The sequence below is a fragment of the Triticum urartu genome, chromosome 1 (genome assembly GCF_003073215.2).
Source record: "Triticum urartu cultivar G1812 chromosome 1, Tu2.1, whole genome shotgun sequence".
Classification (NCBI taxonomy): Eukaryota; Viridiplantae; Streptophyta; class Magnoliopsida; order Poales; family Poaceae; genus Triticum; species Triticum urartu.
In genome coordinates this window covers 469242437-469314525 of record NC_053022.1, presented here as the reverse complement: position 1 = coordinate 469314525, position 72089 = coordinate 469242437, and the positions used below count along the sequence as shown (strand labels likewise).

The window sequence follows — 72089 nt, the reverse complement described above, 5'->3', positions numbered from 1 at the left end:
TCTAGATGGCGAGCATCCCTAGTTCCTCGGCTGCAATAGGAGCATGGTTGGGGACAACCTGGATGAATCGTTAGAGCATCTAGATTTGAAGGTCGAAGAACTAGATGATTGGTATTGGCCTGTTGTGGAAGGAAGAGCTTAAGCAACATGAGTCTGAAACCAAGTGGCTTGCGATCAGGGGACTCAGTATCGATCGCCCTTTCAAATCGGCGGTGATATTTAAGATGCTCAATTTGCATGGAGCTTAACCAAACACCGCAGTTCATGGGAAAAGGGAGCAACTTTTTATTTTTAAGTTGTTTTGTTTAGGAGATTGGAAGAAAGTAGTTCACGGTTGGCCAATGGTTATTCCGAGGTTATGGCCAGATTGTCAAAGATTATGATGGGAGAGCAGACCTGACGTCGATCACCTTAGACAGGTTGTATGTTTGGGGTGCAAATACATAGGTTTCAGGCCTATATCACAGATCTGAGGTGGTTGATCAGTTGCTCACCGCATTGGAAGGGTGAAGGAAGTCCAATTAGCACAGACTCTATACTATGAAGGAGATCATGTGAGAGTCTATGCAAGGGTGTTGACGGCTAATTTTTTGTCTCATTTCATTCCGCTCATGGTTGGAGGAGAGGGTCGCCGCATATGCTTCGGGTGAAATATGGAAAGATTCCATTTTGGTGTGAAGTTTGTGCTCTAATGGGTCGCAGGTAGGAGAACTGCCTGGCGGATTTTGGGAAGCATGGGACAGACAATGTGGTCGCTGGATGTCCCGCAAACTCACGATCCAGTAGAGCTCGAGGGAGAGTTTCGTTAGCACGACGGCGTGGTGACGATGTTGATGAAGATACCGTCGCAGGGCTTCGCCTAAGCACCGCTATAGTATGACCGAGGTGGATTATGGTGGAGGGGGGCACCGCACACGGCTGGGAGAGATCAATGATCAACTTGTGTGTTCTAGGGTGCCCCCCTGCCCCCGTATATAAAGAAGCAAGGGGGAGGCCGGCCGGCCCTGTAGGGCGCGCCAGGAGGAGGAGTCCTCCTCCTAGTAGGAGTAGGACTCCCCTCTTTCCTACTCCTACTAGGAGGGGGAAAGGAAGGGGGAGAAGGAGAAGGAAAGGGGGCGCCCCCCTTCCTAGTCCAATTTGGACTAGAGGGGGAGGGGCGCGCGGCCTGCCCTGGTCGGCCCCTCTCTCTCCACTAGGGCCCAACAAGGCCTATTAACCCCCGGGGGGTTCCGATAACCCCTCCAGCACTCCGGTAAAATTCTGATTTCACCCGGAACTCTTCCGATGTCCAAATGTAGGCTTCCAATATATCAATCTTTATGTCTCAACTATTTCGAGACTCCTCGTCATGTCCGTGATCATATCCGGGACTCCGAACTACCTTCGGTACATCAAAACATATAAACTCATAATACCGATCGTCATAGAACTTTAAGCATGCGGACCCTACGGGTTCGAGAACTATGTAGACATGACCGAGACACGTCTCCGGTCAATAACCAATAGCGGAACCTGGATGCTCATATTGGTTCCTACATATTCTACGGAGATCTTTATTGGTCAAACCGCATAACAACATACGTTGTTCCCTTTGTCATCGGTATGTTAGTTGCTCGAGATTCGATCGTCGGTATCTCAATACCTAGCTCAATCTCGTTACCGGCAAGTCTCTATACTCGTTCTGTAATGCATCATCTCGCAACTAGCTCATTAGTTGCATTGCTTGCAAGGCTTATAGTGATGTGCATTACCGAGAGGGCCCAAAAATACCTCTCCGACAATCAGAGTGACAAATCCTATTCTTGATCTATGCCAACTCAACAAGTACCATCGGAGACACCTGTAGAGCACCTTTATAATCACCCAGTTACGTTGTGATGTTTGGTAGCACACAAAGTGTTCCTCCGATAATCGGGAGTGAAAGGACATGTGGTGCCCCCATGTGTGGTTTTGGTAATTGATGACATTCTCTATGGACTAATGGTTGCATTGAGTTGTATTTGAAGGATTTGTCCATAGGCATTTCTTGAAGTCCATGTGTTGGTTTCAAGGAGTTTATGTGTTGACCAAGGTGCTATTAAGGAATTATCCAAAGATTGGTCATGTGAGTGTTGAGCTTATTGCAAGCATGTCTTGAAGAAGAATATTGTGTGATCATTCATGTTTACCTTCATGACATCATCCAAACGAAGAGAGTTGGAAATATTCAAGGTTGATCAAGACTATGTCAAGAGTGAATCAAGTTGATCAACTCACAAAGCGTAAAAGATGTACCGAGAGGGATCAAGTGATCCCATGGTATGGTAAGCATTGTCCATTGCACTTTGTGTACTAACCCATGGTCTATGTGAGAGTTCTATGTGGGGTTAGGTACGTGTCCATGGGCTTGCGTCAAGAGGAAGATATCATACAACCCATGGAAAGGATGACATCAAGTGGTGATCGTCATCAAGATTGCCGTGTGCAAGTTCAGGTGGAGCACCACGAAGAGATCAAGTTCTTGAAGCTTGCCATCCATTGTGGTGTCAATGGACTTGTGAAGATGTGCCGAAGAGTGGCTCACCCATAGTGGAGTATGGGGGAGCAATCATCTAGTCTTCATCGAGCCAACTCAATCAAGAAAGGTGGTCCAACTTGAGGGATTTAAGATCGTCATCATCTAGCTCAAGTGGACCATGTGCAAGGAAAAGGTTTGCCCTTGATAGGCTTTCTATTTTACCGGTCTCGTGGTGGTAGTTGGGAGACCGGCTTATAGGATCGTTTGCCGTACTATCAAGGGGGGCTCTCAAGCTGGTGGCTTGATCGTATCGTTAGTAGAGAGCTCAAACCATTGCATCCTTGCATCATGTTTCTTGGTTCTTGTTTGGTTCTCTTTGTGAGTCTTAGAGCTTATGGTCATCTTGATGAAAAGCTTGAGTTTATCGAAAACGGAGTTCGCATGCGTCTTCTATGATGTTTTCGGTGTTGGAGGCTTTACCGGTCTTATCCGAGGAAGGGTTCTCACCTTTTTCTTATGGGCCTTTTCTAATTTGCTTCTTATTGATATTTATTTCAAGATTGTGCTATCCCTTGTCGCTAGCTTTCCAACAAACTTGGTTTCATAGAATTCGGAGTCCATTTGCAGAAGTTGTGTCAGTTTTGGTGTTCTGAAAAGGCTGCAGCGGTACTACCGCGGACAGGAGCGGATGTAATTTTTTACTACCGCTTGGAGCAGTACTACCATGGCTACTTCCGTGGCTACTTCCGCTCGGGACCAAAAACTCGTCACAAGTCCAACGGTGGTAGGCACGGATGTAATTTTTTAGTACCGCTCGCAAGCAGTAGTACCGCTACCCTTAGCAGTAGTACCGCTACCCCTAGCGGTAGTACCGTGAGGTCAAGCGATACTACCGCTCCGACGGTTCTTCTGGCTTTTTTGCCTCCTCGCTGTTGTGTTTCAAAGGGCTACTACCGCCCTAGCGGTAGTACCGCTCGGTGCGGGCTGTGAGCGTAACGGTTCGATTTTCCCCCACCTATAAAAGGGGGTCTTCTTCCCCAATGAACCTTATCCTTGGAGCTCGTGTTCTTCCCCCATTGTTGACCTTCTTCAAGCTTGCTAACTATCAATCCCTCCAATGATTCTTGCTAGTTCTTGAGGGAAAAGAGAGAGGAGATCTAGATCCACATTTCCACCAATCACTTTCTCCTCTATGTGAGGGGAACCCCTTGGATCTAGATCTTGGAGTTCTTCGTGTTCTCTTCTTCGTTCTTCCTCTCATTTTCCTCCCTAGCATATGTTGCTTCAGTGGGATTTGGGAGATAAGGACTTGGGCACTCCGTGTGCCCTTGCCATTGCATTTGGTGCATCGGTTTGAGTTATCCATGGTGATACGTGGAAGTTACAAGTTGAGAAGCTTATTACTCTTGGGTGCTTGGTACCCTTGAGCTTGTTCCTCTTGGGTGCTTGGGCGCCCTAGACGGTTGAGATCACCTCGAAGCCATATTCCATTGTGGTGAAGTTTCGTGGTGTCATTGGGGAGTTAACCCCAACCTTTGTGGTGTTCGGAGCTCAATCATTGTGGTGTAAAGCTCCGGGCAAGCGTCGGGGTCTCCAATTAGGTTTTGGAGATCGCCCCAAGCAATTTGACGAGTTCCGATGACCACCCCCAAGGGTTGCCAAAGTGTATGGGTTCGGTAACCGCCCCCAAGGGTTGCCATTTGTACGGGTTCGGTGACCGTCCTCAAGGGTCCCTTAGTGGAATCACGGCATCTTGTATTGTGCGAGGGCGTGAGGAGATTACGGTGGCCCTAGTGGCTTCTTGGGGAGCATTGTGCCTCCACACCGCTCCAAACGGAGATTAGCATCTGCAAGGGTGTGAACTTCGGGATACATCATCGTCTCCGTGTGCCTCGGTTATCTCTTACCCGAGCCCCTTTACTTATGCACTTTACTTTGTGATAGCCGTATTGTTTCTTGTCATATATCTTGCTATCACATAGTTGCTTATCTTGCTTAGCATAAGTTGTTGGTGCACATAGGCGAGCCTAGTTGTTTTAGGTTTTGTGCTTGACAAATTAACCACTAGTTTTATTCCGCATTTGTTCAAGCCTAAACCATAATTATTTTAAAACGCCTATTCACCCCCCCTCTAGGCGACATCCACGATCTTTCAGGGAGTTGCATAATCATATAGTCATAGGAACATGTATAAGTCATGAAGAAAGCAATAGCAGTAAACTAAAACGATCAAGTGCTAAGTGATAACCCACAAGTATAGGGGATCGCAACAGCTTTCGAGGGTAGAGTATTCAACCCAAATTTATTGATTCGACATAAGGGGAGCCAAAGAATATTCTCAAGTATTAGCAGCTGAGTTGTCAATTCAACCACACCTGGAAACTTAGTATCTGCAGCAGAGTGTTTAGTAGCAAAGTAATATGATAGTGGTGGTAGCGGCAACAAAAGTAAATACAGCAAAAGTAATGTTTTTGGTATTTTGTAGTGATTGTAACAGTAGCAGCGGAAAAGTAAATAAGCGTAAACCAGTATATGGAAAACTCGTAGGCACCGGATCAGTGATGGATAATTATGCCGGATGCGGTTCATCATGTAACAGTCATAACATAGGGTGACACAAAACTAGCTCCAATTCATCAATGTAATGTCGGCATGTATTCCGTATATAGTCATACTGCTTATGGAAAAGAACTTGCATGACATCTTTTGTCCTACCCTCCCGTGGCAGCGGGGTCCTATTGGAAACTAAGGGATATTAAGGCCTCCTTTTAATAGAGAACCGGAACAAAGCATTAGCACATAGTGAATACATGAACTCCTCAAACTATGGTCATCACCGGGAGTGGTCCCGATTATTGTCACTTCGGGGTTGCCGAATCATAACACATAGTAGGTGACTATAGACTTGCAAGGTAGGATCAAGAACTCACATATATTCATGAAAACATAATAGGTTCATATCTGAAATCATGGCACTCGGGCCCTAGTGACAAGCATTAAGCATAGCAAAGTCATAGCAACATCAATCTCAGAACATAAATGATACTAGGGATCAAACCCTAACAAAACTAACTCGATTACATGATAAATCTCATCCAACCCATCACCTTCTAGCAAGCCTACGATGGAATTACTCACGCACGGCGGTGAGCATCATGAAATTGGTGATGGAGAATGGTTGATGATAACGACGGCGACGAATCCCCTTCTCCGGAGCCCCGAACGGACTCCAGATCAGCCCTCCCGAGAGGTTTTAGGGCTTGGCGGCGACTCTGTATCGTAAAACACGATAATTTCTTGTCTCTGATTTTTCTCTCTCCGAAAGCAAATATATAGAGTTGGAGTTGGCGTCGGAGGGTTTCTAGGGGGCCCACGAGGTAGGGGGCGCGCCCTAGGGGGGGCGCGCCCCCCACCCTCGTGAGAAGGGTGTGGGCCCCTTGGTCTTCATCTTTGGCGAGGATTTTTTATTATTTTTTGCCATGTTCAAGAATTCATCCGATTAACCATTTAACTTGCCGATTAATCCCTACTCGTAGGGTCACGGAGTAGCCGATAAACTGAAAAATCGCCCGATTAATTGATGAAATGGCCGATTAACTTGCCGATTCACCGATTAATCCCCTACTCGCCAGCCAACCGAGCAGCTACCAGTTAACGATTTCCTCAACAATGGTTTTTTCTAAGATGTTCCGTGGAGTTTTAGGTCATTCTGAGAATATTTGTTTTCTGCACATAAAATAACACCATGGCAATTCTGCTGAAAACAGCGTCAGTCCGGGTTAGTTCCATTCAAATCATACAAGTTAGAGTCCAAAATAAGGGCAAAAGTGTTTGGAAAAGTAGATACGACGGAGACATATCAACTCCCCCAAGCTTAAACCCTTGCTTGTCCTCAAGCAATTCAGTTGACGAACTGAAAGAAAGAAAGAAAAACTTTTAGAAACTCTGTTTGCTCTTGTTGTTGTAACTATGTCAAGCCAGCATTCAAGTTTTCAGCATAGATCATAACTAACCACATTTGCAATAATTCTCAGGTCTCACAATTACTCATATCAATAGCATAATCAACTAGCAAGTCATAATAATAAATCTCGGTAGACAACACTTTCTCAAAACAATCATAATATGATATAACAAGATGGTATCTTGCTAGCCCTTTTTGAGACCGCAAAATATAAATGCAGAGCACCTTTAAAGATCAAGGACTGACTAGACATTGTAATTCATGGTAAAAGAGATCCAATCATAGTCATACCCAATATAAATTAACAGTGATGAATGCAAATGACGGATGCGCTCTCCAGCTAGTGCTTTTTGATAAGAGGGTGATGACTCAACATAAAAGTAAATGGATAGGCCCTTCGCAGAGGGAAGCAGGGATTTGTAGAGGTGCCAGAGCTCGGTTTTGCAATAGAGATAAATTGTATTTTGAGCGGTATACTTTCATTGTCAACGTAACAACTAATAGATGGCGATATCTTCCATGCTAAACACATTATAGGCGGTTCCCAAACAGAATGGTAAAGTTTATACTCCCCCTCCACCAACAAGCATCAATCCATGGCTTGCTCGAAACAACGAGTGCCTCCAACATACATCAGGTCCCAGGGGGAGTTTTGTTTGCAATTAATTTTGATTTAGTTTGCATAAAGCATGGGACTGGGCATCCCGGTGACCAGCCATTTTCTTGTGAGTGAGGAGTGGAGGCCACTCCTCTTGAGAATAACCCGCCTAACATGGAAGATAAGGACAGCCTTGGTTGATACATGAGCTATTCGAGCATACAAAACAGAATGATTATTTGAAGGTTTAGAGTTTGGCACATACAAATTTACTTGGAACGGCAGGTAGATACCGCATATAGGAAGGTATGGTGGACTCATCTGGAATAACTTTGGGGTTTAAGGGTTTGGATGCACAAGCAGTATTCCCGCTTAGTACAAGTGAAGGCTAGCAAAAGACTGGGAAGCGACCAACTAGAGAGCGACAACAGCCATGTACATGCACTAAAATTAATAAACATTGGATGCATGCATGAGTAGGATATAATCCACCATGAACATAAATATCGTGAAGGCTATGTTGATTTTGTTTAAACTACATGCGTGAACATGTGCCAAGTCAAGTCACTTAAATCATTCAAAGGAGGATACCACCCCATCATACCACATCATAATCATCTCAATAGCATGTTGGCACACAAGGTAAATCATTATAACTCATAGCTAATCAAGCATGGCACAAGCAACTATGATCTCTAATTGTCATTGCAAACATGTTTATTCATAATAAGCTGAATCAAGAACGAGGGACTCATCATATTTACAAAAACAAAAGAGGTCGAGTTCATACCAGCTTTTCTCATCTCAGTCAGTCCATCATATATCATCATAATTGCCTTTCACTTGCACGACCAAACGGTGTGAATAATAATAAGAGTGTACGTGCATTGGAATAAGCTGGAATCTGCGAGCATTCAATAAACAGGAGAAGACAAGTCAATATGGGCTCTTGGTTAAATCAACAATAATGCATATAAGAGCCACTTCAACAATTTAATTATGGTCTTCTCCTACTGACCCCCAAAGAAAAGAAAAGAAATAAAACTATTTACACGGGAAAGTTCCCAACAAGCAAAAGAAGAACGGGAAATATTTTTGGGTTTTCTTTTTAATTATTACTACTACAGCAGAAAAATAAACTACTACTAATTTTTTGGGGGGGTTTCTTAAGGTTTAACAGACACACAAGAAGAAAACAGGAAAAAGAAAATAAACTAGCATGGATATTAAAGTGAAAAAGTATGAGCACCGACATCTAGTAATGAGTGTGTGTGAACATAAATGTAATGTCGGTGAGAAATACGTACTCCCCCAAGCTTAGGCTTTTGGCCTAAGTTGGTCTATGGCCACGGCTAGCCTGGCGGATATCCATAATAATAGTTGTTGGGGTCGTACTGTGATGAGGAGGAATAGTTGGGATCATACTGTGATGAAGAAGAAGACTCTGACTGCCACTGGCTGACAGTCATCTCTGGATCCCAAGAATAAACAGATTGTCGTGGAGGTTCATCTTGTGGTTCCTGTTCCGGGGCTAGTGCAGGATTCTTGTAAGCTTGGACGACATCCCACGTAATGAGGTAGGGTCCTACAAAATTAAACAAAGAAGGAGCTGGCAGGATAATAGTCTCAGGATGATGTTTGTTAAAGAACAATTGATATTTAAGCTCTCCTGCCCTATTCTTAAAAATAAAATCATGTGCCACCATACTTTTATGATCTTGATAAACACGGGGCAGCACCTTTTCTTCCTTCTCAGCATGCCTAATAGGTATGTTAAAATGTGCAGCTAGGCGTGTGGCATAGACGCCTCCAAAGATGGGACCCTTAGTACGGTTCATACTTAACCGTCTAGCAATAATACCGCCCATACTAAAAGTGTTATCACTGTATAAACCATGGTGCAGAATAATTATATCAGGGATACTAAGGTTTCCACTGTTTCCGCGTCCAATTAAACAACGACTAGCAAATAATGCAAAGTAATGTAAAACAGGAAAATGTATGCTAGTGATTCGTGCATCGGAAACCTTCCTTGTTTCCCCTATAGTGATAGTATCAATAAACCCAGCCACATCATCATGATGTGGTTCTTCTGTCTTGCCCTCAAAAGGGATTAAACAAATCCGACAAAAATCATAAAGTGACATCTCCTTATGCTCATCATATAAATGAAACTCCACCGTAGGTGGTGAGTTTCTAGAATGAAAATGAAAGTTTTGCACAAAAGTATTTGTGAGTAAGAGATACTGATCGCATTGGTCGTGGAGGAAAGCAGTGAGGCCTGCATTGTGAGCCAATTCATGAAAATCTTCATAGATACCGGCTGCTCTCAAGAAATCTTCAGAAGGCCATTCACACGCCCGAATCTCCGCGGTGCGCGGCAAATTATACTTAGGCTTTGGTGCCTTTTCCTTCGAACTTTGGCTCGATGAGCCCCTCAAAAATCTCCTCATTATTTTTCTGAAACAATCTGAAATTTTTAGTAACTTCAAACAAAAGTGAACCAACTTCAATAAAACTGATAGCAACTACTCCTACAAGTGCCTAGAGCCTATATCAATCATTAGAACTACTTGGAACCATATAAATTTGATATGCAAGCTCAAGAACATGGTCACCTATGCAGCACAAATTTGCAAAGAATAAAGCACTAGAACAAAAACTAATTGGACCAATGGAGGAGTCACATACCAAGGAACAATCTCCCCAAGCAGTTTTGCGAGAGATGCTTTGAGCAAGGAGATCAAAAATCGCAGCAAAAGTGGCTGGAACTCGTGCTTGAGTTGGTTTTTCGGGTTTGTGTGAGATAGAGGAAGAAGATGGGTGCTGGGATAAGTGGAGGAGGGCCACCATGGGCCCACGAGGCAGGGGGCACACCCTAGGGGGGCGCCCACCACCCTCGTGGCCAGGTGGCAGCTCCTCCCGCGGTAATTTTTGCACAGTAAATCCTCAAATATTCCCGAAAAAATCATACTAAATTGGCATGGCATTCTGAGGACTTTTATTTTTGGGATATTTTTATATTGCACGGATAAGTCAGGAAATAGACAGAAAAATACTATTTTTACTTTATTTAATATAAATAACAGAAAGTAAAAGTGGGGTACAGAAGTTTGTGCTTCTAGTTTCATCCATCTCATGCTCATCAAAAAGAATCCACTAACAAGGTTGATCAAGTCTTGTTAACAAACTCATTCCGATAATCATGAAACCGGAGAAATTTCGAATAACACTAAGTTACCTCAACGGGGATATGCACATCCCCAATAATAAGTATATCATATTTCTTCTTGACAATAGGAAGAGGAAATTCAAAACCTCCAAATATAATCGATGGAATTTTTCCAATAGAATTGATACTATGAACTTGAGGTTGTTTCCTCGGAAAGTGTATCGTATGCTCATTACCATTAACATGAAAAGTGACATTGCCTTTGTTGCAATCAATAACAGCCCTTGCAGTATTAAGAAAAGGTCTTCCAAGAATAATAGACATACTATCATCCTCGGGAATATCAAGAATAACAAAGTCCGTTAAAATAGTAACGTTTGCAACCACAACAGGCACATCCTCACAAATACCGACAGATATAGCAGTTGATTTATCAGCCATTTGCAAAGATATTTCAGTAGGTGTCAACTTATTCAAGTAAAGTCTACGATATAAAGACAGAGGCATAACACTAACACCGGCTCCAAGATCACATAAAGCAATTTTAATATAATTTCTTTTAATGGAGCAAGGTATAGTAGGTACTCCGGGGTCTCCAAGTTTCTTTGGTATTCCACCCTTAAAAGTATAATTAGCAAGCATGGTGGAAATTTCAGCTTCCGGTATCTTTCTTTTATTAGTAATGATATCCTTCATATATTTAGCATAAGGATTTGTTTTGAGCAAATCAGTTAATCTCATACGCAAAAAGATAGGCCTAATCATTTCAGCAAAGCGCTCAAAATCCTCGTCATCCTTTTTCTTGGATGGTTTCGGAGGAAAGGGCATGGGTTTCTGAACCCAAGGTTCCCTTTCTTTACCATGTTTCCTAGCAACAAAGTCTCTTTTATCATAACGTTGATTCTTTGATTGTGGGTTATCAAGATCAACAGCAGGTTCAATTTCTACATCATTGCCATTACTAGGTTGAGCATCATCATGAACATCATCATTAATATTTTCATTAGGTTCATGTTCATTACCAGATTGTTTTTCAGCATCAGACATAGAGATATCATTTGGATTATCAGGTGGTTCAGCAATAGGTTCACTAGAACTTTGCACAGTTCTATCATTTTTCTTCTTCTTCTTTTTAGAAGAACTAGGAACATCAATATTATTTCTTTGAGAATCTTGTTCGATTCTCTTAGGGTGGCCTTCAGGATACAAAGGTTCCTGAGTCATTCTACCAGTTCTAGTAGCCACTCTAACAGCATAATCATTTTTCTTACTATTCATTTCATCAAGCACTTCTTTTTAATCCTTAAGTACTTGTTCTACTTGAGTGGTAACCATAGAAGCATGTTTGCTAACAAGTTTAAGTTCACCTTTAATATTAGCCATATAATCACCCAAGCGTCTAATCATATAAGCATTTTCTTTTAATTGTCTACCAAAATAAGCATTGAAGTCGTCTTGCTTAAACATAAAGTTATCAAACTCATCCAAGCACTGACTAGCAATTTTAGTAGGAGGAACTTCAGTTTTATCATATCTATAGAGAGAATTTACCTTTACTACCTGTGTCGGGATATCGGGATCAGGAGGTTCTTCAGTAAATAAAGAATTGAGATCATATGTTTCTTCAACAGGCGGTATATTAAGACCATGTATTTCTTCAACAGGAGGTAAATTCTTAACGTCTTCAGCTTTTATACCTTTTTCTTTCATAGATTTCTTTGCCTCTTGCATATCTTCGGGACTGAGAAATAGAACACCTCTCTTCTTCGGAGTTGGTTTAGGAATAGGCTCAGTAATTGGAGCAGGAGATGGCTCGGGAGCTGGCTCAGGAGGTGCCAATTATTTTCATTTCTCAACATATTATTCAATAGAATTTCGGCTTCATCCGGTGTTCTTTCCCTGAAAAGAGAACCAACACAACTATCCAGGTAATCTCTGGAAGCATCGGTTAGTCCATTATAAAAGATATCAAGTATTTCAGGTTTCTAAAGAGGATGATCAGGCAAAGCATTAAGTAACTTGAGAAGACTCCCCCAAGCTTGTGGGAGACTCTCTTCTTTAATTTGCACGAAGTTGTATATTTCCCTCAAAGCAGCTTGTTTCTTATGAGCAGGGAAATATTTAGCAAAGAAGTAATAAATCATATCCTGGGGACTACGCACACAACCAAGATCAAGAGAATTAAACCATATCTTAGCATCACCCTTTAATGAGAACGGAAATATTTTGAGTATATAGAAGTAAAGCGATCTCTCATCATTAGTGAACAGGGCAACTATATCATTTAACTTAGTAAGATGTGCCACAACAGTTTCAGATTCATAGCCATAAAACGGATCAGATTCAAGCAAAGTAATTAACAGAGAATTCATAATCCTTATCAACAGAGAATTCATAATCCTTATCAACAGAGAATTCATAATCCTTATCAACAGAGAATTCATAGCCATAAAACGGATCAGGATCAACAGAGAATTCATAATCCTTATCAGGAACACAAATAGGTGAAGTAGCAAAAGCAGGGTTGGGTTTCATTTTATCTCTAAGTGATTCTTTGTTCCATTTAATTAATAACCTCTTAAGCTCATATCTATCTTTGCAAGCTAAAATAGCGGCAGAAGATTCCATATCAAAAAGATAACCCTCAGGAATAACAGGCATATTTTCATCATCACTATCATCATCGTATTCAGATTCAATAATTTCTTTTTCTCTAGCCCTAGCAATTTGTTCATCAAGAAATTCACCAAGGGGCACAGTAGTATCAGGCATAGAAGCAGTTTCATCATAAGTATCATGCATAGCAGAAGTGGCATCATCAATAACATGCGACATATCAGAACGAATAGCAGAAGCAGATGTAGGTGTCGCAAACTTACTCATAACAGAAGGTGAATCAAGTGCAGAGTTAGATGGCAGTTCCTTACCTCCCCTCGTAGTTGAGGGATAGATCTTGGTTTTTGGATCTCTCAAGTTCTTCATAGTGTCCAGTAGATATAAATCCCAGAGCTATGCTCCCCGGCAACGGCGCCAGAAATTAGTCTTGATAACCCACAAGTATAGGGGATCGCAACAGCTTTTGAGGGTAGAGTATTCAACCCAAATTTATTGATTCGACACAAGGGGAGCCAAAGAATATTCTCAAGTATTAGCAGCTGAGTTGTCAATTCAACCACACCTGGAAACTTAGTATCTGCAGCAGAGTGTTTAGTAGCAAAGTAATATGATAGTGGTGGTAGCGGCAACAAAAGTAAAGACAGCAAAAGTAATGTTTTTGGTATTTTGTAGTGATTGTAACAGTAGCAGCGGAAAAGTGTATATGGAAAACTTGTAGGCACCGGATCAGTGATGGATAATTATGTCGGATGCGGTTCATCATGTAACAGTCATAACATAGGGTGACACAGAACTAGCTCCAATTCATCAATGTAATGTAGGCATGTATTCCGTATATAGTCATACATGCTTATGGAAAAGAACTTGCATGACATCTTTTGTCCTACCCTCCCGTGGTAGCGGGGTCCTATTGGAAACTAAGGGATATTAAGGCCTCCTTTTAATAGAGAACCGGAACAAAGCATTAGCACATAGTGAATACATGAACTCATCAAACTATGGTCATCACCGGGAGTGGTCCTGATTATTGTCACTTCGGGGTTGCCGGATCATAACACATAGTAGGTGACTATAGACTTGCAAGGTAGGATCAAGAACTCACATATATTCATGAAAACATAATAGGTTCAGATCTGAAATCATGGCACTCGGGCCCTAGTGACAAGCATTAAGCATAGCAAAGTCATAGCAACATCAATCTTAGAACATAAATGATACTGGGGATCAAACCCTAACAAAACTAACTCGATTACATGATAAATCTCATCCAACCCATCACCGTCCAGCAAGCCTACGATGGAATTACTCACGCACGGCGGTGAGCATCATGAAATTGGTGATGGAGGATGGTTGATGATGACGATGACGATGAATCCCCCTCTCCGGAGCCCCGAACGGACTCCAGATCAGCCCTCCCGAGAGGTTTTAGGGCTTGGCGGCGGCTCCGTATCGTAAAACGCGATGATTTATTCTCTCTGATTTTTCTCTCTGAAAGCAAATATATAGAGTTGGAGTTGGCGTCGGAGGGTTTCCAGGGGGCCCACGAGGTAGGGGGCGCGCCCTAGGGGGGCGCCCCCACCCTCGTGAGAAGGGTGTGGGCCCCCTGGTCTTCATCTTTGGCGAGGATTTTTTATTGTTTTTTCTAAGATGTTCCGTGGAGTTTCAGGTCATTCTGAGAATATTTGTTTTCTGCACATAAAACAACATCATGGCAATTCTGCTGAAAACAACGTTAGTCCGGGTTAGTTTCATTCAAATCATACAAGTTAGAGTCCAAAACAAGGGCAAAAGTGTTTGGAAAAGTAGATACGATGGAGACGTATCACTAAGCTAACAAAATGGGTCAAGTCAATCACATCATTCTACTAATGATGTGATCCCGTTAATCAAATGACAACTCATGTCTATGGCTAGGAAACTCAACCATCTTTGATCAACGAGCTAGTCAAGTAGAGGCATACTAGTGACATTATGTTTGTCTATGTATTCACACATGTATTATGTTTCCGGTTAATACAATTCTAGCATGAATAATAAACATTTATCATGATATGAGGAAATAAATAATAACTCTATTATTGCCTCTAGGGCATATTTCCTTCAGTCTCCCACTTGCACCAGAGTCAATAATCTAGATTACACAGTAATGATTCTAACACCCATGGAGTCTTGGTGTTGATCATGTTTTGCTCGTGGAAGAGGCTTAGTCAACGGGTCTACAACATTCAGATCTGTATGTATCTTGCATATCTCTATGTCTCCCACCTGGACTTGATCCCGGATGGAATTGAAGCGTCTCTTGATGTGCTTGGTTCTCTTGTGAAATCTGGATTCCTTTGCCAAGGCAATTGCACCAGTATTGTCACAAAAGATTTTCATCGTACCCGATGCACTAGGTATGACACCTAGATCGGATATGAACTCCTTCATCCAGACTCCTTCATTTGCTGCTTCCGAAGCAGCTATGTACTCCGCTTCACACGTAGATCCCTCCACGACACTTTGTTTAGAACCGCACCAACTGACAGCTCCACCGTTCAATATAAACACGTATCCGGTTTGCGATTTAGAATCATCCGGATCAGTGTCAAAGCTTGCATCGGCGTAACCATTTATGACGAGCTCTTTGTCACCTCCATAAATGAGAAACATATCCTTAGTCCTTTTCAGGTATTTCAGGATGTTCTTGACCGATGTCCAGTGATCCACTCCTGGATTACTTTGGTACCTCCCTGCTAAACTAATAGCAAGGCACACATTAGGTCTGGTACACAGCATTGCATACATGATAGAGCCTATGGCTGAAGCATAGGGAACATTTTTCATTTTCTCTCTATCTTCTGCAGTGGTCGGGCATTGAGTCTTACTCAACTTCACACCTTGTAACACAGGCAAGAACCCTTTCTTTGCTTGATCCATTTTGAACTTTTTCAAAACTTTATCAAGGTATGTGCTTTGTGAAAGTCCAATTAAGCGTCTTGATCTATCTCTATAGATCTTGATGCCCAATATATAAGCAGCTTCTCCGAGGTCTTTCATTCAAAAAATCTTATTCAAGTATCCTTTTATGCTATCGAGAAATTCTATGTCATTTCTAATCAGCAATATGTCATCCACATATAATATTCTACAGAGCTCCCACTCACTTTCTTGTAAATATAGGCTTCTCCAAAAGTCTGTATAAAACCATATGCTTTGATCACACTATCAAAACGTTTATTCCAACTCCGAGAGGCTTGCAACAGTCCATAAATGGATCATTGGAGCTTGCACACTTTGTTAGCTCCCTTCGGATCGACAAAACCTTCTGGTTGCATCATATACAACTCTTCTTCCAGAAATCCATTTAGGAATGCATTTTTGACATCCATTTGCCAAATTTCATAATCATAAAATGCATCAATTGCTAACATGATTCAGACAGACTTAAGCATCGCTACGGGTGAGAAAGTCTCATCGTAGTCAACTCCTTGAACTTGTAGAAAACCTTTCGCAACAAGTCAAGCTTTGTAGACAGTTGATAACCCACAAGTATAGGGGATCGCAACAGTTTTCAAGGGTAAAGTATTCAACCCAAATTTATTGAGTCGACACAAGGGGAGCCAAAGAATACTCTCAAGTATTAGCTGCTGAGTTGTCAATTCAACCACACATGGAAACTTAATATCTGCAGCAAAGTGTTTAGTAGGAAGGTAATATGATAGTAGTGGTAACGATAGCAAAAGGTAACCATAGTAAAAGTAATGTTTTTGGTATTTTGTAGTGATGATAGCAATAGCAACGGGAAAGTAAATAAGCGAAGAACAATATATGGAAAGCTCGTAGGCAATGGATCAGTGATGGAGAATTATGCCGGATGCGGTTCATCATGTAACAGTCATAACCTAGGGTGACACAGAACTAGCTCCAGTTCATTGATATAATGTAGGCATGTATTCCGAATATAGTCATACGTGCTTATGGAAAAGAACTTGCATGGCATCTTTTGTCCTACCCTCCCGTGGCAGCGGGGTCCTTACGGAAACTAAGGGATATTAAGGCCTCCTTTTAATAGAGAACCGGAACAAAGCATTAACACATAGTGAATACATGAACTCCTCAAACTACGGTCATCACTGGTAAGTATCCCGATTATTGTCACTTCGGGGTTAACGGATCATAACACATAATAGGTGACTATAGACTTGCAAGATAGGATCAAGAACACTCATATATTGATGAAAACATAATAGATTCAGATCTGAAATCATGGCACTCGGGCCCTAGTGACAAGCATTAAGCATAGCAAAGTCATAGCAACATCAATCTCAGCACATAGTGGACACTAGGGATCAAACCCTAACAAAACTAACTCGATTACATGATAGATCCCATCCAACCCATCACCGTCTAGCAAGCCTACGATGGAATTACTCACGCACGGCGGTGAGCATCATGAAATTAGTGATGGAGGATGGTTGATGATGACACTGGCGACGGATTCCTCTCTCCGGAGCCCCGAACGGACTCCGGATCAGCCCTCCCGAGAGGTTTTAGGGCTTGGTGGCGGCTCCGTATCGTAAAACGTGATGATTTCTTCTCCCTGATTTTTTTCTCCCCGAAACTCAATATATGGAGGTGAAGTTGGAGTCAGAGAGGCAACAGGGGGCCCACGAGGTAGGGGTCGCGCCCCCCACCCTCATGGCAAGGTGGTGGGCCCCCTGGCCTTCATCTTTTGCAAGTATTTTTCTTATTTGCTGGAAAGTGGCTCCGTGAAGTTTCAGGTCATTCCAAGAACGTTTGCTCCTGCACATAAATAATACCATGGTAATTCTGCTGAAAACAGCGTCAGTCCGGGTTAGTTCCATTCAAATCATGCAAGTTAGAGTCCAAAACAAGGGCAAAAGTGTTTGGAAAAGTAGATACGTTGGAGACGTATCAACTCCCCCAAGCTTAAACCTTTGCTTGTCCTCAAGCAATTCAGTTGATAAACTAAAAGTGATAAAGAAAAACTTTTACAAACTCTGTTTGCTCTTGTTGTTGTAAATATGTAAAGCCAGCATTCAAGTTTTCAGCAAAGTTATAACTAACCACATTCGCAATAACGCACAGATCTCAAGTTTACTCATATCAATAGCATAATCAACTAGCGAGCCATAATAATAAATCTCGGATGAAAACACTTTCTCAAAACAATCCTAATATGATATAACAAGGTGGTATCTCGCTAGCCCTTTCTGAGACCGCAAAACATAAATGCAGAGCACCTTTAAAGACCAAGGACTGACTAGACATTGTAACTAATGGTAAAAGAGATCCAGTCAAGTCATACTCAATGTAAACTAATAGTAATGAATGCAAATGACAGCAGTGCTCTCCAACTGGTGCTTTTTAATAAGAGGATGATGACTCAACATAAAAGTAAATAGATAGGCCCTTCGCAGAGGGAAGCAGTGATTTGTAGAGGTGCCAGAGCTCGGTTTTGAAACAGAGGTGAATAATATTTTGAGCGGTATACTTTCATTGTCAACATAACAACCAAGAGATGGCGATATCTTCCATGCTACACACATTATAGGCGGTTCCCAAACAGAATGGTAAAGTTTATACTCCCCCTTCCACCAACAAGCATCAATCCATGGCTTGCTCAAAACAACGAGTGCCTCCAACTAACAAGAGTCCCAGGGGGAGTTTTGTTTGCATTTATTTTGATTTAGTTTGCATAAAGCATGGGACTGGGCATCCCGGTGACCAGCCATTTATCTCGTGAGTGAGGAGCGGAGTCCACTCCTCTTGAGAATAACCCGCCTAACATGGAAGATACAGACAGCCCTAGTTGATACATGAGCTATTCGAGCATACAAAACGGGACATTTATTTGAAGGTTTAGAGTTTGGCACATACAAATTTACTTGGAACGGCAGGTAGATACCGTATATAGGTAGGTGTAGTGGACTCATGTGGAATAACTTTGGGGTTTAAGGGATTGGATGCACGAGCAGTATTCCCTCTTAGTACAGGTGAAGGCTAGCAAAAAACTGGGAAGCGACCAGCTAGAGAGCGACAATAGTCATGAACATGCATTAAAATTAATCAACACCGAATGCAAGCATGAGTAGGATATAATCCACCATGAACATAAATATCGTGAAGGCTATGTTGATTTTGTTTCAACTACATGCGTGAACATGTGCCAAGTCAAGTCACTTAAATCATTCAGAGGAGGATACCATCCTATCATACCACATCATAACCATTTTAGTAGCATGTTGGCACGCAAGGTAAACCATTATAACTCATAGCTAATCAAGCATGGCAAAAGAAACTATGATCTCTAATTGTCATTGCAAACATGTTTATTCATAATAGGCTGAATCAGGAACGATGAACTAATCATATTTACAAAAACAAAAGAGGTCGAGTTTATACCAGCTTTTCTCATCTCAGCCAATTCATCATATAACATCATAATTGCCTTTCACTTGCACGACCGAACGATGTGAATAATAAATAGTGCGCGTGCATTGGACTAAGCTGGAATCTGCAGGCATTCAATAAATAGGAGAAGACAAGGCAATATGGGCTCTTTTGTCAGATAAACAATAATGCATATAAGAGCCACTTCAACAATTTAATTATGGTCTTCTCCTATCGACCCCCAAAGAAAAGAAATAAAACTATTTACACGGGAAAGCTCCCAACAAGCAAAAGAAGAACATGAAATATTTTTGGGTTTTCTTTTTAATTACTACTACAAGCATGGAAAGTAAACTGATTAAAAGCTACAACTAATTTTTTGGTTTTTTTCTTAAGGTTTATCAAACACACAAGAAGAAAGCATAAAAAGGAAAATAAACTAGCATGGATGATACAATGAAAAAGTATGAGCACCGACATCTAGCAATGAGTGTGTGAACATAAATGTAATGTCGGTGGGAAATACGTACTCCCCCAAGCTTAGGCTTTTGGCCTAAGTTGGTCTATGGCCACGGTTGGCCTGGCGGATATCCATAATAGTAGTTGGGGTCGTACTGCAAGGAAGAAGAGGAAGACTCAGCTTGCCACTGGCTGACAATCATCTCCGGATCCCACTGGTAATTAGACTGTCGTGAAGGATCAATTTGTGGTTCCGGCTCTGGCTCCTCAGCTGGTGCAGGGTTACGGTAGGCGTGAATATCCTTGAACGGAACAAGGTACGTGCCTACAGACAAATCAAACGAAGAAGGAGCGGGCAGGGTAATAGTCTTAGGATGATGTTTGTTAAAGAACAATTGATATTTAAGCTCTCCTTCCCTATTCTTAACAATAAAATCATGTGCCACCATACTTTTATAATCTAAATAAACACGAGGCAGCACTTTTTCTTCCTTCTCAGAATGCCTAATAGGTATGTTAAAATGTGCAGCTAGGCGTGAGGCATAGATGCCTCCAAAGATGGGGCCCTTGGTACGGTTCAGACTTAACCGTTTAGCAATAATGCCGCCCATACTAAAAGTGTTATCACCGTATAAACCTTGGAGCAAAATAATAATATCAGGGTTACTAAGGTTTCCACAGTTTCCGCGACCATTAAGCAATGACTAGCAAATAATACAAAGTAGCGTAAAACAGGAAAATGTATGCTAGTGATTCGTGCATCGGAAACCTTCCTTGTTTCCCCTATAGTGATAGTATTAGTAAACCCCTCCACATCATCACGATGTGGTTCTTCTGTCTTGCCCTCAAAAGGGACTAAACAAATCTGACAAAAATCATAAAGTGACATCTCCTTATGCTCATCATATAAATGAAACTCCACCATAGGTGGTGAGCTCCTAGAATGGAAATGAAAGTTTTGCACAAAGGTATTTGTGAGTAAGAGATACTGATCGCATTGGTCATGGAGGAAAGCGGTGAGGCCTGCATTTTTAGCCAATTCATGAAAATCTTCATAAATCCCGTCTGCTCTCAAGAAATCATCGGAAGGCCATTCACACGTCCGAATCTCCGTGGTGCGAGGTAGATTATACTTAGGCTTTGGTGCCTTTTCCTTCGAGCTTTGGCTCGATGAGCCCATCAAAAGTCTCCTCATCATTTTCTGAAAAATTCTGAAATTTTTAGTAACTTCAAAATAAAAGTAAACCAAACTCAATAATATTGATAGCAACTACTCCTACAAGTGCCTAGGGCCTATATCATGCATCAAAACTACTTTTGACCATATAAATTTGACATGCAAGCTCAAGAACAGGGTCACCTCAGCAAAAATTTGCAATGAATAAAGCACTAGAACAAAAACTAATTGGACCAATGGAGGAGTCACATACCAAGGAACAATCTCCCCAAGCAGTTTTGTGAGAGGTGCTTTGAGCAAGGACATCGTAAATGGCAACAAAACGAGCTTGGACTCGGGTTTGAGCTGGATATTCGTGTTTGTGGGAGGAAGATGAAGTGTGTGGGTGCAGGAATAAGTGGAGGAGGGCCACAGTGGGCCCACGAGGCAGGGGGCGTGCCCTAGAGGGGTGGGCGCGCTCTCCACCCTCGTGGGCAGGTGGTTGACCCCCTGGTGTGTTCTCAGTTCCATAAATCCTCAAATATTCTAGAAAAATCATATTTAAATTTCAGGGCATTTGGAGAACTTCTATTCTTGAGGTATTTTTATATTGCACGGATAATCAGATAACCGACAGAAAAATATTTATTTTTATTTTATTTAATGTAAATAACAGAAAGCAAAAGTGGGGTACAGAAGGTTGTGCCTTCTAGTTTCATCCATCTCATGATCATCAAAAGGAATCCACTAACAAGGTTGATCAAGTCTTGTTAACGAACTCATTCCGAATAACATGGAACCGGAGAAATTTCGAATAACACTATGTTACCTCAACGGGGATATGCACATCCCCAATAATAAGAATATCATATTTCTTCTTGACAGTAGGAAGAGGAAATTCAAAACCTCCAAATATAATCGATGGAATTTTTCCAATAGAGTTGATACTATGAACTTGAGGTTGTTTCCTCGGAAAGTGTATCGTATGCTCATTACCATTAACATGAAAAGTAACATTGCCTTTAGTGCAATCAATAACAGCCCCTGCAGTATTCAAAAAGGGTCTTCCAAGAATAATAGACATACTATCGTCCTCGGGAATATCAAGAATAACAAAGTTCGTTAAAATAGTAACGTTTGCAACTACAATAGGCACATCCTCACAAATACCGACAGGTATAGCAGTTGATTTATCAGCCATTTGCAAAGATATTTCAGTAGGTGTCAACTTATTCAAATCAAGTCTATGATATAAACAGAGAGGCATAACACTAACACCGGCTCCAAGATCACATAAAGCAGTTGTAACATAGTTTCTTTTAATGGAGCATGGTATAGTGGGTACTCCTGGATCTTCAAGTTTCTTTGGTATTCCACCCTTAAAAGTATAATTAGCAAGTGATACGTCTCCAACGTATCTATAATTTTTGATTGCTCCATGCTATATTATCTATTGTTTTGGACATTATTGGGCTTTATTATCCACTTTTATATTATTTTTGGGACTAACCTATTAACCGGAGGCCCAGCCCAGAATTGCTGTGTTTTGCCTATTTCAGTGTTTTGGAGAAACAGAATATCAAACGGAGTCCAAACGGAATGAAACCTTCGAAAACGTGATTTTCTCATCAGATAAGATCCAGTAGACTTGGACCCTCCGTCAAGAAAGCCATGAGGCGGTCACGAGGGTGGAGGGCGCCCTCCCTAGGGCGCGCCCCTGCCTCGTGGGCCCCTCAAAGCTCCACCGACGTACTCCTTCCTCCTATATATACCTACGTACCCCCAAACGATCGGGGACAGAGCCAAAAACCTAGTTCCACCGCCGCAACTTTCTGTATCCACGAGATCCCATCTTGGGGCCTGTTCCGGAGCTCCGCCGGAGGGGGCATCGATCATGGAGGGCTTCTACATCATCATCCAAGCCCCTCCGATGAAGTGTGAGTAGTTTACTTCAGACCTACGGGTCCACAGTTAGTAGCTAGATGGCTTCTTCTCTCTTTTTGGATCTCAATACAATGTTCTCCCCCTCTCTTGTGGAGATCTATTCGATGTAATCTTATTTTTGCAGTGTGTTTGTTGAGACCGATGAATTGTGGGTTTATGATCTAGTCTATCTATGAATAATATTTGAATCTTCTCTGAATTCTTTTATGTATGATTGGTTATCTTTGCAAGTCTCTTCGAATTATCAGTTTGGTTTGGCCTACTAGATTGGTTGTTCTTGCCATGGGAGAAGTGCTTAGCTTTGGGTTCGATCTTGCGGTGTCCTTTCCCAATGACAGAAGGGGCAGCAAGGCACGTATTGTATTGTTGCCATCGAGGATAACAAGATGGGGTTTTTATCATATTGCATGAAACTATCCCTCTAAATCACGTCATCTTGCTTAAGGCGTTACTCTGTTTTTAACTTAATACTCTAGATGCATGCTGGATAGCGGTCGACGAGTGGAGTAATAGTAGTAGATGCAGGCAGGAGTCGGTCTACTTGTCTCGGACGTGATGCCTATATACATGATCATACCTAGATATTCTCATAACTATGCTCAATTTTGTCAATTGCTCAATAGTAATTTGTTCACCCGCCGTAGAATACTTATGCTCTTGAGAGAAGCCACTAGTGAAACCTATGGCCCCCGGGTCTCTTTCTCATCATATCAATCTCCATCACTTTATTATTGCTTTGCTTTTTACCTTGCCTTTTACTTTTTACTTTGCATCTATATACCAAAAATACCAAAAATATTATTTATCATCTCTATCAGATCTCACTTTCGTAAGTGACCGTGAAGGGATTGACAACCCCTAAGCGTGTTGGTTGCGTTGAGCTATTGTTTTTATGTAGGTACGAGGGACTCGTGCGTAGCCTCCTACTGGATTGATACCTTGGTTCTCAAAAACTGAGGGAAATACTTACGCTACTTTGTTGCATCATCCTCTCCTCTTCGGAGAAATCCAACACAGTGCTCAAGAGGTAGCAAGAAGAATTTCGGGCGCCGTTGCCGGGGAGTCTGCGCAAAAGTCAACATACCAAGTACCCATCACAATCCATATCTCCCGCATTACATTATTTGCCATTTGCCTCTCATTTTCCTCTCCCCCACTTCACCCTTGCCGTTTTATTCGCCCTCTCTCTCTATCCTCCCTCTCTATTTGCCTCTTTTGCCCGTTTGCTTTTCGTTTGCTCGTGTGTTGGATTGCTTGTTTGTCGCGATGGCTCAAGATAATACCAAATTGTGTGACTTCACCAATACCAACAATAATGATTTCCTTAGCACTCCGATTTCTCCTCTTACCGATGCTGAATCTTGTGAAATTAATGTTGCTTTGCTGAATCTTGTCATGAAAGATCCATTTTTTGGCCTTCCTAGCAAAGATGTCGCTACCCATCTTAATAGCTTTGTTGATTTGTGTGACATGCAAAATAAGAAAGATGTCGATAATGATATTGTTAAATTGAAGGTATTTCCTTTTTTGCTTAGAGATCGTGCTAAAGCTTGGTTTTCATCTTTGCCTAAAAATAGTATTGATTCATGGAACAAGTGCAAAGATCCTTTTATCTCTAAGTATTTTCCTCCCGCTAAGATCATCTCTCTTAGAAACGATATTATGAATTTTAAGCAACTTGATCATGAACATGTTGCACAAGCTTGGGAGAGAATGAAATTAATGATACTTAATTGCCCTACTCATGGTTTGAATTTATGGATGATTATACAAAAATTTTATGCCGGATTGAATTTTGCTTCTAGAAATCTTTTAGATTCGGCTGCGGGAGGCACTTTTATGGAAATCACTTTAGGAGATGCTACTAAACTCCTAGATAATATTATGGTTAATTATTCTCAATGGCACACTGAAAGATCTACTAATAAAAAAGTGCATGTGATAGAAGAAATTAATGTTTTGAGTGGAAAGATGGATGAACTTATGAAATTATTTGCTACTAAGAGTGTTTCATCTGATCCTAATGATATGCCTTTGTCTACTTTGATTGAGAATAATAATGAATCTATGGATGTGAATTTTTTTGGTAGGAATAATTTTGGTAACAACGCGTATAGAGGGAATTTTAATCCTAGGCCTTATCCTAGTAATCCTTCTAATAATTATGGAAATTCCTACAACAACTCTTATGGAATTTTTAATAATATGCCCTCTAAATTTGAGAGTAGTGTTAAAGAGTTTATGAATCCACAAAAGAATTTTAATACTTTGCTTGAAGAGAAATTGCTTAAAGTTGATGATTTGGCTAGGAACGTTGATAGGATTTCTCTTGAGGTTGATTCTTTAAAGCTTAGATCTATTCCTACTAAGCATGATATCAATGAGTCTCTCAAAGCCATAATAATTTCCATTGATGAGTGCAAGGAAAGAACCACTAGGACGCGTGCTATGAAAGATGCCTTTATTAAAGCGTGTTCTTCCAATTCCTATGAAAATAAAGATGAAGATCTAAAAGTTATTGATGTGTCCCCTATTAAATCTTTGTTTTGCAATATTAATCTTCATAATGATGGGACTGAATATGATCCACCTTTACCTAGAAGGCGTTCTAAAAATTTGGAGTATTTAGATCTTGATGATGAAATTGATAAAAGTGGGATTAAAAGAAATAAAACCCTAGATGATGCTAAACCCACTATATTGGATTTCAAGGAATTTAATTATGAAAATTTCTCTTTAATTGATTGTATTTCCTTGTTGCAATCCGTGCTAAAATCTCCTCATGCTTATAGTCAAAATAAAGCCTTTACTGAACATATCGTTGACGCCTTGATGCAATCTTATGAAGAAAAACTTGAGTTGAAAGTTTCTATCCCTAGAAAACTTTATGATGAGGTGGAACCTACTATTAAAATTAAAGATTATGAGTTTTATGCTTTGTGTGATTTGGGTGCTAGTGTCTCTACTATTCCCAAAACTTTGTGTGATTTGCTAGATTTCCGTGATTTTGATGATTGGTCTCTAAACTTGCATCTTGCGGATTCCACTATTAAGAAACCTATGGGAAGAATTAATGATGTTCTTATTGTTGCAAATAGGAATTATGTGTCCGTAGATTTTATCATTCTTGATATAGATTGCAATCCTTCTTGCCCTATTATTCTCGGTAGACCTTTCCTTAGAACGGTTGGTGCAATTATTGATATGAAGGAAGGGAATATTAGATTTCAATTTCCATTAAAAAAGGGCATGGAACACTTACCTAGAAAGAAAATAAAATTACCATATGAATCAATCATTAGAGCCACTTATGGATTGCCTACCAAAGATGGCAATACCTAGATCTATTCTTGCTTGTTATGCCTAGCTAGGGGCGTTAAACGATAGCGCTTGTTGGGAGGCAACCCAATTTTATTTTTATTCCTTGCTTTCTGCTCCTGTTTAGTAATAAATAATTTATTTGGCCTCTGTTTTGGTTGTGTTTTTTGTGTTTAATTAGTGTTTGTGCCAAGTAGAACCGTTGGAAAGAATTGGGGAAAGTCTTGTTGAACTTGCTGTAAAAAACAGAAACTTTAGCGCTCACGAGAACTGCTGTAATTTTTATTTAGAAAGTGATATTTAGTTAATTATTTTTGCAGATGATTAATAGATAAATTCCTCACGTCCAGAAATTTATTTTAGAATTTTTGGGGTTCCAGATCTTGCGCTAGCTACAGATTACTACAGACTGTTCTGTTTTTGACAGATTCTGTTTTTCGTGTGTTGTTTGCTTATTTTGATGAATCTATGGCTAGTAAAATAGTTTATAATCCATAGAGAAGTTGTAATACAGTATTTTTAACACCAATATAAATAAAGAATGAGTTCATTACAGTACCTTGAAGTGGTCTCTTGTTTTCTTTCGCTAACGGAGCTCACGAGATTTTCTACTTTAAGTTTTGTGTTGTGAAGTTTTCAAGTTTTGGATAAAGATTTGATGGATTATGGAACAAGGAGTGGCAAGAGCTTAAGCTTGTGGATGCCCATGGCACCCCCAAGATAATCTAAGGACACTTAAAAGCCAAAGCTTGGGGATGCCCCGGAAGGCATCCCCTCTTTCGTCTACTTCTATCGGTAACTTTACTTGGAGCTATATTTTTATTCACCACATGATATGTGTTTTGCTTGGAGCGTCTTTTATGATTTGAGTCTTTGCTTGTTAGTCTACCATAGTCATCCTTGTTGTACACACCTTTTGAGAGAGCCATACATAATTTGGAATTTGATAGAATACTCTATGTGCTTCACTTATATCTTTTGAGCTTTATAGTTTTGCTCTAGTGCTTCACTTATATCTTTTAGAGCATGTTGGTGGATTTGTTTTATAGAAACTATTGATCTCTCATGCTTCACTTAGATTATTTTGAGAGTCTTAATAGCATGGTAATTTGCTTAAAATCCTAATATGCTTGGTATGCAAGATTAATAATAAAACTTTCTTATGAGTGTGTTGAATATTAAGAAAAGTTTGATGTTTGATGATTGTTTTGATATATGGAGGTAATAATATCAAAGTCATGCTAGTTGAGTAGTTGTGAAATTGAGAAATACTTGTGTTGAGGTTTGCAAGTCCCATAGCATGCACATATGGTAAACGTTATGCAAAAAATTTGAAACATGAGGTGTTATTTGATTGTCTTCCTTATGAGTGGCGGTCAAGGACGAGCGATGGTCTTTTCCTACCAATCTATCCCCCTAGGAGCATGCGCGTAGTGCCGAGGTTTTTGATGACTTGTAGATTTTTGCAATAAGTATGTGAGTTCTTTATGACTAATGTTGAGTCCATGGATTATACGCACTCTCACCCTTCCATCCTTGCTAGCCTCTTCGGTATCGTGCATTGCCCTTTCTCACATTGAGAGTTGGCGCAAACTTCCCCGGCGCATCCAAACCCCATGATATGATACGCTCTTTCACACATAAACCTCCTTATATCTTCCTCAAAACAGCCACGATACCTACCTATTATGGCATTTCCATAGCCATTCCGAGATATATTGCCATGCAACTTTCCATCATTCCGTTCATCATGACACATTCATCATTGTCATATTGCTTAGCATGATCATGTAGTTGACATAGTATTTGTGGCAAAGCCACCGTTCATAATTCTTTCATACATGTCACTCTTGGTTCATTGCATATCCCGGTACACCGCCGGAGGCATTCATATAGAGTCATCTTTGTTCTAGTATCGAGTTGTAACCATTGAGTTGTAAATAAATAGAAGTGTGATGATCATCATTATTAGAGCATTGTCCCAAGTGAGGAATAAAAAAAGGCCATAAAAAAGAGAAGGCCCCCAAAAAAGAGAAGGCCCAATAAAAAGGAGAAGACCCAAAAAAATGAGAGAAAAAGAGAGAAGGGACAATGTTACTATCCTTTTACCACACTTGTGCTTCAAAGTAGCACCATGATCTTCATAGTAGAGAGTCTCTCATGTTATCACTTTCATATACTAGTGGGAATTTTTCATTATAGAACTTGGCTTGTATATTCCAACAATGGGCCTCCTCAAGTACCCTAGGTCTTTGTGAGCAAGCAAGTTGGATGCACACCCACTAGTTTCTTTTGTTGAGCTTTCATACATTTATAGCTCTAGTGCATCCGTTGCATGTCAATCCCTACTACTTGCATTAACATCAATCGGTGGGCATCTCCATAGCCCATTGATTAGCCTCGTTGATGTGAGACTTTCTCCTTTTTTGTCTTCTCCACATAACCCCCTCATTATATTCTATTCCACCCATAGTGCTATGTCCATGGCTCGCGCTCATATATTGTGTGAAAGTTTATAGGGTTGAGATTACTAAAGTATGAAACAATTGCTTGGCTTGTCATCGGGGTTGTGCATGATGAGAGCATTCTTGTGTGACGAAAATGAAACATGACTAAACTATATGATTTTGTAGGGATGAACTTTCTTTGGCCATGTTATTTTGAGAAGACATAATTGCTTAGTTAGTATGCTTGAAGTATTATCATTTTTATGTCAATATGAAGTTTTGTCTAGAATCTTTCGGATCTGAATATTCATACCACAATTAAGAAGAATTACATTAAAATTATGCCAAGTAGCACTCCGCATCAAAAATTCTGTTTTTATCATTTACCTACTCGAGGACGAGCAGGAATTAAGCTTGGGGATGCTTGATACGTCTCCAACGTATCTATAATTTTTGATTTCTCCATGCTATATTATCTATTGTTTTGGACATTATTGGGCTTTATTATCCACTTTTATATTATTTTTGGGACTAACCTATTAACCGGAGGCCCAGCCCAAAATTGTTGTTTTTTGCCTATTTCAGTGTTTCGGAGAAACAGAATATCAAACGGAGTCCAAACGGAATGAAACCTTCGGAAACGTGATTTTCTCATCAGATAAGATCCAGGAGACTTGGACCCTCTGTCAAGAAAGCCACGAGGCGGTCACGAGGGTGGAGGGCACCCTCCCTAGGGCGCGCCCCCTGCCTCGTGGGCCCCTCGAAGCTCCACCGACGTACTCCTTCCTCCTATATATACCTATGTACCCCCAAACGATCGGGCACCACCGATGGTTTCTTCTCTCTTTTTGGATCTCAATACAATGTTCTCCCCCTCTCTTGTGGAGATCTATTCGATGTAATCTTATTTTTGCAGTGTGTTTGTTGAGACCGATGAATTGTGGGTTTATGATCCAGTCTATCTATGAATAATATTTGAATCTTCTCTGAATTCTTTTATGTATGATTGGTTATCTTTGCAAGTCTCTTCGAATTATCAGTTTGGTTTGGCCTACTAGATTGGTTGTTCTTGCCATGGGAGAAGTGCTTAGCTTTGGGTTCGATCTTGCGGTGTCCTTTCCTAGTGACAGAAGGGGCAGCAAGGCACGTATTGTATTGTTACCATCGAGGATAGCAAGATGGGGTTTTATCATATTGCATGAAACTATCCCTCTACATCATGTCATCTTGCTTAAGGCATTACTCTGTTTTTAACTTAATACTCTAGATGCATGCTGGATAGCGGTCAACGAGTGGAGTAATAGTAGTAGATGCAGGCAGGAGTCGGTCTACTTGTCTCGGACGTGATGCCTATATACATGATCATACCTAGATATTCTCATAACTATGCTCAATTCTGTCAATTGCTCAACAGTAATTTGTTCACCCGCCGTAGAATACTTATGCTCTTGAGAGAAGCCACTAGTGAAACCTATGGCCCCCGGGTCTCTTTCTCATCATATCAATCTCCATCACTTTATTATTGCTTTGCTTTTTACCTTGCCTTTTACTTTTTACTTTGCATCTATATACCAAAAATACCAAAAATATTATTTATCATCTCTATCAGATCTCACTTTCGTAAGTGACCGTGAAGGGATTGACAACCCCTAAGCGCGCTGGTTGCGTTGAGCTATTGTTTTTGTGTAGGTACGAGGGACTCGCGCGTAGCCTCCCACTGGATTGATACCTTGGTTCTCAAAAACTGAGGGAAATACTTACGCTACTTTGCTGCATCATCCTCTCCTCTTCGGGGAAATCCAACGCAGTGCTCAAGAGGTAGCAGCAAGCATGGTGGAAATTTCAGCTTCCGATATCTTTCTTTTATTTGTAATAATATCTTTCATGTACTTAGCATAAGGATTGGTTTTAAGCATATCAGTTAATCACATACGCAAAAAGATAGGTCTAATCATTTCAGCAAAGTGCTCAAAATCCTCATCATCCTTTTTCTTGGATGGTTTGGGAGGAAAATGCATGGGTTTCTGAACCCAAGGCTCTCTTTCTTTACCATGTTTCCTAGCAACAAAGTCTTTTTTATCATAACGTTGATTCTTTGATTGTGGGTTATCAAGATCAACAGCAGGTTCAATTTCTATATCATTATCATTACTAGGTTGGGCATCATCATGAACATTATCATTAGTTTTAGGTTCATTACCAGATTGAGTTTCAGCATCAGAAATAGAAATATCATTTGGATTCTCAGGTGTTTCAACAATAGGATCACTAGAAGCATGCAAAGTCTTATCATTTTTCTTTTTCTTCTTTTTAGAAGAACTAGGTGCATCTATATTATTTCTTTGAGAATCTTGCTCAATTCTCTTAGGGTGGCCTTCAGGATACAAAGGTTCCTGAGTCATTCTACCAGTTCTAGTAGCCACTCTAACAGCATAATCATTATCTTTACTATTCAATTCATTGAGCAAATCATTTTGAGCTTTAAGTACTTGTTCTACTTGAGTGGTAACCATATAAGCATGTTTACTAATAAGTTTAAGTTCACCTTTAACATTGGCTATATAATCTCGTAAGTGTTCAAGCATATTTGAATTGTATTTCAATTGTCTACCAAAATAAGCATTAAAGTCTTCTTGCTTAGCCATAAATTTATCAAACTCATCTAAGCATGGGCTAGCAAACTTAGTAAATGGGATTACAACTTTATCATATCTATAGAGAGAATTTACCTTCACTACCTGTGTCGGGTTATCAAGACCATGTGTTTCTTCAATAGGTAAGGAATTAAGATTATATGTTTCTTCAACAGGTGGTAAATTAAGACCATGTATTTCTTCAATAGGAGGTAAATTCTTAACATCTTCAACTTTAATACATTTCTCTTTCATAGATTTCTTTGCCTCTTGCATATCTTCAGGACTGAGAAATAGAATACCCCTCTTCTTCGGAGTTGGTTTAGGAATAGGCTCAGGAATTGGCTCCGGAGGTGTCCATTTATTTTCATTTGTCAACATATTATTCAACAGAATTTCAGCTTCATCCGGTGTTCTTTCCCTGAAAACAGAACCAGCACAACTATACATGTAATCTCTGGAGGCATCGGTTAGTCCATTATAAAAGATATCAAGTATTTCATTTTTCTTAAGAGGATGATCAGTTAAAGCATTAAGTAATTGGAGAAGCCTCCCCCAAGCTTGTGGGAGACTCTCTTCTTCAATTTGCACAAAATTATACATATCCCTTAAAGCAGCTTGTTTCTTATGAGCAAGGAAATATTTAGCAGAGAAGTAATAAATCATATCCTAGGGACTACGCACACAACCAGGATCAAGAGAATTAAACCATATCTTAGCATCACCCTTTAATGAGAACGGAAATATTTTAAGGATGTAAAAGTAACGAGTTCTCTCATCTTTAGTGAACAGGGGGGGCTATATCATTCAACTTAGTAAGATGTGCCACAATAGTTTCAGATTCATAACCATGAAAAGGATCAGATTCAACCAAAGTAATTATATCAGGATCAACAGAGAATTCATAATCCTTATCAGTAACAAAGATAGGTGAAGTAGCAAAAGCAGGGTTCAGTTCTAGCATTTAGAGATTGCTTACTCCATTTAGCTAATAATCTTTTGAGTTCAGTTCTATTTTGGCACGCTAAAATAGCTAAAGAAGCTTCTTGATCAAAGACATAACCCTTAGGAATAACAAGTGATTCTTCATCATCACTTTCATCAGTATCATCAGATTCAATATTTTCAATCTCTCTAGCCCTAGCAAGTTGTCCATCAAGAAAATCACTAAGTGGCATAGTAGTATCAGGCATAGAGGTAGTTTCATCATAAGTATCATGCATAGCAGAAGTGGCATCATCAATAACATGCAACATATCAGAATGAATAGCAGAAGCAGATGTAGGTGTCACAAACTTACTCATAACAGAAGGTGAATCAAGTGCAGAGCTAGATGGCAGTTCCTTACCTCCCCTCGTAGTTGAGGGATAGATCTTGGTTTTTGGATCTCTCAAGTTCTTCATAATGATAAGCAGATATATATCCCAAGTGACTCAAAGAATAGAGCTATGCTCCCCGGCAACGGCGCCAGAAAATAGTCTTGATAACCCACAAGTATAGGGGATCGCAACAGTTTTCGAGGGTAAAGTATTCAACCCAAATTTATTGATTCGACACAAGGGGAGCCAAAGAATACTCTCAAGTATTAACAGCTGAGTTGTCAATTCAACCACACCTGGAAACTTAATATCTGCAGCAAAGTGTTTAGTAGCAAGGTAATATGATAGTAGTGGTAACGATAGCAAAAGGTAACCATAGTAAAAGTAATGTTTTTGGTATTTTGTAGTGATGATAGCAATAGCAACGGGAAAGTAAATAAGCGAAGAACAATATATGGAAAGCTCATAGGCAATGGATTAGTGATGGAGAATTATGTCGGATGCGGTTTATCATGTAACAGTCATAACCTAGGGTGACACAGAACTAGCTCCAGTTCATTGATATAGTGTAGGCATGTATTCCGAATATAGTCATACGTGCTTATGGAAAAGAACTTGCATGACATCTTTTGTCCTACCCTCCCGTGGCAGCGGGGTGCTTACGGAAACTAAGGGATATTAAGGCCTCCTTAGAGAACCGGAACAAAACATTAACACATAGTGAATACATGAACTCCTCAAACTATAGTCATCACTGGTAAGTATCCCGATTGTTGTCACTTCGGGGTTAACGGATCATAACACATAATAGGTGACTATAGACTTGCAAGATAGGATTAAGAACACTCATATATTGATGAAAACATAATAGGTTCAGATCTGAAATCATGGCACTCTGGCCCTAGTGACAAGCATTAAGCATAGCAAAGTCATAGCAACATCAATCTCAGAACATAGTGGACAGTAGGGATCAAACCCTAACAAAACTAACTCGATTACATGATAGATCCCATCCAACCCATCATCGTCCAGCAAGCCTACGATGGAATTACTCACGCACGGCGGTGAGCATCATGAAATTGGTGATGGAGGATGGTTGATGATGACGATGGCGACGGATTCCCCTCTCCGGAGCCCCGAACGGACTCCATATCAGCCCTCCCGAGAGGTTTTAGGGCTTGGCGGCGGCTCCGTATCGTAAAACGCGATGATTTCTTCTCCCTGATTTTTTTCTCCCCGAAACTCAATATATGGAGGTGGAGTTGGAGTCGAAGAGGCAACTTGGGGGCCATGAGGTAGGGGGCGCGCCCTAGGGGGGCAGGCGCGCCCCCCACCCTCGTGGCAAGGTGGTGGGCCCCCTGGCCTTCATCTTTTGCAGGTATTTTTCTTATTTTCTGAAAAGTGGCTCCGTGAAGTTTCAGGTCATTCCGAGAACGTTTGCTCCTGCACATAAATAACACCATGGTAATTCTACTAAAAACAGCGTCAGTCCGGGTTAGTTCCATTCAAATCATGCAGGTTAGAGTCCAAAACAAGGGCAAAAGTGTTTGGAAAAGTAGATACGTTGGAGACATATCAACAATAACATTACCATCAGCGTCAGTCTTCTTGAAGATCCATTTATTCTCTATGGCTTGCCGATCATCAGGCAAGTCAACCAAAGTCCACACTTTGTTCTCATACATGGATCCCATCTCAGATTTCATGGCTTCAAGCCATTTTGCGGAATCTGGGCTCATCATCGCTTCCTCATAGTTCGTAGGCTCGTCATGGTCAAGTAACATGACCTCCAGAACAGGATTACTGTACCACTCTGGCGCGGATCTTATTCTGGTTGACCTACGAGGTTCAGTAGTAACTTGATCTAAAGTTTCATGATCATCATCATTAGCTTCCTCACTAATTGGTGTAGGTGTCACAGGAACCGGTTTCTGTGATGAACTACTCTCCAATAAGGGAGCAGGTACAATTACCTCATCAAGTTCTACTTTCCTCCCACTCACTTCTTTCGTGAGAAACTCCTTCTCTAGAAAGGATCCATTCTTAGCAACAAATGTCTTGCCTTCGGATCTGTGATAGAAGGTGTATCCAACAGTCTCCTTTGGGTATCCTATAAAGACACATTTCTCCGATTTGGGTTCGAACTTATCAGGTTGAAGCTTTTTCACATAAGCATCGCAGCACCAAATTTTAAGAAACAACAACTTTGGTTTCTTACCAAACCACAGTTCATAAGGCGTCGTCTCAACGGATTTCGATGGTGCCCTATTTAACGTGAATGCAGCTGTCTCTAAAGCATAACCCCAAAATGATAGCGGTAAATCAGTAAGAGAGTAAAGTACGATTACGATGTTCAGACACACCATTACGTTGTGGTGTTCCGGGTGGCGTGAGTTGCGAAACTATTCCACATTGTTTCAAATGTAGACCAAACTCATAACTCAAATATTCTCCTCCACGATCAGATCGTAGAAACTTCATTTTCTTGTTACGATGATTTTCCACTTCACTCTGAAATTCTTTAAACTTTTCAAATGTTTCGACTTATGTTTCATTAAGTAGATATACTCATATCTGCTCAAATCATCTATGAAGGTGAGAAAATAACGATACCCGCCACGAGCCTCAACATTCATCGGACCACATACATCAGTATGTATGATTTCCAACAAGTCTGTTGCTCGCTCCATTGTTTCGGAGAACGGCGTTTTAGTCATCTTACTCATGAGGCATGGTTCGCAAGTACCAAGTGATTCATAATCAAGTGATTCCAGAAGTCCGTCAGTATGGAGTTTCTTCATGCGCTTTACACCAATATGACCCAAACGGTAGTGCCACAAATAAGTTGCACTATCATTATCAACTCTGCATCTTTTGGCTTCAACATTATGAATATGTGTATCACTACTATCGAGATTCAACACAAATAGACCACTCTTCAAGGGTGCATGACCATAAAACATATTACTCATATAAATAGAACAACCATTATTCTCAGATTTAAATGAATAACCGTCTCGCATCAAACAAGATCTAGATATAATGTCCATGCTTAACGCTGGCACCAAATAACGATTATTCATGTCTAAAACTAATCCCGAAGGTAGATGTAGAGGTAGCGTGCCGACGGCGATCACATTGACTTTGGATCTATTTCCCACGCGCATCGTCACCTCGTCCTTAGCCAGTCTTCGCTTAATCCGTAGTCCCCGTTTCGAGTTGCAAATATTAGCAACAGAACCAGTATCAAATACCCAGGTGCTACTGCGAGTTCTAGTAAGGTACACATCAATAACATGTATATCACATATACCTTTGTTCACCTTGCCATCCTTCTTATCCGCCAAATACTTGGGGAAGTTCCGCTTCCAGTGACCAGTCCCTTTGCAGTAGAAGCACTAGGTCTCAGGCTTAGGTCCAGACTTGGGTTTCTTCTCTTGAGCAACAACTTGTTTGTCATTCTTTTTGAAGTTCCCCTTCTTCTTCCCTTTATCCTTTTTCTTGAAACTGGTGGTCTTGTTGACCATCAACACTTGATGCTCCTTTTTGATTTCTACCTCCGGCGCCTTTAGCATTGCGAAGAGCTCGGGAATTGTCTTATTCATCCCTTGCATATTATAGTTCATCACGAAGCTCTTGTAACTTGGTGGTAGTGATTGAAGAACTCTGTCAATGACACTATCAACAGGAAGATTAACTCCCAGTTGAGTCAAGTGGTTATGATACCCAGACATTCTGAGTATATGTTCACTGACAGAACTATTCTCCTCCATCTTGCAGCTGTAGAACTTATTGGAGACTTCATATCTCTCAATCCGGGCATTTGCTTGAAATATTAACTTCAACTCCTGGAACATCTCATATGCTCCATGACGTTCAAAACGTCGTTGAAGTCCCGGTTCTAAGCCGTAAAGCATGGCACACTGAACTATCGAGTAGTCATCAGCTTTACACTGCCAGACGTTCTTAACATCATCAGCAGCATCTGCAGCAGGCCTGGCACCTCGTGGTGCTTTCAGGACGTAATTCTTCTGTGCAACAATGAGGATAAGCCTCAAGTTACGGACCCAGTCCATGTAATTGCTACCATCATCTTTCAATTTTGCTTTCTCAAGGAACGCGTTAAAATTCAACGAAACAACAGCACGGGCCATCTATCTACAATAACATAGACAAGCAAAATACTATCACGTACTAAGTTCATGATAAATTTAAGTCCAATTAATCATATCACTTAAGAACTCCCACTTAGATAGACATCCCTCTAATCATCTAAGTGATCACGTGATCCATATCAACTAAACCATAACCGATCATCACGTGAGATGGAGTAGTTTTCAATGGTGAACATCTCTATGTTGATCATATCTACTATATGATTCACGCTCGACCTTTCGGTCTCAGTGTTCCGAGGCCATATATGTATATGCTAGGCTCGCCAAGTTTAACCTGAGTATTCTGCATGTGCAAAACTGTCTTACACCCGTTGTAGATGAACGTTGAGCTTATCACACCCGATCATCACGTGGTGTCTCGGCACGATGAACTTTGGCAACGGTGCATACTCAGGGAGAACACTCTTACCTTGAAATTTAGTGAGAGATCATCTTATAATGCTACCGTCAAACAAAGCAAAATAAGATGCATAAAGGATACACATCACATGCAATCAATATAAGTGATATGATATGGCCATCATCATCTTGTGCCTTTGATCTCCATCTCCAAAGCACCATCATGATCACCATCGTCACCGGCGCGACACCTTGATCTCCATCGTAGCATCGTTGTCATCTCGCCATCTATTGCTTCTACGACTATCGCTACCGTTTAGTGATAAAGTAAAGCAATTACAGGGCGATTGCATTGCATACAATAAAGCGACAACCATATGGCTCCTGCCAGTTGCCGATAACTCCGTTACAAGACATGATCATCTCATACAATAAATATAGCATCATGTCTTGACCATATCACATCACAACATGCCCTACAAAAACAAGTTAGACGTCCTCTACTTTGTTGTTGCAAGTTTTACGTGGCTGCTACAGGCTGAGCAAGAACTGTTCTTACCTACGCATCAAAACCACAACGATAGTTCATCAAGTTAGTGTTGTTTTAACCTTCACAAGGACCGGGCGTAGCCACACTCGGTTCAACTAAAGTTGGAGAAACTGACACCCGCCAGCCACCTGTGTGCAAATCACGTCGGTAGAACCAGTCTTGTGTAAGCGTACGCGTAATGTCGATCCGGGCTGCTTCATCCAACAATACCGCCGAACCAAAGTATGACATGTTGGTAAGAAGTATGACTTGTATCGCCCACAACTCACTTGTGTTCTTCTCGTGCATATAACATCTACGCATAAACCTGGCTCGGATGCCACTGTTGGGGAACGTAGTAATTTCAAAATTTTCCTATGCACACGCAAGATCATGGTGATGCATAGCAACGAGAGGGGAGAGTGTCGTCCATGTACCCTCGTAGACCGTTAAGCGGAAGCATTATGACAACGTGTTTGATGTAATCGTACGTCTTCACGATCGACCGATCCTCGGTACCGAACATACGACACCTCCGCGTTCAGCACACGCTCAGCTCGGTGACGTCCCGCAAACTCGTGATCCAGTAGAGCTCGAGGGAGAGTTTCATCAGCACGACGGCGTGGTGACGATGTTGATGAAGCTACCGTCGCAGGGCTTCGCCTAAGCACCACTACAGTATGACCGAGGTGGATTATGGTGGAGGGGGGCACCGCACACGGCTGGGAGAGATCAATGATCAACTTGTGTGTTCTAGGGTGCCCCTACCCCCGTATATAAAGGAGCAAGGGGGAGGCCGGGGCCCTTTAGGGCGCGCCAGGAGGAGGAGTCCTCCTCCTAGTAGGAGTAGGTTCCTACTCCTACTAGGAAGGGGGAGAAGGAGAAGGAAAGGGGGGCGCCTCCCCCCTTCCTAGTCCAATTCAGACCAGAGGGGGAGGGGGCGCGCGGCCTGCCCTGGCCGGCCCCTCTCTCTCTCTCCACTAGGGCCCAACAAGGCCCATTAACCCTCGGGGGGTTCCGGTAACCCCTCCGGCACTCCGGTAAAATCCTGATTTCACCCGGAACTCTTCCGATGTCCAAATGTAGGCTTCCAATATATCAATCTTTATGTCTCAACCATTTTGAGACTCCTCGTCGTGTCCGTGATCATATCTGGGACTCCGAACTACCTTCGGTATATCAAAACATATAAACTCATAATATCGATCATCACAGAACTTTAAACGTGCGGACCCTACGGGTTCGGGAACTATGTAGACATGACCGAGACACATCTCCGGTCAATAACCAATAGTGGAACCTGGATGCTCATATTGGTTCCTACATATTCTACGAAGATCTTTATCGGTCAAACCGCATAACAACATACATTGTTCCCTTTGTCATCGGTATGTTACTTGCCCGAGATTCGATCGTCGGTATCTCAATACCTAGCTCAATCTCGTTACCGGCAAGTCTCTTTACTCGTTATGTAATGCATCATCCCGCAACTAGCTCATTAGTTGCATTGCTTGCAAGGCTTATAGTGATGTGCATTACCGAGAGGGCCCAGAAATACCTCTCCGACAATCAGAGTGACAAATCATATTCTTGATCTATGCCAACTCAACAAGTATCATCGGAGACACCTGTAGAGCACCTTTATAATCACCCGGTTACGTTATGACGTTTGGTAGCACACAAAGTGTTCCTCCGGTAATCGGGAGTTGCATAATCTCATAGTCATAGGAACATGTATAAGTCATGAAGAAAGCAATAGCAGTAAACTAAAACGATCAAGTGCTAAGCTAACAAAATGGGTCAAGTCAATCACATCATTCTACTAATGATGTGATCTCGTTAATCAAATGACAACTCATGTCTATGGCTAGGAAACTCAACCATCTTTGATCAACGAGCTAGTCAAGTAGAGGCATACTAGTGACACTATGTTTCTCTATGTATTCACACATGTATTATGTTTCCTGTTAATACAATTCTAGCATGAATAATAAACATTTATCATGATATGAGGAAATAAATAATAACTTTATTATTGCCTCTAGGGCATATTTCCTTCAGATCGGCCACCTGCAGGCCGTTCTCCGAGGGTGGTGTTTTTCGAAAGGGGCGAATCAGGAGGGCGCAAATCCCACCCACAATTCCCAATATGTGGATCTGGGAGAGGAATTGAATGATACTGCCACTAATCCCCTGAAGCCGGCTGAAAACTTTGAGGTGGAGGAGTGTCCTGAAGATAGTATGGTTAGAAAAAAGTCGGATCTCTTGGGTGGTGAAACAGAAGATAAGGGGAAAAGCGTCGCCAATGAGAAGACCGCGCCGCTACGGCCGGCCTACATCTCACCACTGGAAGTGAAGAAACCAAGGAGGTTAGCATCACCGAATAAAAAAGAAAACTTGGCAACATCATCGGCCTCATGAGGGGATGACCGCCTGGCTTAATGGCTATCTTATGTTGGAGCTGCGAGATAATACGAGGGACTATGCGCCGACGATGCCCTGTCTGTGGAGATTCAGGTCGCAAAGCACTGTGCTGGCAGAAAAAATGTGCTTTGATGGTGCTTATGGAGTTGCAAGAAGTGGCAGGAGTGGAGATTTATGTATCTACTGAAATAACCCAATCCAGGCGAGCCTATGGAATTTTTCCAAGTATGATATTGATATGTTACGGGGGAACAGGGGAAGGAACCGTGGCATGTCACCCATTGCAATGGTATAGAGAGGCTAACAAGTACTCCCTCCGTCCGGAAATACTTGTCGGAGGAATGAATGTATCTAGATGTATTTTAGTTTTAGATACATCCATTTTTATCTATTTCTCCGACGAGTAATTCTGGACGGAGGGAGTATGATTGTGGTCTTTCGATGGTTCAGAGACCTCGATCTAACTTTATCATGTTTTGGATGATTTCTACTCACGTGAACTTTTATGATATATCTGAGTTATTTTTGCAGAAAGAAATATATTTATTCATCCAATTGAGCAATTATTTTGTTGAGTAAAATCCCATCGACATAGCTGTGACTCGAAAAAAAAAGAAGCATAGCTGCGTATCAGAAACGGAAATGGCTTTGTGCCTGCCGAAGCTCTCCGTGTGCGTTGAGCAGAAAATGTATGCGGGCGACGGCTGGGATGTGCAGTCCGCCGGGCGAAGGCCGAAGGCGCCGTCCAGAACCTACATGTCGATCTCGCATTTCGCTGGCGCCGACGTGGACGTGCCTACTTTAGGCACCGAAAGTTTTCTTGGGCTACTTGGACAGGCCAAGGTCGGAGCCCTTTCAAAACTCCAGATTTTGGTTTTCTCTCGTTCCGGGTACTACCAGCCGAAACCGCGCATCATCATCCACCGTCAAGTGCGACTTTTTGTGACTCCATGTCCCATCAGGCTCCACGCAGGACGGCAGGAGCACACGTGCAATGTGCGCATTGTTTTCTTCTCCGAGAAAAACAAGTCGACGCTCATCCGGCCACCCCTATATCTCGGTGCATTGCCGCTGTTTTTCCGCAACACACCTTCTCTTTGCAGGTAAATTACTCACACCTGAGGATGCTATTCTTTCTAAGACCCCAAATACTCCTCAGAAGAAGAACAAAAACTCACACTTGAGAAACCACTGACAGGAGCACATTTTTTGCAATCCATGGATGACGGTGAATAACATGCTGCCTCTTTTTATCTTTCAAGCAGATGCTAAATGTGTTGCCACTGCTTGAAAGAAAATGACGAACATGCGTGGAAAAGAGAAGAAAGTCGTTGACAAGCAAAATAAAGCGTGCAATTCAAGAAGAAGGGACACAAGGTGAGGTGCAATATAGAAAGCTGGTGCACGTCTGACTCGGATTTTCCCATGGTATGGAGGTAGGTGGCACACCTCCTAACGCGTATCTTTTGATGTAAATCTTGTGACTATTTACTTCCTCCGTTTTTAAATATAAGTTTTTGTAGAGATTTCACTAGGAACCACATACGAATGTATATAAATGCATTTTAAGTATATATTCATTCATTTTGTTCCGTATGTAGTTCATCTAGTGGAATCTCTACAAAAACTTGTATTTAAGAACGAAGAGAGTATACACTAAATGTTTTTTTAGATAATCCGGCATCCGCTTGCATTAAAAAATAACATCAAAATTAGAGCTAATGCAAGTTTGGGTACTCATTTCGTACCGAAAAAGGTAAGAAATCGTGTTTGTTTATTCTTTGTTGAACCATATCTCAGTCCAACATACTTTCAAAAAACCCATATCCGGAATGTGCTTCTCACTGCCACACCAGTCGCATGGTTTTCACTCATGTTTTGAACATGGCAATCTAGATGAATACTGCTAGATCTGAAGATTTCTCATGAAAAGAAGACTCAAAAGAATATGTAGCAATTCTTGGCAAACATTTACCATTCCATTTAATTTCCACTAGTTTTTATAGCAAACACAAAAGGGGAAAGATGCGAAATCTCTGGCACAGCTCCACATTATTACGCACACTACGAGGGACCCGGGCGCAAAACCCACAGAGCAGAGCGGAGCCCCAAAACTCGGCCACGGCACCGGGGCCGCTTCCTACGGGCGGCGTGCCTTTTCTAGCATGGACGCGTATAAAGCACCACCCAGGCTCACCCAACGCCTTTACGCCATCCGCCCGCCCGCCGTATTCCTTCCTTCGTCTCGCCGCAGTCCACCTCGCTTCATCCGCCGAGCCCGAGCAGAGCCCTCCAGACGCGCCATCCACGCCCCGCGAACAGGTGACGCCCCCCGTCCGCCCCCTGCTCCTCCCCTCAACCCGTTTGATCTGCGACACAAATCCGTCGAGTTCCACTTCCCCCCAGGTAGATCGCCCCGCTAGCCTCTGCTTCGATCGGTGAACCTTTCGTGGTTTACTCCTGAGTTCCCGAATTTTTCTGTTTCCTGCGCTGTCGGCGAATTTCGCTGCTCGGCGGGTGGGCGATCCCTCACGGAGCATGGGAATTTTCCGGGGCGAGCGGATGATCTGAGGATGCGTTTGTCGCGCGGGCTCCCTGGTGGTGTTGCTGGAGATAATTGCGAACTGTTCATTTTGCTTTTGTGGGGGTTTTCCTTGCCCCCAGATGCTTTTCGTCTTCTAGACGATGTGCGGGTTCTGGTACCGTGCCGTGACAAATTCTTCAGTTAGCACTAGCAAGACACCAAGGCGAATTATACTGTTTTTTAGTGCTTCCATACTTACTTAAACTATGTGTGACCCGTGATGTCACGATAAGTGCGATTCGCTTTAGAAATTGGGATCGGGAAAGACTAAGAGCCCAAGTTTGTCTTACTCTGCGTTATCGATTGGTAATTTGGCCGCGGCACGCCGGCTTCGACTAGCTGCATGTTTGGTGTTTTGCTTGGCTATGCGCCTCCTTAGGAATTAGGCCAGCTAGTGTTGTTATAAATTCTTAATAAAATGGTGTATCGAAGAAAAAATTTCAACCGACCAAAATATTTCTTTAACACGTTATGCTTAAAAAGTTAATGTCATGTTTCTAAATTGATGCTTCGATTGTTGAAAATGTAGTTGCATGTAATCAGATGGTGTTCCTCAATTGCTCTATCCCACCACATGGCAGATACATGTGTGCCTTTGTCACTTTCAGGCGCTCTGAACCGCTGATATTATGGGTTTATTTGCTTTTGTATGGGAGCATTTCTGACGGTTTAGGTGTTTATACAGAAACTTGCTCTTATACCAACGTACCATTGCAGATTTCTGTTACAGGGAACTTGACAAATGGCTGATGAGGATGTTCAACCTATCGTGTGCGACAACGGCACTGGAATGGTCAAGGTTGTTATTCAGCACAAAATCCTTTGAACATAAAAAAAAACACATGCTCTCCCAAACTAATTGATCACATTCCTAATGTTTGGCAGGCTGGTTTTGCCGGTGATGATGCACCCAGGGCTGTCTTTCCTAGCATTGTAGGAAGGCCACGCCATACCGGTGTCATGGTTGGTATGGGCCAAAAGGATGCCTATGTGGGCGATGAAGCTCAAGCGAAGAGAGGTATCCTGACTTTGAAATACCCCATTGAACATGGCATTGTCAACAACTGGGATGACATGGAGAAAATATGGCATCACACGTTCTACAACGAGCTCCGTGTCGCACCAGAGGATCATCCTGTGTTGCTGACTGAGGCCCCTCTCAACCCCAAGGCCAACAGAGAGAAAATGACCCAGATCATGTTCGAAACCTTCAGTTGCCCAGCAATGTATGTTGCAATCCAGGCCGTTCTGTCCTTGTATGCCAGCGGTCGAACAACTGGTATGTCTGCCGCCTTGTTTGAAACAGTTGCCGCTGAAGTTCACTGCATAGGGTGGTTGACAACGTTTTTCCTGCAGGTATTGTGCTCGACTCTGGTGATGGTGTGAGCCACACTGTTCCAATCTACGAGGGATACACGCTTCCTCATGCTATCCTTCGTTTGGACCTTGCTGGCCGGGACCTCACGGATAATCTAATGAAGATCCTCACAGAAAGAGGGTACTCCCTCACAACAACCGCTGAGCGGGAAATTGTCAGAGACATAAAGGAGAAGCTCGCTTACGTGGCCCTTGATTATGAGCAGGAGCTGGAAACGGCTAGGAGCAGCTCCTCTGTGGAGAAGAGCTATGAGATGCCTGATGGTCAGGTTATAACAATTGGTTCAGAAAGGTTCAGGTGCCCTGAGGTGCTGTTCCAGCCATCTCATGTTGGTATGGAAGTTCCTGGTATACACGAAGCGACATACAATTCCATCATGAAGTGTGATGTTGATATCAGAAAGGATCTGTATGGTAATGTTGTTCTCAGTGGAGGTTCTACCATGTTTCCTGGAATTGCTGATCGCATGAGCAAAGAGATCACGGCCCTTGCTCCTAGCAGTATGAAGGTTAAAGTTATTGCACCACCTGAAAGGAAATACAGTGTCTGGATCGGTGGCTCTATTTTGGCCTCTCTTAGCACTTTCCAGCAGGTTAGTATATTCCCCCCTCTCAAGTGTGGAAGTTGCATATACATTACTCCTATCTTTGCTCAACAATTTTTTATAGCGCTCTTCGGGATAGTTTTTTCTCAGCATGTTTTTCTGACGATTGAGTTAGTATCGCTATTCATGATCCACTTTCAGTTTGGGTTGGCAGGGTATGCATTAACTATTTTAGAGAATTCAATCTGAATATACATTTAATTCATATTTTTAGGAAATTGGCCTATAATATTCTAATTAACATAGATGGTCATATCCTCTGCTTGAACTTTTAGATATTTCTAGTATGCCATTTTACCAGAATATGAAAAAATAGTACTTCCTCTGTTCACAAATATAGTATGTTCTAACTTTTCTCTTAATCGGATGTATATAGACACATTTTAGTGTGTTTGTTCACACATTTTAGTCTGCATATAGTACATATTGAAATATCCAATACATTTTCTTTTCTTCGCCTACGTATAGCGTTGGTCTTATATGACTTTGCTATTTGTCGAAGTGTTTTTTGTGTGCGTGTGTTGGTGTTGGTTGTGTGCGTCCTAGCTATGAACAGGCCGGGTGTGCATGCTCATCTGTTTGTATCGTCTTGATGCTTCATTTTGAGCAAATAAAATTCATCCTTTGTCCAAAGATCTTATATTTGTGAATGGAGGGAGTATCTTCCAAGACATTCTAAAATCTGTAATGTGCTATGATTGCTTTTGCAACCAAAGGATAGGCCAGTAGCTTGGTAGAGGGGAGGCTGTTTAAGAAGTTATTTCTCGGGCTGAATGAGATGCGTTGTTCCGAATCGATTCTTAACATGAATTTGTTTCTAATGGCAGATGTGGATCTCCAAGGCGGAGTACGATGAGTCTGGTCCCGGCATTGTCCACATGAAGTGCTTTTGAAGAGTCGGTGAAGGGGACTTACAAAGGGGACTTGCTGCCAAGAATATATAGTAGTACATGGTACATGGTTAGTGTTCTGTAGAAGATGTGTACCCTCAGGGGAATAAGGGGTACAGGAAAAAAATCAGTATCGGTTCATCTTTTCCGTTTGGCACAATTGCATGGTGCTTGCCTGCTGTATGAAATAATGAAATGGAACGTATGTGTATGCCTAAGCGACATTGTGTGGTACGCCATACTCGTGCCTCTTCGAAGGAGAGTAGTCAAAACCCGGACGCCCTGGTCGAAATCGTAGTGACACTGAAACTCTGCTGCCGGAGAAGGCCTGCTGCCCCCTCGCAGCCAGACTAGACGACTGCCGAGTGCCACAGGGCTACCGGCGGTGGGCGCAGAAGCGGCGGAGGAGTTTCTCGTCGACCGTAGGAGATGCCTTTGGCGAGACGATGCCGGGGTTCATCTCCTCTCTCATGTCGATGCGGCGTACATACTTTGATTTCCTTTTTCCTTTTGAAAAAAGATTTCGGAAACACTAAGGCCTACATATATGCAACTTGCCCACACGCCTGGATCATAGTCCAGTTCAGTTTGCACGAATCTTAACATTTTAAGGCAGTTTTCGTGTGCCACGTAGGACAAGGCCGGTGTGTGGGTGTTGGAGAGGTCGCCCACACGCCCCATAGCACGCGGTTGCCAGCTGCGCTGTGTGGGCGAACTAGTTTCTGCCACACAGCAACCACCTAGTTCACGCGCGTGTGAGCGAACTGCTTTTCGTCCACACGACAGTCGCACGTTATTGGATGACAAATGCAGTTGCGTGTACATGGCAACGAGGTAAACACGCACATGGCAACTATAATTTGTTTGCTAGACGGCAACTGCAGTTGCGCGTACGTGGCAATCAGGTAAACACACATGGCAGCTATGATTAACCACACGTGGCAACTAGGTAAACACACATGGCAATTATTGTTTGACTATATGTGGCAAGTAGTTAATCACACACGACAACTATGATTTGATTGCCCGCGCAACTATCATAAATTAGACATGGCAACTATAGTTAACCAAAACAGAGAGAGTTGACATGCTTTTACAACCATATTTGCCATCCCGGATAACAACATCTGCCATCCTGGATGGCAACTAAATCGTTATCCTGCGGGTATCTATTGTAGCTGCGCCAGGACGTCTGGGCAATTCTACTGTTCGCCCACACACAACCGTGTAGGCTATCCTCTGTCTATGCCACAGTGCCACACAGTGTGTGGGTGAATATCTATTATGCCACACGTATAATGGATATCGACGTCCAAAGATTTTCCTTTTACATCGATCGTCTTCATGTCCTGTTCATTTTCATTGCTCGAATGCGAACACAGTCAGGACGGACTCAGCGACTCGAATGCAAACACAATGAGGACCTCAATGTGTTACATGTATGTATATGTACATGAATGTAGAGGCTGGGGATAATCATCCTTTTTTTAACATAAATGTAATTTGAAGCGTAAACAAGTGATTTTTTACTCTCAAATGCTAACGGGCGTACATGCGTTCACCTCCTAAAGCCAAGGCGCGTAATGCCCTATCCCCACAACAAAAATATGTTGTTTGGGCCTATCAAAAGTTCAGTAGTTTTGTGTTTGTTTCTTTATTTGGTTTCTGACTTCTCCATGCTCAGCCTCCGCTTCCCACTCCACGTTATTCTCCTCGTCATACGTCATGCCTACCCAGAGAAGATCTCGTAGAACTTACTATGGCCCGCATGGTGTTATATTGATAGATGACAAGAGAAGATCTCGTAGGTTACATGATTCAGTGGTCATAGCTAACCGAGAGGGAGAGAAGATTACATGGTTGTTGGGATAAAAGATAGAAAGAGGTTTAAGCTTAAATATCTCCTAACAACTCTAACGTGAGGCTCAAGGCGCACGCTACCGGACTAGGCTGGACTAATATAATGTTGTTTAGCATACTCCTTTAATCTAAACTCCTCAAGTTAAAGATTACGCCTAAATTCCCCGAATGATCTTGTGGGCAAGGCTTTTGTAAAGTCGTCTGCAACTTGATCCTTTGAGTGAACAAATCGAATCTTCAACTCCTTACTAGCAACTCTTTCTCTCACAAAATAATAATCAATTTTAATATACTTAGTTTTACATTAAAAAAAGAGGATTAGCAGAAAGATATGTAGCACCATGGTTGTCACAACAAAGACAAGGGATTTGTGTGTAACATATTCTAAGTTCCTTAAGCATAGATTGAACCCATATATTCTCTGCTATTACATTTGCCAGAGCCTTATATTCAGCCTGAGTACTTGATCTTGACACTTTTGCCTTTTTTTTTTGCACACCATGAAATTAAGATGGGTCCAAAAAAAACTGCAAAACCACCTATTAACCTTCTATCATTCAAGAAACCTGCCCAACCAAAATCAGAGAAAGCACCAACAAGGGTAGATGATGACTCACTGAAGGTTAGTTCAACACTTAGAGTATTCTTCACATATCTTCATACGCGTTTAGCAACAGTCCAATGAGCTGAAGTGGGTGCATGAGGAAACTAACACATTTTATTTATTGCAAAGAAAATTTCAGGTCTGGTGAGTGTCAAGCATTGGAAATCTAGAATGCACCTACCAAACTTATGTTCTTGGTGCCATCTAAGGCTGCAAGAAAAGCTTCAGGCTCCTGAGCTGCTCGAGATCGACCTGTATTTTGACTCAACTCGAGTCTGACTCGAATATAATGAGCTAAGTATGGCCATTTTATGTAGCTTGACTGAGAAACTAGTTGATCTCGAGCCAACATTGACTCACTTCATTTTAGCTCGATAGCCCGATATCACATAATTTTGATATACATTGAAATAAATGGGACAATTTATTACCAAACATGGAAGGAGAAAATTTAGCATGGAGAAAATATATGTTGTGTACGATTTTTCTTTATTTTACCTATTACCAAACATGTAATCTTAACTAAGTGCCAAAAAAGTTTAGCTCCAATATGATATGTGGCCAGCCATGTGTTAAATATCATGCTATTTTGGCCAAAGTTGGAGAGCAGACACACCTTCTTTTTCTTCTCTTGCTAGTTCATCCATGATCTCTTGCTATTAAGTATAGGTCTTTAGTTGAGAGAGCATAAGTTGAATTATATAATGGTTTCTTATGTTGTGTTGTGGTCTACCTTGTTTGAAAATTTGTTTTAAATTATTAAAAAATATCTTATTTAGCTCGGAACTAGCTTGAGATCGACTGGAGATCGTTACAAACTGAGCACAAGCCACTTTCAATAGCCCGGCCTTGAGATTCGATCAATTTGAGCTCACTCAAATTTTAGTATAAGTTGAGCTGAGACTAACCCAGCTCGCCCGAACTCGACTCATTTGCAACACCAGTGCCATCCTCTTGATTCAAGGGTAGACCCTCTACAAGAGACAATTTTTTTGAACTGAATAGTAGTGTTGGTGATGGTTTACAGCCCCGCAATCCAGCCTTGCTCAAAGATCTGTTGCTTTTTTTTGAGAAAGATGAAGACCACCTTCTTTGTTTCTCTTTATCTCAATACAAGGAAGAAGTGCAAGTCTCCTAGATCTTTGAGAGCAAATTATGAGTAAATTTCTTTCAAAAGAGTTGTTACTGCCTCATTTGATGAACTTGTGACAACAACGTCATCAACATAAATAAGCACAAAGATAATGGAGTTTGACTTATTGTAAATGAACAATGATGTATTCGATTTGAAGGGAATAAAATCAAGTGTTTGCAACTTTTAGCTCGAACGAGAGTACCATGCTATTGGAGCTTTGCTTTGGTGCATATAGAGACTTATCAAGCATGCATATGTGAAATGGTTTATTTTTATCCTCAAACCCATGGGTTGCTGCATATACGCTTCCTCTTCTAGAACACCATGAAGAAATGCATTCTGCACATCTGCCTGTTTGAGACTCCATATCTTCTGGACACAACAATAGATAGAACAAGATGAATGGTGGCAACTTTAACAACAGGACCAAAAGTATCCTCATAATCTAATCCATACCTCTGCTTAAACCCCTTTGCAAGAAGTTTAGCTTTATAATGATCTATTGTATCATTTGACCTTCACTTTATTCTAAACACCCACTTGCAAACAATCACATTTTTACCTAGGTGTGAAGGAACTACATGCCACGTGTGTTTTTTCTAAAGAGCATGAAACTCTTCATCCATAGCCTTCTTCCGCTTCGGATCAGCAAGAGCCTCATGAATAGAGTGTGGTTCTCCCATGGACCAATGGAAACAACTAAACCACATTTAGTTTTATAGTTTACTGGTTGAATATTCCAGCTTGGAGGCGTGTACGGGGCGGTGTAGGCGCGTGCACAGAAGATTCAGGGGCTGCTGCATCGTGTTGTGCAGAAGATACAACCCGTCCTGAGGAACAATCCCACCCGAGTCTGCTAGATCGTTTATGGCTGGAGAAACCAATGGAGACGACATAAAATGCCATAGAAGATCTGGGCAAATTGGCGGGATCGGCTCAGATCCCACGTCGGGCCTGCGTGGCACGGTTGTAGTGGAGCGCGTGGCCTGCCTGGTGTTAACCCGTGGGACCGGCGCGTATCGCGTGGTCAATTGGTCCCCTGGCGCTGATCGACATGCGTCGCCCACGGAGGCCTGCTTTATTTGCAAAAATTATTACCCTTGAAAAAAATTTGCAAAAAATATTGGGCATGCACCGCATACCCTTGCATTATCCTAGCTCCACCACTGCCGTTGTGACACCTAACGCTGCAATCGCCCACGCGATCTCGGGTGTGGGCCAACCCATCAAGGGTTATAAAGCGTTCCCCTCGTGTGGTTTTGCTAAGTTTCTAGGAGCTTCCCACTCAGTTTTGGGAAGCTTGGGAAAGTATCTAGTGCTCCCAGGCTTGGGGTGCTCCCGTTGCTCCAAATGTCCGAAAAACATTTAAAAAATGTTCAAAAAATTCTGAAAAAATGTAGCACATTGACGGAACATCGATGTCTCTTGTCACAAAATTTCAAATCAAAATTCGAAACATATCTCGAGATACAAAAATGACAAATTTTTGTACATAACATAAGTTGGGCTTTAGTTTTGGCCCATTATCACATTGATGTCAAATTTGTCATTTTTGTATCTCGAGCAATATTTCCAATTTTGATTTGAAATTTTGTGACAAGAGACATCGATGTTCCGTCGATGTTCTACATTTTTTTCAGAATTTTTTGAACATTTTAAAAAATGTTTTTCGCATCGGAGCACCGGGAGCACCCTAGGCCTGGGAGCGCTAGATACTTTCCCTGGGAAGCTTCTATGCCGCTTTATTTTTCATGCTCTTTTTCTATTGTTTTGTTTGCCTTTTTTGTCTTTTTTATTTCTAATTCACATATTTTTGAAGTCCGTGAATATATTTGTAATTTTATGTTTTTAAAAATAAATGTACACTTTTAATTTCGTGATTAAAAAAATTGTATCCATTTTTTAAAATTTGTGAACATTCCTCAAATTTGCAAAACTTTTTTTAAATAGCGATCATTTTTGAACTCACAAACATTTTAAAATTTCATGATTTTTTGATTTTGAACATTTTTTTGAATCCATAAGCATTGTTCAAATTCGCAATTTTTTGAATTTGTGGTTGTTTTTGTATTCATGAATATTATTCAAATCCACAAACATTTTCAAGATCGTGTACATTTATCGAATTCATGAACATTTTTCAAAGTCACGATCATTTTTTTTATTTCATGAAAAATTTCAAATACCTAAACATTTTTTGCATTTCACGAACATTTTTTGAATTCAAGAACGTGTTCAATTTCATGAACTTTTAAAATTCACATTTTTCGTATATTTGTTAATATCCGTTGATTTTGTGATTGGTTTCTCAGAATACAGTTTAAAAAAAACAAAAAAAATCTCTCAATCCTAACAGACTCGAGCGATGCTCGCTACTGGCCGGTCGGCCTATGTAGAGTTGTGTGTTCGCCTACCCGAGCAACACAAAAGTTGGTATCGCTTGAAGCGGAGCATATCACCTCCCCTCATGTGATGGCACACGACATCATCAATCCTCCATGGCAACTCAACCCTGCAGTTCTTGCCGCTGCTACAATTGAAACGCTAGCCGTATTGTGTGGGGAAGAGAAGGAATGCCTTTTTTTTACCACGTGACACATGTGGTAATCAATTCAAACTATTCAAAAAAAGGGTTCATTTTGTAAAAAAGGAAACACATCAACGCCCTGCAGTGATAAGCTTAAAATTGCTCAAGGAGAAGAACGCATGTCTCGATCCCTGGCACGCCAAGGCCCAAGCAGAGGGCCAGACGGTCACAGCCCACTCGCAACCGCAACCAATCAGGGCGCAGGAACCACCACGCCGCGGATCGCCCCCCACGATCCGCGTGCCTCGCCCGAGGCCACATCCCCACCGTCCACTCGTACCAAATCCAACGCTCCAAACCCACCTCGCTTCCCAAAACCAGCACCCACCCGCCCCCGAAACCCAAAATTTCCGCAGCCTCGCGCCCACCCGCCGCCTATTAAAATCCACCCGACTCCCCGTCGTCCTCCTCACTCCAATCCCATCCTCCATTCCCAGATCCCCCAAGAGCTCCCTCTCCCCCACCCACGAAGCGCCTCCCGTCCCGATGGCCCGCACGAAGCAGACGGCGAGGAAGTCCACCGGCGGCAAGGCGCCGCGGAAGCAGCTGGCGACCAAGGCGGCGCGCAAGTCCGCCCCGGCCACCGGCGGCGTGAAGAAGCCCCACCGCTTCCGCCCCGGCACCGTCGCGCTCCGCGAGATCCGCAAGTACCAGAAGAGCACCGAGCTGCTCATCCGCAAGCTGCCCTTCCAGCGCCTGGTGCGGGAGATCGCGCAGGACTTCAAGACCGACCTCCGCTTCCAGAGCTCCGCCGTCTCCGCGCTGCAGGAGGCCGCCGAGGCCTACCTCGTCGGGCTCTTCGAGGACACCAACCTCTGCGCCATCCACGCCAAGCGCGTCACCATCATGCCCAAGGACATCCAGCTCGCCCGCCGCATCCGTGGCGAGAGGGCCTAGAGCGCCTCGAGCTTCGTCGGAGGTGTAGAGGGTGTTAGGTTCTGAACCTGTGTTGCGTGGTGGAAATCTGGCGTTGTGGTAGTAGGATTCTCTCTGTTCGTGCCATGGTGGCCGTGTTATGTTCTTGTGCTGTGCCTGATGTAACCATCTTGTTACCATCAGCAATGAAAGTTGGCTATCTGTTCTTAATTGTTTGCTCTGTGCAACTGATTGTTTGCCGACGTGATCTTGCCTCAAATTTGGATTACTGTTACTATTTTGGATTGTCAACTGAAAGCAGTAAACCAATTGCAGCTTTCTGAATCTTAACATTTTGTTACTCCTGAAAAGCAAGGCCTGAAACTCTGAATATGCTTTTGCCATTCAATCTGAGTAGACCATAACTTCCTTTTTCCCGATCGGAAACTGGAGTGTAATTGAATGTTCTGATCAATGGTTAAGCTAGTCTGTGATGATAATCCTCAAGCCTGGCCAACCTGTCAAACATTTTTCCTGAATGTCTTGCCAGCAGTGGGTATGTCATTCTCTGAACTCTGAGATGTCTGATGGATTGCTGCTACTCGTCACTGGTTCACTGTACTCGTCATTCTGAGCAGGACTACGGGAGTAATGGCTCGATAATACAGAGACACTAAGTCGAATTAGGTACCATGTGTATGAGTGGGAAAACTAACAGCCATTCTAAGCACTCCACCGGAAAGAATCCATCCAAACCTATATATGTGTATCATCATTTTCTTAAAATAAATAAACGGCATGCAGTACAAGCCTACATACACAAACTAATTGTAACTATTTCTTTTCTAACATACACATATATCTGTGTCATTTTGTTTTCCAGGCAGTCATGTATTCGGTGTGAAATCCCCTCAATCTTTTGTTATCCAGGCAGTCAAAACTAGTTCAGTCTGCACACTTGTACATGCATTTCTTTTAACTGAACTTGTAAAAGCATCAGATCTATTTTATTCCGAGTCTCTTCTCAAACAAATATTACATGGTAATAGTTTGATGCCGCCGCTGTAGGAACCTGAGCATGCGGTGATGTTTGCGGCTAGTTTAAAGTTTACATTGATTCAAAGAAGTTTCTTTCATACTTTATGCAGTATTTACTTGCATTGTTATTTTTATGGTTTTCTTGAAGGTGTAAACCGCACCGGGGGTGGGGGGTGGGGTGAGGCTCCCCATCTGAATATATCACAAAAAGTATTTATTTTTTATGTTTGTATGCAGTTGAGGAAAATAACTCCGCCTATGTTGTCTCAACATAGCCGGTCCCAACGTAAAAACTCAGCCACTCTTATAGAGATGAAACCCAAAAGATTTTCGTTGGGGCGTAACCCTCTCAGCGACGCGCTACATCGGAACCCGGGTGTGGTGGAAAATGGGTAAGGGCCGGGCCGTCACCCCCAAGGTGGCGCGCTGTATCTTGATCCGGATACAGTGGCAAGTGAGTGAGGATCGGGTCGTCGCATCCTTAGTGGCGCGCTACATCGGCGCCCGGATGTAGTGGAAAATGGGCAAGGGTCTTCACATTTGACTCGACGAGTGCGAAGGGTAAGGAAGCTAGCCGAGCCTAGGAGGATTCGCTTAGGTAGCTGGAACGTAGGGTCTCTGACAGGGAAGCTTCGGGAGCTAGTTGATGCAACGGTGAGGAGAGGTGTTGATATCCTTTGCGTCCAAGAAACCAAATGGAGAGGACAGAAGGCGAAGGAGGTGGAGGATACCGGCTTCAAACTGTGGTACACAGGGACGGCTGCAAACAGAAATGGCGTAGGCATCTTTATCAATAAGAGCCTCAAGTATGGAGTGGTAGACGTCAAGGGACGTGGGGACCGGTTATCCTGGTCAAGCTGGTAGTTGAGGACTTGGTTCTCAATGTTATCAGCGCGTATGCCCCGCAAGTAGGCCACATTGAGAACACCAAGAGGGAGTTCTGGGAAGGCCTGGAAGACATGGTTAGGAGTGTACCGATTGGTGAGCTCTTCATAGGAGGAGACCTCAATGGCCACGTGGGTACATCTAACACAGGTTTTGAAGGGGCGCACGGGGGCTTTGGCTATGGCATCAGGAATCAAGAAGGAGAAGATGTCTTAAGCTTTGCTCTAGCCTACAACATGATTGTAACTAACACCCTCTTTAGAAAGAGAGAATCACATCTGGTGACTTTTAGTAGTGGCCAACACTCTAGCCAGATTGATTTCATCCTCTCGAGAAGAGAAGATAGGCGTGCGTGCCTAGACTGTAAGGTGATACCTGGAGAGAGTGTTGTACCCCAGCATAAGCTGGTGGTTGCTGACTTCCGCTTTCGGATTCGTGTCCAGCGGGATAAGCGTGCCAAAGTCGCTAGAACGAAGTGGTGGAAGCTCAAGGGGGAGGTATCTCTAGCGTTCAAGGAGAGGGTCATTAAGGAGGGCCCTTGGGAGGAAGGAGGAGATGCGAACAATGTGTGGACGAAGATGGCGACTTGCATTCGTAAGGTGGCCTCGGAGGAGCTTGGAGTGTCCAGGGGAAGGAGAAGCGAAGATAAGGATACCTGGTGGTGGAATGATGATGTCCAGAAGGCGATTAAAGAGAATAAAGATTGCTTCAAACGCCTATACCTGGATAGGAATGCAGACAACATAGAGAAGTACAAGATGGTGAAGAAGGCCGCAAAGCGAGCTGTTGGTGAAGCAAGGGGTAGGGCATATGAGGACCTCTACCAACGGTTAGGCACGAAGGAAGGTGAAAGGGACATCTATAAGATGGCCAAGATCCGAGAGAGGAAGACGAGGGATATTGGCCAAGTCAAATGCATCAAGGACGGAGCAGGCCAACTCTTGGTGAAGGACGAGGAGATTAAGCATAGATGGCGGGAGTACTTCGACAAGCTGTTCAATGGGGAGAATGAGAGTTCTACCATTGAACTGGACGACTCCTTTGATGAGACCAGCATGCGTTTTGTGCGGCGAATCCAGGAGTCTGAGGTCAAGGAGGCTTTAAAAAGGATGAAAGGAGGCAAGGCGATGGGCCCTGATTGTATCCCCATTGAGGTGTGGAAAGGTCTCGGGGACATAGCGATAGTATGGCTAACCAAGCTTTTCAACCTCATTTTTCGGGCAAACAAGATGCCAGAAGAATGGAGACGGAGTATATTAGTACCAATCTTCAAGAACAAGGGGGATGTTCAGAGTTGTACTAATTACCGTGGAATTAAGCTGATGAGCCATACAATGAAGCTATGGAAGAGAGTCATTGAGCACCGCTTAAGAAGAATGACAAGCGTGACCAAAAATTAGTTTGGTTTCATGCCTGGGAGGTCGACCATGAAAGCCATTTTCTTGGTACGACAACTTATGGAGAGATATAGGGAGCAAAAGAAGGACTTGTATATGGTGTTCATTGACTTGGAGAAGGCCTATGATAAGATACCGCGGAATGTCATGTGGTGGGCCTTGGAGAAACACAAAGTCCCAGCAAAGTACATTACCCTCATCAAGGACATGTACGATAATGTTGTGACAAGTGTTCGAACAAGTGATGTCAACACTGATGACTTCCCGATTAAGATAGGACTGCATCAGGGGTCAGCTTTGAGCCCTTATCTTTTTGCATTGGTGATGGATGAGGTCACAAGGGATATACAAGGAGATATCCCATGGTGTATGCTCTTTGCGGATGATGTGGTGCTAGTTGACGATAGTCGGACGGGGGTAAATAGGAAGTTAGAGTTATGGAGACAAACCTTGGAATCGAAAGGGTTTAGGATTAGTAGAACTAAAACCGAGTACATGATGTGCGGTTTCAGTACTACTAGGTGTGAGGAGGAGGTTAGCCTTGATGGCCAGGTGGTACCTCATAAGGACACCTTTCGGTATTTGGGGTCAATGCTGCAGGAGGATGGGGGTATTGATGAAGATGTGAACCATCGAATCAAAGCCGAATGGATGAAGTGGCGCCAAGCTTCTGGCATTCTCTGTGACAAGAGAGTGCCACAAAAGTTAAAAGGCAAGTTCTACAGGACGGCGGTTCGACCCGCAATGTTGTATGATGCTGAGTGTTGGCCGACTAAAAGGCGACATGTTCAACAGTTAGGTGTGGCGGAGATGCGTATGTTGAGATGGATGTGTGGCCACACGAGGAAGGATCGAGTCCGGAATGATGATATACGAGATAGAGTTGGGGTAGCACCAATTGAAGAGAAGCTTGTCCAACATCGTCTGAGATGGTTTGGGCATATTCAGCGCAGGCCTCCAGAAGCTCCAGTGCATAGTGGACGTCTAAAGCGTGCGGAGAATGTCAAGAGAGGGCGGGGTAGACCAAATTTGACATGGGAGAAGTCCGTTAAGAGAGACCTGAAGGATTGGAGTATCACCAAAGAGCTAGCTATGGACAGGGGTGCGTGGAAGCTTGCTATCTATGTGCTAGAGCCATGAGTTGGTTGCGAGATCTTATGGGTTTCACCTCTAGCCTACCCCAACTTATTTGGGACTAAAGGCTTTGTTGTTGTTGTTGTATGCAGTTGAGGAAAATGAAAGGAGGAAGAGGATAAGGACTATGTTGGCAGAACCTTTTAATGCAGTTCTTGTTGTGGCGACAACATATATCATTAGGGAGAGGAGACCAAGGAAGATAAGTCGTTTTAGTGATGACAAGGACAGGCATAAGATTAGGAGCTATGTGCTGAAAAATATATGTGATGGGTCTTGAAGTAACATGCTATGACGAGCCGCGTTTAACTGAATGAACATTCTGTATGTGGGAGGTGTGGGCTGCATGACAGTGTGCATATTACATTTGAAGAAAACTTATTCTGTATGTGCATTGTGTGAACCATGGATATCTTATTTATGCATGAGCACATGATGAATGGCGGACCTTGTTAACACTCTAACAATGTTCATGCACTTGCTGAAGACCATTTATATATGAGGGTTCTTATTAGCACATCAAAAGGGTCCACTGGCTTTTGCAATAGTTTGTCACATTATTTAGGATTTTTATGTGTTCCAAACATGTAAAATATGCATATATTCTAGTAAATGAAATTAGATAGATCATAAACAAGGAGAAGATTTCTGCTAAGTAGTACAGAAACTATGTATTAAGTGGGATGAAGAATCACGTGTAAGTAGAAGAAAGAGGCGACATGACATTGGAACTGTATCTGTGTGTTCAAATCTGAAAAGAAAGGGATCATGTGCATCCAAACAGGTCGTGGTTGGCAATCTTCAGTTATTTGATATTTCTTGCAAGCAATTGCAACAGTCGGCCAAACAACAACATTGGAACCGTACCAAGTTCAAAATTTCAACCCCGGAGATGAACTGGAATTTGGCACTCGAGTTCTGCAGCCCAATTCAATTCCTGCAACCAAATAGAGCCTCAGATTTTCTGCAAACATTTGTTGCTGAAAGTTGATCATGATATGGTTGATGATGTCCGTTTCAAAAAAAAGATATGGTTGATGATGGCCACCCCTACATAGCCGCTGTTGCATCATGTATGGTTTTTTTTTGAAATCTGCATCATGTATGGTTGAGGCTGACGAGCGATGGCTACTGGACCTGGAGCGCCTAGGAAAACAGCCTGTGACATCAGCTCAAGTTGTGCCGTTCGCTTGTTCTTGCCCCCAAGGCTTATCTGTTATCTACTTTAATGCCACTTCTTTGTGAAGCTGCATTAGTCAACTGAATGCAACATGCTTGACAGGGATGCTTGAGCCTTTTTCTTCTTCTTCTTCTTCTTTATTATTACTGTCTACATGTAAACAGATTTGGAGCACATGATCAGGTCGAGTCGAACATAGGATAGGAGTAGTACGAACGATGTCTGGGAGGAAATTATATTACTCCCTCCATTCCCTTATACAAGGCCACTATCAAAAATACATTTTGCATCAATACAAGGCCACTAACAGAATCGAGGCAAAATGACATGATGTAGATGGATAAACTCAAGCAATATGATATAAACCCCATCTTTTTATCCTCGATGGCAACAATACAATACGTGCCTTGCTGCCGGTGCTGTCACTGGGAAAGGACACCGCAAGATTGAACCCAAAGCTAAGCACTTCTCCCATTGCAAGAAAGATCAATCTAGTAGGCCAAACCAAACTGATAATTCGAAGAGACTTGCAAAGATAACCAATCATACATAAAAGATTTCAGAGAAGAATGAAATATTGTTCATAGATAAACTTGATCATAAACCCACAATTCATCGGATCTTGACAAACAAACCGCAAAAAGAGTTACATCGAATAGATCTCCAAGAAGATCGAGGAGAACATTATATTGAGATCCAAAGAGAGAGAAGAAGCCATCTAGCTAATAACTATGGACCCGAAGGTCTGTGTTAAACTACTCACACATCATCGGAGAGGCTATGGTGTTGATGTAGAAGCCCTCCGTGATCGATTCCCCCTCCGGCGGAGCTCCGGAAAAGGACCCAAGATGGAATCTCTTGGGTACAGAAGGTTGCGGCGGTGGAAATAGGGTTTCGTGGCACTCCTCGATGTTTTCGGGGTATATGGATATATATATAGGAGGAAGAAGTAGGTCGGTGGAGCTGCGAGGGGCCCACGAGGGTGGGGGAGCACCCAGGGGGGGGGGGTAGGCGTGCCCTCCTGCCTCGTGGCCGCCTCGCTTCTTTCTTGGCGTCTACTCTAAGTCCCCTGAATCACGTTTGTTCCAAAAATAACTCTCCTAAAGGTTTCATTCCGTTTGGATTCCGTTTGATATTCCTTTTCTGCGAAACACTGAAATAGGCAAAAAAAAACAACAACAATTTGCACTGGGCCTTGGGTTAGTAGGTTAGTCCCAAAAATAATATAAAAGTGTATAATAAAGCCCATTAAACATCCAAAACAGATAATATAATATCATGGAACAATAAAAAATTATAGATACGTTGGAGACGTATCACTAATCTAGTCAAGCAAGTTAGGGAATAGCAGTAGGTGAGGGAGTCCTGGACTAAGGGGTCCTCGGGCGTCCGGCCTGTTGGACATGGGCCGAACTATTGGGCCATGAAGATACACGATAGAAGACTTTCTCCCGTGTCTGGATAGGACTCTCCTTTGCGTGGATGGCAAGCTAGACGGCCGGATGTACTATTTCCTTTCTATGTAACCGACTTTGTACAACCCCAGTCCCCTCTGGTGTCTATATAAACCGGAGGGTTTATTTCATAGGGACAATCATAATCAGATAGGCTAGACTTCTAGGGTTTTAGCCATTACGATCTCGTGGTAGATCAACTCTTGTAACCCCCATACTCATCAATATTAATCTAGCAGGACGTAGGGTTTTACCTCCATCGAGAGGGCCCGAACCTGGGTAAACATTGTGTTCCCTGTCTCCTGTTACCATTAACCTCAGACGCACAGTTCGAGACCCCCTACCCGAGATCCGCCGGTTTTGACACCGACATTGGTGCTTTCATTGAGAGTTCTGCTGTGTCGTCATCAGGAGGTTCGATGGCCCCGGTTTATATCCGGTTTGAACTGGGGGCTGACGACGGAGAATTCCGCTTCCCACCCCACCCACTTAATAGCCACTGTCGAAGACTTAACCGACATGCTCGATTATGGCTTCGAAGACATCGACGGTATGGACGATGATGCTAGAGAGGATCAGGCCGAAAACCCACTGTTCACCGGACGATGGATGACCACCTCCTCATACGATGTATACATGGTAGATGCACCAAAAGAGAATAGTGGCGATGACAAGGAAGATCCAGTTGAGGATAAATCTCCTGAGATACAACCAAAACGCCGGCGTCAGCAGCGCCGCTCTAAATCACGCCGCAGCAAAGACAGCAACACCAGCACAGGAGAAGATAACACTCTGGACGGTGGCAAAGACAATGAAGACCCCGTTGAGGCAACTTTCGAACAAGATGAACGGGAAGATGGGCAAGTCAGCCCTGATGAACTGGCCGCGCACGAAGACTCATAGGACATCAATTATCTTCCACTCTCCGAGGATGAGGTGAGCCTCGGCAACGAGGATTTTATCGTTCCTGAGGAACCTCTTGAGCAGGAGCGCTTCAAGCGCCAGCTAATAGTCACTGCAAGGAGCCTGAAAAGAAGCAGCAACAACTTCAAACTGATCAAGATCTGCTCAATGACAGATGGACTAGCGTCCTGGAAGCCGAGGAGTACGGCCTCAAGCGACCACTCAAAAGTTACCTGAAGCACAAATTACTACCTCAATTCGATAACGAGGCATTGGAGCCCGCGCCATCAGTGCACAATGCGGCCGACCGACCACCACGTGGTCAGGACAAAGCGGCAACCCAAGCCGAACACCAGCCCGTACCACCTCGCCATAAAGACAGAGACAAAACTGCTCAGGGATAAACATATGATCTCCGGCAGGGCCTAAAGAATAAAGCAGGTCCGGCCAGATCAATCTATGGATCACGGGGGCATGCCCCGACACGCGACGACGGCTATCGAGCTGAGCATGGCAAGCATAATTACGCCCGAGCCAAATATCACAGACGGACTCCATCCGAAATATGTCGTTACCTAGCCCGATATAGAGGCGCCGCACACCCCCTCTGCTTCACTGATTAAGTAATGGAACATGAATTCCCAGAAGGGTTCAAACCCATGAATATTGAATCATATGATGGAACCACAGATCCCGCAGTATGGATTGAAGACTTTATCCTCCATATTCACATGGCGCGCGGCGATGATCTTCATGCCATCAAATACCTCCCCTTAAAACTCAAGGGGCCAACCCGACACTAGCTGAACAACCTGCCTGAAAACTCCATTGGCAGCTGGGAGGACTTGGAAGAAGCCTTCCTTGACAACTTCCAAGGTACATATGTTCGACCTCTAGATGCCGACGACTTAAGTCACATAATCCAACAGCCCGGAGAGTCAGCCAGGAAATTCTGGACTAGATTCTTAACCAAAAAGAACTAGATCGTCGACTATCCGGACGCCGAAGCCCTAGCGGCATTTAAACATAGCATCCGGGACAAACGGCTCGCCCGACACCTCGGCCAAGAAAAGCCGAAGTCCATGGCAGCCCCCACGGCACCCATGACCCGCTTTTGCGCGGGCGAAGATAGCTGGCTAGCCCGTAGTAATAACAATACAAGCGAACCTGGCACTTCGAAAGCCAGAAATAGCAACGACAAGCCCCGACGCAACATACATAATCGTTGAAGCAACGGTGATAATACCGATGACACGTCGGTCAACGCCGGATTCAGTGGCTCCAAGTCCGGTCAACGGAAGAAGCCATGTATAAGAAGTAATCAGGGCCCTTCCAACCTAGACTGCATACTCGATCGCCCATGTCAGATCCATGGCACCCCTGATAAACCAGCCAATCATACCCACAGGAGTTGTTGGGTCTTCAAACAGGCCGACAAGTTAAATGCCGAAGACAAGGAGAAGGGGTCGTAAAGCGAGAACAACGATGAAGAGCCCCGTCCACCGAACACAGGGGGACAGAAGAAGTTTCCCCCTCAAATCAAAACGGTGAACATGATATATGCCACCCATATCCCCAAGAGGGAGCGCAAACGCGCACTCAGGGACGTCTATGCGATAGAGCCAGTCGCCCCAAAATTCAACCCATGGTCGTCATGCCCGATCACTTTCGATCGTAGGGATCATCCGACCAGTATCCGTCATGGCGGGTCAGCCGCACCGGTCCTCGACCCAATAATTGATGGATTTCACCTCACACGACTCCTCATGGACAGTGGCAGCAGCCTCAACCTGCTTTACCAGGATACAGTGCGCAAAATGGGCATCGATCCATCAAGGATCAAGCCCACCAACACTACCTTTAAAGGAGTTATACCAGGTGTAGAGGCCCACTGCTCGGGCTCAATCACATTGGAGGTCGTCTTCGGATCTCCGGACAAGCGAGGAGTTAATCTTTGATATCGTCCCCTTCTGCAGTGGCTATCACGCACTGCTCGGACGAACTGCGTTTGCCCGATTCAATGCGGTGCAGCACTATGCTTATCTCAAGCTCAAGATGCCCAGACCACACAGTGTCATAACAATCAATGGAAATACGGAGCGCTCCCTCCGTACCGAGGAGCACACCGCTGCCCTGGCAGCAGAAGTACATAGCGGCCTCTGCAAGAAGAACCTTAATTCGGCAGCCATACTCCCGGACACTGTCAAACGAGTCCGGACTACCATGCGCCAGGACAACCCAGCTCGTCAAGAGCTCGACTAGCAATTCGGCCTCCGTCCCAGACCACACCAAGTGGCAGCGTTCACGCCGCGCGTACATAACTACGCACTCAAAATACCATGGGCATAGACGGAGGCATAACTAGATTGTGATCCATAATAAGGCTCGACCTCCCCTGGACACACATACTTTCACTTTTTCTTTTTTCCTCTTCAGGTTTCCTTTCCGTAGGCCCCTCTCGCCGGCCTCATAATCGGTCCTTTCGAAGGACGGACACACCAAGGTGGCAAGTAGCACAGACGTGCGGGGGAATCTCTAGATGTCCTTCTTGGCGATCACTCTACCTATTTTCAGGACCCGTACGCAGCTCCTCCTTGGTCTCGGCATGTTAAATGGACACTGTTTCTTCTCGCACTTTTTGTTCAAGTATGCTCTGACGTATTAATTAAAATTATAATGGAAAAAGTTTGCGGCCCAACATATGTGGCACTAGCTTCTTCTTTATTTTTATTTTCGCTATTTTAATTTGCATCAGTACACCTTGGTATGCCATAATCTGCCAGGGGCCTTATTGCGCCCCACACTATGGCAACAAGTCCGAACACTTTTACAGTATAGTTCGGTACCGCGAATTTAGCATTATATGCATTGGCTCCGAATCATGTCTTTGGTCAATAGTTCGGTTGCCCAGCTCCTGTGCTTACTACCTTACGTTCCGCTATATCGGCTAGGCTAGTAAAGGGAGAACTACTGTGATTGTGTCCTGGTTTATCCGGATGAGCACCTCAGTAGAGAAAGCCGAAAACTGACTGTCATGATGCGGCGTGAGCCGGTCAGCTCTTCGGAGGTTTCAAATCTTTAGCAATTTTACCCGCATCATGCGACGAATCGGTTCTTATCCGATCAGGTGTTTACAACACCCTAGTCTGGATACTAGTGGCTGCGCCTATATTTTCATTGTCAAACTCCTATGGCTAAGTGAGGGTAATAAAGCCACATAGTCTGATTGCTTGGTTCGTTGCGCTAAACATCTCCTTTACGGACCAAACTCTTGGATAAAGAGTGTTTAGATTCATCCTGAACACCCCCGTACTACCTACGTGGGGGCCGAAGCCGACGACTGGCCAACTCTCAGATTTGATGAAACAGCCGCACAAGAGGTAAAATTTTAAATAAACAAAACAGCAAAGCATTATATCACATATCAAGCCTTGTTTTAATCATACATGACATGATTAGATGAATGTATTCATTCAAAAATAATGTCCTTAGCACATAGCTCCGCCACAATGCGGGATCCCTTCAGAACATCTTGAAAATAACGCTCGGGCGTGCGGTGCTCCTTGCCCGTGGGCGGTCCTTCGGTCGCGAGCTTGATGGCATCCATCTTCACCCATTGTATCTTGACACGGGCGAAGGCCATCCGTGCACCTTCTATGCAGACCGACCGCTTGATGGCATCAATCCGAGGGTAGGCATTGACCAGCCGCTTCACGAGGCCGAAGTAGCTGCCGGGTATAGCTTCTACAGACCAGAGCCGGATTATTAAATCCTTCATGGCTAGTTCGACCATCCTATGCAGCTCGACCAACTGTTTTAGCTGGTCGCTAAAGGGCACCGAATGTTCTGGTGCAAGGTATTGCGGCCAGAACAACTTCTCCATTGAGCTCCCCTCTTCGGCCCGGAAGAATTCCACAGCGTCAGAAACACTACGCGGCAAATCCGCAAACGCCCCTGGAGAACTCCAAATCCGGGTCAGTAAGAGATACCTCTGGCTCACATACTTGCTTTGCATTATAAAAGCCTTACCCAGCGTGATCTTCTTGGCCTCTTGGATCTCCTGGAGGGCGCGTTGGGCTTCGGCCCGGGCCTCTTGTGCGTTTTGGCAGGCCTTAGCAAGTTCGGACTCTTGGTCCGCATTCTGGCGCTCCAAGGACTCGCATTTCTTCACTGCATCCTGGAGCTCCTGCTGGACCTCACCAACCTTGGCCTCATGCTTTTCTCAGGCAGCTTTTTCCTTTACCGCTCTCTCCTCGGCCTCGGCCAGTGCCTTCTTGAGGGCCTCTACCTCGGTTGCCGCCCCTAATAAATGTCATGGCACTATGATCAGCTTACATCATTCACCCCTTTCGGACATACACAAGATCATTGCATACCTTGGGCATCCTCCAGCTGCTTTTTTGCACGGCTGAGCTCTTCCTCCGTTCGTTCCAGCCTCTGCTTCAGTCCGGGGACTTCGACATCATGAGAAGTCGCGGCCAGCAGCGACGCCTGCTTATTCACAAAGACATATATGATTAGTCTCCTGCAAAAAATTATTTGATCCTCTGTTCGGCTTTTCTTTCTGTACACCAGACAGAGTCTCAGGGGCTACTATCTATACTATAAATTTCTTTTCACATAAATGTAGCGCTTACCTCAAAGCCTGTTAGAAGGCTCGCGCGGGCTTCGGTCAGTCCGCTCTTCACAGACTGAATCTTCTCAATCACCGCACCCATGAGGGTACGGTGTTCCTCAACGATGGAAGCGCTTGGCACCGCCTCTAGTAGGGTATCCGGCGCCTCTGGTTGGACAGAGGTCACCGGTGGAATGGGCACACCTCCTTCCGATGAAGGAGACTGCTTGCCGGATTCTGGAGCCGTATAGGTCTCCAGGACCGTATTCGGCCGGGGGCCGAATTGGACATGGCCCCCATCACCAGTCTCCATGGGGATCTGCTCCCCCATGTGTCCGGTGGCCGAGGTCTCGCCCTCTGGCGCCGTCCTGACGACCTCCTGCATCTCTCCCTGGCCGAGGGTCCTTCGGGACAACACCTCGGCATCGTCCATGGCCTTGGGAGAGGAGGCCGTGGAAGGGACCCGCTGTCCATCACTTTCGGATCCAGCGAGTTCCCCGAAGACGAGGATCGCTCGAGGGCGGAACGAGCCGTACTGCAAATGCATGATTCAACATGATATAATTATAAAGTGAAAGAGGAGGATATATGAATGCATCAGGGTCTTTGGATACTCACGATTCGGCCAGGGGCTTGTTTCGAGGGCGCCGCTCTAGGCTTCTATCGACATCCGACGCGGAGCTATCTGCGAAGGAAGCCTTTCCCTTCTTGGATGCCTCCGCTTCCATATCTGTGGAGCCCGCCCTCTTCTTTCCCCACTCGGGGAGGGGGAAGTTGCTTTCTTCCTACTCTTCCTCCTCCTCGTCGTCTTCGGGGGCGGAGTGAGTTTCGGCATCTTTGGATGCCACGTCCGAAGTACCCTTGGGACGGAGGCCTCCTCTGGTCCCCTTGGCCTTCTTCTTGGCCTTCTTCTCCGGCGCCACGTAGGGCACCAGAACCAGCATCTTCGTAGCGGGATGGCTGGTTCCTCGGGCAGCGGAGCCAAACACCGAATCCGCTCCGCCTTCTTTGTCCAACCCTGAAAAGGCAAAATAGGGAAGTTGGGACATCCTCCTTGAGCAAGCCAGAAAGGGATACTCCTTGAAGCACGGAAAACTTACGAACTGGCGGGATGGGACAGATCCTGCCCGCAGTCCTCGGTTGTCTCCGACCACGCCTCGTTGGCCTTGAAGAGCACCTTCCAGATGTTTTCATGCGTAGTTTCGAAGAATTGTCGCAGGGTCTTGTGCTTGGCCGGATTGAACTCCCATAGATGGCAAGCCCGGTTCTGGCATGGAAGGATCCAGCGAATTACCATCACCTGAATCACATTGACGAGCTTGACATTCTTGTCCATCATGCTCCTGATGCGCGTCTGAAGCGCAGTCAACTCGTCCGACGAAGACCAATCCAGTCCCTTCTCCTGCCAGGAGGTAAGCCGCATTGGGGGCCTGGACTTAAATTCAGGAGCCACAACCTAGGTAGCATCGCGGGGCTCAGTGACGTAGAACCACCTTCTGCCACCCCTTGACGGTCTCCACGAAGGTGCCTTTGGGCCACGGGACGTTGGACATTTTGCTCACCATGGCGCCTCCGCATTCTGCGTGTTCGCCGCCCACCACCTTCGGCTTCACATTGAAGGTCTTCAGCCATAGTCCGAAGTGGGGGGGGGGATGCGGAGGAAGGCCTCACACACGACGATAAACGCCGAGATGGCGAGGAAGGAATTGGGGGTCAGATCATGGAAATCCAGCCCATAGTAGAACATGAGTCCGCGGACGAATGGGTGGAGAGGAAATCCCAGCCCGCGGACAAAGTGAGGGATGAACACGACCCTCTCATGGGGCTCCGGAGTGGGGACGATCTATCCCTTAGCAGGAAGCCGATGGGCGATCTCCCTGGCCAAATATCCAGCCTCCCGAAGTTGAGTGATGTCCTTCTCCTTGACGGTGGAGGCCATCCACTTTCCCTGCGCTCCGGACATGGTTGGAGTGCTTTCTTGGGTCAGGAAAGATGAGAACTTGGGCGCTGGAGCTCGAGAGTGGGTAGGCAGAAAGAGAGAAGGCGTGGGTGGAAGAGATGAATCCTTATCTCCTTATAAAGGCAGTGAATATCAAACGCCTCCCCACTCGCCATGAAACTCGCCTATTCCCCAGGGGTTGTGCGGGCGGCACGGTTGGATTACCCATACCCGTATTGATGATAATCCCGCAATAAGGGGACATGATCTCTGCTTTGACGAGACGTGCCAATAAAGCCACATCACGAAATATGGAGCGGTAGGCCAAGAAACGGTTCGAAATAATAACCGGGCAGGGATGTGATGTCACGTTACAAAAAGTTGTTAGCAGATGGGACTCGTGAAATATTATACTCTCTACGGTGGTGTGTGGTACTTGTTTTGCAGATCCGAACACGTTCGTTGTTTGAAGACTGTGTTGGAGTATTCAGAGAAGGAACCCGCCTTGCAATGCCGAAGACAATCCGCGCGCCAGAAACCTTGTCATTGAAGCCAGGTTTAGGGGCTACTGAGGGAGTCCTGGACTAAGGGGTCCTCGGGCGTCCGGCCTGTTGGACATGGGCCGGACTATTGGGCCATGAAGATACACGATAGAAGACTTTCTCCCGTGTCCAGATAGGACTCTCCTTTGCGTGGATGGCAAGCTAGGCAGCCGGATGTACTATTTCCTTTCTATGTAACCGACTTTGTACAACCCCAGTCCCCTCTGGTGTCTATATAAACCGGAGGGTTTATTTCATAGGGACAATCATAATCAGATAGGCTAGACTTCTAGGGTTTTAGCCATTACGATCTCGTGGTAGATCAACTCTTGTAACCCCCATACTCATCAATATTAATCTAGCAGGACGTAGGGTTTTACCTCCATCGAGAGGGCCCAAACCTGGGTAAACATTGTGTTCCCTGTCTCTTGTTACCATCAACCTCAGACGCACAGTTCGGGACCCCCTACCCGAGATCCACCAGTTTTGACACCGATAGTAGGTACTGTACGGAGTACTAGTACTGTGATCACTCAAACAAGTTGTCTGGCATCGATATGACCTTACACTGTTGGTATGTGTCTCGTATGTCAAGCGGCATGCTATAGTCACCATCACCTGTCCACTTCCCGCAACACATATTCGCTTCTCCATCCTTGTCCGCACATAATCGTCCAATCTTCCATCCCTGCTAAGGCGCCTCCCCCTCTTCCAAAAACCAAGCACTAACAATGGCAGAACCGAGCAGTGTCTGCCGAAAGAGTGGCTGGAATTCGCTCCCCACAGAGGTAATCAAGCTCATTGTTTCGCGTGTGGACAATCTCAGTACCATACTGCTCGCCGCGTGCTCGTCGGGGTTGTACCGTTTACTCAAAGCCCTCAGGCCGAAGCTTTTTAAGCCAGCTCCTTGCTTGCTGATGCCGCCTGATCTTCAGAAATGGCGTGTCACATAGCATAACGATCATAGGGTGGCGAGCATCAACCCTCTTGACTGCGATCCGATCCCCTTCACCCTCAACTACATTAACGGTATGTACTGCGTCGGCATGAACACGTCTTGGATGGTGCTCGTCAACGGTGGCGGCAGCTGGATGCTCGTGGAGGTCTACACCTGACGATTGATCCCCCTTCCTTCGATTAACACTGCACTACTTTGGCACCGCGACCCAGAATACTCGAAATCTTACAGTATCCAACATGATACCAAGTTTGATTTGCTCAAGGTTGTAATCTGCCAAGTGCCCACAAGATCTGTGAATTATAAAGACTTTAGGCTAATTGCGTTCTTCAACAGCGGTCTCGCCTATCTGACAGGTCACTGCGGTAAGTGGATAAATCTGCACATCCATCGCAGGATCATACATCATCCATGGTTCTCCGATGCCATTGAACACAAGGGCTTCATTTACGCTGTCGACTTCTTCTATGTCTGGACGTATTGCTGGCCTACTCCAGTCATCGCTGCAAATGGCTGTTACAGTAGTATGCTACTTTCCATGATATCATGATGGCTTGCTTATATTACTGTCAACATTTACTAAAAAAATATTCATGCTCATAACATGTTGTTCTTAAGATTGACTACATTAAGAGCCCTTTTTATTTGACTCCAACTTGATATGATGTTGCAGGTCGCCTGGTGTCCCTACTCTTCCTAATCCCAGAACCTTTCAAAGAAAAGCGGCATGGTAGTTGCAGGTGGTTCCTGGCTCGATCAGACGATGGCGAACGATTGATGATCGTTCGCACGTACCAGACGTGTTGTTTCGTGGAATACAATCACAATCACTGCAAGGTATTTGAGCAGGATCCCAGCTTCTCTGGGCCTTCAGGAATTTTTGACTGGAGGCTGGTAAGTAGCCTTGGTACATGCTCTCTGTTTCTCGGACTGAATTATCCGATTAATCAGGAGATAACCGACGACAAGGATCATGATGGTAGTGCGGTTTCGTTCATCAGGCAAAACCGTGTGTACACAGCGTACCATGAGTCTCTGCATGCACCATACCCTAATATGTGCCGCCACGCTCTGTAGCCCAAAGTAGGAGAGAGGGTCGCAAGTATCAGACTTCGACCTACTGGCTAGAGTTTCCCCCGTTAGGCACCTATCTGGTTCAAGCCGTTAGCCAATCTCCGCAGCTTAATAAATAGTAACGTCTAACTGAGCCAGTTAGTTAGATGTGTACTCTTGGTATAGTAGGATCTTTATTTAGTTTGATGCATACACTTGTTCTTTTTTGGTAGCCCTTTTGTAATAATGGCTGATGTTTGGTTTGGAAGAGAGAGCTATGTCTTTACTCTTCTGGCCTGGTTACTGCTTCTGTTGCACCCCAACCCTGGTTGCTATTGCTGTTGTTTTCAATGTATAATCAATAGTATATTTGGTCCGTTGGTTGAATAAATGTGTTGTTAGAACGACAAACACAATGTTTTGGAATTCATTGCATGGTCCGATCCTTTAGTGCCCCGTACCATACGTAACACATACTATTTTTCGTACGGAACACATTTTCCACTTGTTGATAACATGCAGCCCACTGATGAAGGACCAATAGAGGAGCCCATAATTAACTGGAAGGGAGGCTCTCACTTGAATCTGGCCCAGGTACATGCTCATGGTCCCCTAAACATAAATAAGTAAATAAATAAATAAATAAAGCTAAATGCTCATGCACCAGTTCTTTAAATTCATGATTTAACAGGAGGATATTATTTCCTATGATAGTGTCGTTACATTCCGTCGATATACTTCTTCGGCAAAGATAGCGACCAGTCTTTTTTCTCCCACCATTTTTTCCTGCAACCAGCGGACCCATGCAAATCGTAGTCAACGTCGTAAATAGTTCCGGTCCATTTTTATTTTTCAATAAGAATGTCCAAACTCGTCCAGCACATTGGCGACAACACTTTATCCTCCGCCTTGGTGCACTCGCCGTGGCGCCGCCTTCCGACCGTGTCAACATGGTGAATCGGGACATCACTGTAGATGTGAGTATGACAGTACGAACCTGTTGGTAAACGTAGTAATTTCAAAAAAAATTCCTACGCACACGCAAGATCATGGTGATGCATAGCAACGAGAGGGGAGAGCGTCGTCCATGTACCCTCGTAGACCGTTAAGCGGAAGCGTTATAACAACATGGTTGATGTAGTCATACGTCTTCATGATCGACCGATCCTCAGCACCGAATGTACGGCACCTCCGTGTTTAGCACACGTTCATCTTGGTGACGTCCCGCGAACTCACGATCCAGTAGAGCTCGAGGGAGAGTTTCGTCAGCACAACGGCGTGGTGATGATGTTGATGAAGCTACCATCGCAGGGTTTCGCCTAAGCAGTGCTATGATATAACCAAGGTGGATTATGGTGCAGGGGGCACCGCACACGGCTAAGAGATCAACAGATCAATTGTTGTGTCTATGGGGTGCCCCTGCCCCCGTATATAAAGGAGCTAGGGGGGAGGTGGCTGACCAAGGAGGAGGGCGCCCCAAGGGGGGAGTCCTACTCCCACCGGGAGTAGGACTCCCTCTTTTCCTAGTTGGAGTAGGAGAGGAGAAGGAAGGGAGAGAGGAAGAGAAGGAAAGGGGGGCGCCGCCCCCCCTCCTTGTCCAATTCGGACTAGAGCGGGAGGGGGTGCGCGGCTGCCCTTGGCCGCCCCTCCTCTTCTCCCACTAAGGCCCATTAGGCCCAATATACTCCCCGGGGGGTTCCGGTAACCCCCCAGTACTCCGGTAAATGTGCAAAACCTCCCGGAACCCTTCCGGTGTCCGAACATAGTCATCCAATATATCGATCTTTACGTCTCGACCATTTCGAGACTCCTCGTCATGTACGTGATCATGTCCGGGACTCTGAACTACCTTCGGTACATCAAAATACAAAAAACTCATAATACCGATCGTCACAGAACTTTAAGCGTGCGCACCCTACGGGGCCGAGAACTATGTAGACATGACCGAGACATGTCTCCGGTCAATAACCAATAGCGGAACCTGGATGCTCATATTGGTTCCTACATATTCTACGAAGATCTTTATCAGTCAAACCGCATAACAACATACGTTGTTCCCTTTGTCATCGGTATGTTACTTGCCCGAGATTCGATCATTGGTATCTGAATACCTAGTTCAATCTCGTTACCGGCAAGTCTCTTTACTCGTTCCATAATGCAACATACCGCAACTAACTCATTAGTCACATTGCTTGCAAGGCTTATAGTGATGTGCATTACCGAGAGGGCCCAGAGATACCTCTCCGACAATCGGAGTGACAAATCCTATTCTTGATCTATGCCAACTCTGCAAATACCACCGGAGACACATGTAGAGCACCTTTATAATCACCCAGTTGCGTTGTGAAGTTTGGTAGCACACAAAGTGTTCCTCCAGTATTCGGGAGTTGCACAATCTCATAGTCATAGGAACATGTATAAGTCATGAAGAAAACAATAGCAGTAAACTTAAACGATCAAGTGCTAAGCTAATGAAATGGGTCAAGTCAATCATATCATTCTCCTAAT

At 43.6% G+C, this 72089-nt stretch overlaps 2 protein-coding genes across 3 annotated transcripts; both read left to right on the top strand.

The window, feature by feature from the left end:
* Positions 1 to 42152: 42152 nt before the first annotated feature.
* LOC125519869 (actin-7) lies at positions 42153 to 45660 on the top strand. 2 transcript variants are annotated; one of them, XM_048684648.1, is made up of 5 exons: positions 42153 to 42308; positions 43288 to 43369; positions 43456 to 43849; positions 43927 to 44540; positions 45380 to 45660. In XM_048684648.1, the coding sequence occupies exons 2-5, from the start codon at positions 43313 to 43315 to the stop codon at positions 45443 to 45445; spliced, it is 1131 nt and encodes a 376-aa protein (XP_048540605.1). In that variant the 5' UTR covers positions 42153 to 42308; positions 43288 to 43312; the 3' UTR covers positions 45446 to 45660. The 2 variants fall into 2 exon arrangements, with proteins under 2 accessions (XP_048540605.1, XP_048540612.1); XM_048684655.1 differs by lacking the exon at positions 42153 to 42308 and adding an exon at positions 42371 to 42392.
* Positions 45661 to 52044: 6384 nt separating this feature from the next.
* LOC125519860 (histone H3.2) lies at positions 52045 to 52714 on the top strand. The gene has a single exon (XM_048684640.1). The coding sequence runs from the start codon at positions 52115 to 52117 to the stop codon at positions 52523 to 52525; it is 411 nt and encodes a 136-aa protein (XP_048540597.1). The 5' UTR covers positions 52045 to 52114; the 3' UTR covers positions 52526 to 52714.
* The last annotated feature ends 19375 nt before the right edge of the window (positions 52715 to 72089 follow it).

Bases quoted from the DNA above. Each gene is read 5' to 3' on its own strand.
- LOC125519869 (XM_048684648.1), top strand. From the start codon at position 43,313: ATGGCTGATGAGGATGTTCAACCTATCGTGTGCGACAACGGCACTGGA. The intron at 43,370-43,455 runs GTTGTTATTCAG...AATGTTTGGCAG, and splicing joins ACGGCACTGGAATGGTCAAG to GCTGGTTTTGCCGGTGATGA. The intron at 44,541-45,379 runs GTTAGTATATTC...TTCTAATGGCAG, and splicing joins CTCTTAGCACTTTCCAGCAG to ATGTGGATCTCCAAGGCGGA.
- LOC125519860 (XM_048684640.1), top strand. From the start codon at position 52,115: ATGGCCCGCACGAAGCAGACGGCGAGGAAGTCCACCGGCGGCAAGGCG.